A 72,089-nucleotide genomic window follows, 5' to 3' on the forward strand; every position below is an offset into this window, starting at 1 on the left:
AAATATCAAAGGAATCAAGAGCTCTTTTAACGCTTTCAGAGTTACAAATCTTTGACAAATGTTCAAAGGGACGAGTCGGCTTTAGGTTAGCCTCCTTTCTAAGGTTTTTTGGTAAAAAATGTCATTTTTTAAATATCGCAACATGCTTTGGCACTTTAATTGGGTGCGGACAAAATGACGCAACTAGCATGATCAATTACTAGACCTTTTATCTCAGTCCTCTGAAATATTTCATTTGTTCAAGCTTTGTAGGCTCTTCCAACAAAGGCAGTGCAAAAAATATCGGTCTAAAAATGAAATTCTTGAGTGCTTGTGTGTAGTCAACTATAACAAGTGTTCCTTAACTCCCTTAGTCCAACATTACCGAAAATTTCTTTTTTAGATAAATTTCATTTACTTTGCCATTGTCTGGCTAGCAAAATCCATAAAGCCGGGGCGTTCAACCAATTGCTTTAGAGGGACAGCTTAGTATTATAATCACTTTTATCAGGTTTAACTGAAGGGTTCATCTCATCACAAAGTCTTCAGCCTGACAAAAGCAGTGGAGCAAACACCGAATTGCCAAGTTTTCGAGCAATGTCATGGTTTGAACGTAATCTACTCATAAGGCCAGGGCTTTCAAGTTTCCTCTATAACCAATTGCCTTAGCGGAATAGCTCAGTTTTTACGGATTTAATTTCTTAAGATTGTCAAGAAGAACCTGTTATAGCCTAGGTATTTGTTGAAAGTCAAAAATTTTATCTTTAGAGTTCAATTTTCAAGCAACTGACCTAAACTGGATTCACCTACTCGACATTTTCATTTGTAAAGATCATCATAGTCATTGAAAGTCTTAAATAAAAAACATAGTAATTGTCATATGCAAATGATGCCCCGTGTTGTCCGCATCTTATGAAAGGAAAAGGGTATATTGGTTAATTCCAAGAGCGGGGTATGGTGTTTGAGGGTATATTCTGGATAAGGTCAAAGTCCTTGTTTTTAAATCATGTTACTTCGTCAAAGATTCATAACTTTGAATCGTTTACAGAGTTTCTTAATTCAAATGATATGCAAAGAATTAAAAATTTGCAAATATGATCCATTGCTTAACATCTTTTAAAGTAACATAAATTTGATTAAAATGTTCTTACAAAAACTTGAAAAAAATGGAAGAAAAACAAAGTCAAACAGAATGCCTCAAATGATGAAATGATATTCCTCACTTGGATGCCCCCAAGTTGTTGAAGTCGATCCAGTTCTGGTTACGCATCTTTTGTACGACCCTCTTAAATGCGTAACAGTTCTCAATTGTGTGCCCTGGGACTTCGCCGTGATATTCACAATACGCATTCTCGTCATACCACTTGGGGTATGGGGGCTTCATGGGTTCTACTGGATATGGTGACACCACATGGGTGTCAAGAAGTTGCTGGTAAAGCTCTTTGTAGGTCATGGGAATAGGGTCGAAATGTTCCCTTTCCCTCCTGGAATCTTGTTTAGAAGTACCTAACGGTACAGCCGCAGTTGATTTTGGGATGGAGATTGTAACACCTTTGCTGGAGTGTTTGATGTTGTTAACCTCTCCATCCCTCTCCCTCATATGAGGCTTCTTACTGGCTTCCCCATCCTTAATCTTGCCTTGCTTTATGGCCGACTCAATCATTTCTCCGGCCATAACCAAGTCTGAAAAGCTTCCTGATGTGATCGCCACCAGATGCCCGAAGTATGGAGCCTTCAGAGTCTGTACGAAAAGTTTCCGGGTTTCCTTTTCATCTAACGGTGGATGAACTTGCACATCCAAGTCCCTCCATTTTTGTGCGTACTGCCTGAAACTCTCGTTATGCTTCTTTTCCATGTTTTGTAGCATAACTCGATCTGGCCTTATGTCATTGTTATGCTTGTATTGTTCCATAAATGACTTGGCCAGGTCCTTCCAGGTCTTGATATTTGATCGGCTTAGCTGGTTGTACCACCGAATGGCTGAGCCCGACAGACTATCCTGAAAGCAGTGGATCAGGAGTTGGTCGTTTCCTCCATATCCTGTCATCTTTCGGCAGAACATGGTGATGTGAGCGGGTGGGCAACTATTCCCGTCAAACTTCTCGAACTCTGGGGACTTAAATTTCGGGGGAAGAACCAAGTCCGGGACTAGACTAAGTTCCGTTGCATCGATTTCATGGTAGTCACGGTCTCCTTTGACTATATTCATTTGGTCCTCCAATTGTTTGATTTTTTCCTCCATCTTCCTCGCTTTTTCCTCTTCGTCCAAATCCGGTACATGGTAATAACCCGGATTGTTCCTAGGGTTAAATACAGAGGACAAGGGCTTTGATTTTGCAGCAGATGAGTCCCCTCGAAGTTCTGGTAGGATTTCAGGTGAGATAACCACTTGCGGGGTAGGTTGTATAGTTACCCCTTCCGGTGAACCTGCCCCGGGCGCACTGGTCTGTTGTAGGCCAACTAACTTGGCAACGATCTGATCAACCAAGGACTCTTGGTTCTTTGTGATTGTTTACAGAGTATTTCGACTGTTCTGGTTTATTTTGTCTTCTAGTTCTTTCTGTAGTTTTAACATATTCTCCTCGATTTGTGTAATTCTGGCTTCCATCATCTTCTTCTTCAAACGAGTGTTATGTGGATGGGGTGTGTCCAATGCTTGAGGCGGTGTATCCAGTATTTGTTCCCCTTGATGAGACATGTATATGTTAGTTAATGTGAATGCAAAGAAAATAACAAAATGCAAAGAAAATAACAAAATGCAAAATGTCTAAATGCATGATGCATGAAATGATCGAGGCATTAATCCAAAAAATGTATTTGTTATTAAAAATAATCCTTATTGGGGACAAAAGTGTTTTATCTTTTAAGAGACAAGAATATTCTGACAACTTCTGACATGTTGACTAGTCTTCTGCCTTTGTCTGTCACCGGTTGGATAACCTGTTGAACCGCTCTGTCTTATGCAGATGATGAGTTGTTTGCCCCCAAAAAGAGTCTCGAAGGACTGCACCTCTGGCTTCCACTCTCTGTCGAGTTTGTTCCCTAACAACAACACCATTGGAGCCCTCTATCGAAATTTTCTTCTTGAATTCGTCAGCAATGACATTCAGCTCAGCTAGGGTTTCGCCGTCTTGTTCTCGTAGTTTTTGAAAGGAGCATCCAGGTCTGTAACCTTTTCCTCGTTTTGCTCTGCAACCTTTGGCAGTCAATTCTTCAAAGATGGACTTTCATTACTTGGTGCATACCCGGTTCATCCTGAGTCTTTTATAATGCACCAGAGTGATATACTCTTCAATTGTGGGGACCACATAGTCGTCCTGTAGACTGTCCTCTGCATTTTCATCTCTTGTATTACAACCCTTTTGTCCATTAATGCTGATTATTCATGTTTAACAAACATATTTTTGGTGGATTAACACCTCGTTTTAAATGATGCGAATGATGAAAACAAAATAAAAGAAAATAAAAAATAAAAAGAGTTAGTGAGGTAAATCAAAACAATAATAAAAATGAAAAAATCCTACCCCACATAATATCTACCCCACATGCTTTAATACCTACCCGGACATGATCTCTATCCCGCATGCTAATTTCAAACAAATCCTAACCGCATATTTGTCTAGTTCGCATGCTTTTGAGCCGAAAATAAAGTAGGAAATAAAACAGCCTAGGGTTTGGAATGAGATTTTGGGGTGGGCTCTAATTCCCTGTACTCTCCCGGTTTAGGTTCTAAAAAACGGTACTCGAGTTCTCCTTGCCGGTGCCCCCTTGGGCTTACCAGACCCTTAGTCCTAAACCCATCACAGGCTTGTGTGGACTAAGTTAAACTCGAGGGGACACATTCCCTTATGCCCGCACGGTGAATAAATTCACACGAAGACATAAGGTATATGAATCCCGAAGGCTACTTGCTAGGCATATGCGGTGAATAAATTCACACGAATGCGTCGCTTTCACCCCCACTTAAAATGGGTTCGGAGCTCGGGTTTAGAGCTTAGAGACGACAATTTTGAAAAAATCTGAAATCATTAAAAAACGTCAGTACAACTATTTATTTGAAAAATAATCAAAGATAAATAATTAGAATCGAAAAAATAAATTAAAATTTAAATTTATAACTTTCGCTAAAAAAAAAAGACAACCGAAAATTAATTTTGGCCTGACTCACTTACCGGTCCCCAGCAGAGTCGCCAAGCTGTCGGAACCGTCTTTCGGGTTGGGCCCCGGAATTGGGCTTCGACTTAGATTAATTGGGTTAGGAGTTGCCACCGACCACTTTAAAACAAATTTAGGTGGGTCGGACACCATCTTACCTGATCTGCGTTGTACCAGAAACGTGTCGGGTTCGGGAGTCGGTTACGGTCAAGGAAGGATTAGCACCCTTGAACCGCCCTTTCGGTACCAATTAATTTGTCGGTTGTCTTAGTTGCGAAAATTAAGAAATTAAATTAAAATTTAAAAATTCGACTCAAACTACTTACCTTTGATTAGTTTGAAATTGACCCTTAAAAAGATAGAACTGTTAGACTTGTCGTGAAATGCAAGATCGAATTAAAATGGAAAATGCATGAAGATAATAAAAAACAAAAGTGAAAATAAATAAATAAATATAATATATATATAAAAAATAATAATATGAAGGGAAAAATATTAAAGGAAAAGAAAAAAAAATATTAATGTAACAATAATAATATAGAATAAACAAGTAAAGGTTAGTGAAAAAAAATAATAAAAATAAAAATAATAAAATAATGAAATTAGAAAAGGAAAAAAATATATGCTAATGACTAAAATGTAGGCATAATGAAATTAGAACTCCAAATCGAAAGTACCAAAATTTTATCCCAGTGATCAAACCGTAAAGTTTACAAATCACAAGCACCAGTGGAATAGTTTAACCGGCTGAGAAAATACGCAGGAGACCCTCGGTAAAACGACGCCGTTTTGATATCAGTATTTAAGCCCAAAACAGGGCTTAATCCCTCACGTCCCCCCTCATTTTCTCTTCTTGCATTCTCTCTCTGGAAATGAGAGAACCAACTCTCTCGCCTCTCTCTACCAGGCGATTTCCGACTGCCACCTCCGCTGCGCCGGCCACCGCTAGCTGGCCAAAATAAATCCGAGCCTACCAAAATGATCCCCTCTACGCCGCGAACACTAACCCGAAGCCTATACCCCCAATAACTTCACCGATCGGAGTAGATCTAAAAAAAAACCCCTCGAGTTTTACCTTCTTTCCGACGAGGCTTTGCGATTTTCGGCGACCTTTGGGTGCCCCACGACCGTGCTTCCTTCCGAATAGTCCCAAAACCGAATTTTTTGGGTTTTGTTCCTTGCTGTTTGGAATGTTCTTGCTTTGGTCTTTCTGTTGCTTCGAATCTCTTTTTGTTGATGTTTGATGTAGTTGCGGGTTCTATGTTTCTGTTTTGTTACTCTGTTGGTACTGTGGTATTTTTGTGGCTCTCGATATTTGTTGTTGGCTGTCTGTTTGGTATCACCGTTGATGGTTGTCTCTATGATGGTTTGTGTGATATACCGTTCCTGTGTGGTTTCCTGTTCTAGTCGTTGGTACTGTGGTGTTGGTGATTTATGTGTTCACCGTGGGTACTGTTATCTTGCTTTGATGGACTGGTTTGATGGTTTGTGTTTGGCTTGTTCGTAGTTGGCCTCCCCTGTTCATGTCTCACCGGGGGCTTTTATAGCCCCGGTGGGGTGGTTGTTGGCCCCGAAATGAGGGGGTCGTTCCGGTTTCCCCGTGCATGTCGTTTGTGATACCGGCTATCCCGGGATGGGTCAGTCCCGGGATTTCCGCCGGCCGTTTTGCACCAGACCCTTTGATTCCCTCTTTGCGGCGCTGACTGTGTGGTTCCCTTAAGCAGGAAACCCTAATCTGTTTGGGCTGGTTCAGGCCCGTTATCTGGACTATTGGACTGGACCTGGGACAAAATGAGAAAATAAAAAAAATAAAAATAAGTAATAAATAAAATAAAATAAATAATAATAAATAATAATAATAATTAATATAATAAAAAAAAATTTTTTTAAAATTATATAATATATATGTTAAAAAATAATTTTCAAAATTATATAATATATATTTTCAAAAATTGTTTTAAAAACTTATATATTATATATATTTTTCAAAAACTATATAATATATACATGTTTTCGAAAATGTTTTAAAAACTATATATCATATATATTTTCAAAATATTTTATAAAAACCATATATTATATAATTTTCAAAATGATTTCAAACTATATAATATATATATTTTAAAAACTAATTTTCAAAACTATATAACATATATTTTAAAAAAATAATTTTCAAAACTAATTTTCAAAACTATATAATATATATATATTAAAAACTAATTTTCAAAACTATATAATATATATTTAGAAACTAATTTTCAAAATTATATAATATATATGTTTTTCAAAAATGTTTTTAAAAGCTATATATTATATATTTTCAAAATATTTTATAAAAACCATATATTATATAATTTTCAAAATGATTTCAAACTATATAATATATATATATATAAAATGGACGAAAATTGGTGTCTACACCACTCATCATCCACTTGCATCCCAGAGGTTAATAACCTATCTTTAGTAGGGAGTCTATTTGAAATGGTCATCCAAACAATCACTAAATGTCTAACAATGTGAAAAGCATGCCAAACTAATCTTTCTTATTGTACATTTTCCCTTTTCGACCTAATAGCTTCCCCAACTTTCCTCGAAGTTACACTTAGATCCATGATCAAAAGCAGCAGAAGTAATAGATCTCAATTTGAGCAACCTCATTCGTCAACGAATGTGGTGTGTGACACATCACAAGTCCCTAAAATCTGGGAGGCCTACACTTTGAAAAAAATATCACGATTTTGCTTTTAGGAGTGTTCGGAGGATGACACTTTTTAAATAAAAGTTCATGATTATAGAGTTATTTTGTGAACACTGTCTTAGTTTCATATGTTTGAAATTCTTTTTATTGGGTAATAAACAATCTTAATATAATAAATTTTGATATCTTGCTATTTCATTTTAATATAAAATAATTTAGCAGCCTCATTCTAACATCTTTTAAGACGAGCCTGATTTGATATCAACTTGAACTCGGTTTTATTTACAACAAGAACAGAGCAGCTGGCCTTCTTCAAACATTAGCGGCTTAAACTGTGTTGAAGTATCATGAATTTTATTTTAGTGCTTTAAAAGACAAACAGAACAAAGGACCTTTGTGAATGATTAAGCTTCGATTAAGGGGGAGAAGAAATCAATGCTACGTAAACAACGTGTAAGATAAATTTTAAGCTTTAAAATATTAAAAAATTCCATGAATTATAATTTTGTAAAAAAGATTAAATTTGTATTTTCGCCTTGAGCACGCGGTTTATTTATAAGTGACTATATCTATATGTATTTAATTTTAATTATTTATACATCTTAAAAGCAACCAACACTTGTCTTGATATTGTGTCCTACACAGTCAATCCTTCAACTGAATCATGGATCAAAGGTTATTGATGTATGGTTTTCCGCTAATTTCAGATATAAATCTGTCAATGTTCTTGGAGGTGAAGGTGGAGATATTAGAGTCCAGCATGCGCTCACGTGCAACATCGTTGGTGGCAAGGGTGACATGAACCCCCTTTGATACAAGCACTTTGGCCAGCTTCAACATAGGGTTCATGTGACCTTGCAGGGCTAGGCTCACCATTATCACTTGAACTTCTTCAGAACTCACCATTGCTTTTCAAGGATAAGACCTACACTATTTGATTAAGGGGTGTGTGATTAAAATTTTTAGTGCCCCCTGATTGATTTATATGCCATGTATTTTTAGGAAATATTTATTTTATTGAAGTATCTCTCCTTCTATGGCAGGGTATTTTTGATTAATGGTATTCCCACTCATAAAATTTAAGTAGAGATTTTGTTTTGTTTTCTTTTTTTAAGAATTAGGTACACTTACAGATTTTCACGTATATGTTTTATTGTAGGTTCATGCCCCCTAAGTTTTTTGTTTAATTAAATTTCAGGTTCCTACAAGTTTTTATATATATATATACTAGTCAAACCAACTCCTTAGCCCTACGCCTGTAAACAAACCAAACATTCAGTGAACCGTTTGAGGGGAAGTTCGTTTATTTATTAAAAGAATGAACGTGAACAAGATTTTATGTTCGTTTAATTAAATGAAAGAACACGGACAAAAGGTTTGTTCGTTCATTTACGTTCGTGAACGTTCGATAATCCGTTACTTCATGTTCGTTAATTTATATTCATTTATGTTTGCTCATTTATGTTCGCTCGTTTATGTTCGTTCATGTTTTCCAGACCCATTTGAAATATAAATACTTAATAAATTTTAACCATAAACTCATTAATATTTTTAAACTCAATTAATTTTAAAACCAAATAAAAGTACTCAAATCAATTAAAGAAAATATAAATCCTAAAATTATTTGAAAAAAAAAACTCTTCTCAAATATAAACCCAATTAATTTTATGTTCGTTCATTTATGTTCGTTTATCATTTAAACTAATGAACAAAAACGAATACGGACAAGCTAAATTTCTTATTGAACAAACACAAACAAGAAATTTAGTTCGTTTAGTTGTTCGTATTTGTTCGTTTATTTAGTTAAAGTTAAACGAATGAACATAAATATACCTCTATTTGTGTTCGTTCAGTTCGTTTACAAGCTTACTTACCCCTCACTTGTTTAATTAGTTTAAATACATGCATCCACTCTAGTGCTAATTACTAGTGATTGGACTTTCAAGAGAAATTTTGAAACGGATAAAAACGTTAAATACATTTCTATTAGAGAAATTTTTAGCTAGGGATTTTGTTGAATCAATTTAGTGTTTTTTTTTAATTAAAGAGTGTTGTTCTCTTTATAAATTTTATGTTTGAATAACTATATTTGTAAATATTATCTTTTGATCATCCCATACTATTGAAAAAATTAAAAATTTTATTAGATTAAGTTCATATTTTGGAATATATTACACATACATGCTATTAATAGTCAAACCCTAATCTAATTCGGTTTTTAAAATTCTAAATTTCAAAAATAATAAAATTTTAATTATCTCAAAAAATTATAAATTTACAAGCTAATATAAAAGTACAATATAATCATTCAATATTTATGTTTAAAGCTGTCATCTCAAATTTACCGGTGTATTTCCTATCCATTTTTCAGATGTCTTAAGCTGTGACGCAAAAGCTGAATAGCATCACATCGAAGTTCCCATGGGGTTCTAGCAGTAATAATCCCATACTCTGGGTGAGGTGGGAAGGACTATGCAAGCCGAGAGTGCAAGGAGATCTGGGGTTAATCGACTCTCGGTTAAGAAATCGGTCATTGCTAAATAAATGGTTGCGGAGGTTTGGTGCAGAAATTAACAGCCTGTGGAGAAGAATCGTTGAAGCGAAATGAAACTGATTCACTTCTCCCTTCCCCGATTCTACCAAATAAGTTGTCTTGGGTTTGGAGGAGTATAGTGCAGCCCCTCAATAAAACTGACGATTTATTTACCAAGAACCTGAAACTGGCAATAGAGGATGGGTTTAGCATTGATTTCTGGAATGACCATTGGACTAGAGTGCCGTCGTTGGAGGAAGCGTTTCCAAGTGTTTCAGGTCTAACCATCAAAAAGGAAGGAAAAGTGGTAGAGTTCGGAAATAAAATAAACGGGAGCTGGGAGTGGAACATCGAAATAAGAAGAATCTTATTTTCTTGGGAATTAAGCTTGTGGGACGATTTCATTCGAACGCTAAACGAAGCTGTCCAGGATACCACAGGGAAGGATAAAGTGAGATGATTAGGATCCTCTACCGCAGAGTATAGCCCCAAGCGTTTCTGGTCGATCGTAGTCCAGAATGAGGAGGAGCGTGACAACTGCTGGAAGATGGTATGGGCTAATTTAGCGATCCCCCCCCCCCCGGCCAAAGTGGAGACTCTTGTGTGGAGAGCAGTTCTACAAAGATTGCCGGGACTTGAGGAGTTAAGTAAACGAGGAATCGTTAGGTCGGACAAATATCTATGTGTGTTGTGTAAAAAGGATAAGGAATCTGTAAACCATATGTTCTGTCGGTGCGAGGTTGCTTGGAGAGTTTGGATGAGGTGGGTCGCAATGTGGAATGTACACGTAATAGTTCCCGGGAATGTCATAGTCTTCTTGTATTCATGGGAGGAAGTGCCGAATGCCGATCAGCAATCCATGCAAATCAGTATGGAAATTAGCTTTCTTTGGTCTGTTCTGGTTGATTTGGTTAAGCAGAAATGAATCATTATTCAATAAGAGTATATTTAATGAAGACAAATTGCTCGAAGCGGACATTGCTAGAATTGGATTCTGGTGCAGCTGGAAGTGGCCTGAAAGATGTCATTCTTCAGGCGAGAGCAGGAGAGTTACCAAGGAGTTCATCTCGGTCAGACGTGAATAGGAGAGGATCGTTGGAAAATGATGAAGGGTAAGTAACAAGAAACTTCAAGTAGTGAATTGTACAAGGGTTAGGCCAAACAGATTGTGATTTGCCATACAGGAATTGGATTTGCAGACAAATTGAGGAAAGCTTGTTTAAATTGCCACTAAGGACGTGAAGAGACAGTGTGTAGGGTTCAAGCCGACTGACGTGGTCGAGCAGCTTGATATGGTGTAGGATATAGCATATGTAAGATTGCAGCAGAAAAACCATGAGAAGGAAGGCGACAATACCATTGTTTCTGGCCTGGAATCTGCTCTGTTGGGTCGGTTTCTTCTGTTAATTAGTGAGAGGAGTAGAATGAGTTGTGGTTGATCCGATCGTATAGGAGTTGTTTAATGGAAGGTCCGCGCATTAGTAGAGAGTAAGGTATGGTGGGGTGATATCAATATCGAGAGGGATGCGCTCAGGTGCCGAAAAAGGTACTGCATACGGCCCTGCAAAAATGTAGAGATACAAGAGTGTGTTAGACTAAGAAATGACCACTAGCCTTGGGGGAAGAGTGGTGAAGAGTGCTTAGATCTCTGGTTTGGCACCGGAAGGCAATGCACAAGTCCTCTCCCTTGGGAGTTATTAACGCAGTAAGAGAAGTGGGGTCGTGGGAAGACGTTTATGCTATTGTGACTGGTTGTGGTTGAATATGGGGTAAACTCGATCAAAGAAAGGGTGGTCGTGGTGAGCGTCAGCTGGAAAACCTGTTTTCAGTCGTGATAGGAACCTGCTATAGAAGTGGATTATTAGAACTAAGCAGTTGAAGTCAGCTGTTAGAGCTGTTAGCAATCTGTTAGAGTAGTTACAAAGCAGTTACAAAGTTTTTAGAACTACTGTTAAGCTGATATAAAGCTGTGTACTCACTTACTGCATGCATATGAGAAATATATTCAATGTTCTTTGATTCTAAGTTTAGCTCAGTCTGCTAATATGGTATCATTCGCCAATTTTCCTGGGAAAATAACCTTGTTTCTTGCTGCGTAGGAACTCTCCTTCGTTGCAAATTGATTCTTGATGCCATGCTTAACAGTGATGAGTCGTCGATCATGGAGTTCTCCACAAGGATTGCTAAGGCGTTCTCCAACAAGAAGGTCAACGTGGTCCTGGATGAAACGAACTTCCTCCTCTAGAAGCAACAAGTCCTGTTAACGGTGCGTAGCCATCGCCTTGAGCGGTTCTTGATGGGAACAGTGAGGTCTATGCCTGAAACCGTGGTTAGCGATGGTGGTAAGGTGGTGCCGAATGAATTGTACGAGGAGTTTGTGGCACAAGACAGTGCACTCGCATCGTGGTTACTCTCCATGATTAGTCCTCAGTTTCTTCCACAATTCGTGGGTGCAGAAACGGCTTCAATGGTTTGGAACATAGTTCTTCAGTTCTTTGGAAATAGGTCCACAACAGCTGTGATCAGTTTACACTATAAACTGCAATCTCTCAAGAAAGGGGATGATTCCATGAGAGTGTATATCACACGTGTAAAAGAAGTATGTGATGCCTTACAGTCGTGTGGCAGTGTTGTTTCTCAAGGTGAACAGGTTGCTAGCATATTAAAGGGCCTCCCTCGTGAGTATCAACCCTTTGTGGCCGTTATAACCACCACGCGAGAATCTTTATCCATTGATGTTGTGTACACGATGCTCTTGGATGCAGAAACCCAACTAGCTGGGTTTGGTGATCAAACTGAGACATTCCCAATGAGTGCGAATCTCGTTCAAGGGACAAGCTCGAACAAATCTTCTAATTCTGGCCATTACTATGATCAGAAATCATCCCGACAGTCAGTAAGTTCTGGTGGACAGACTGGCAGAAGAGGCAAAGGCCGTGGTCGACACATGCAGTGTCAACTTTGCGGGAAAAATGGTCATCTTGTAGACAGTTGTTGGCACCGGTTTGACCAAGATTTCCCTGGGGTCACAGCTGGCAGTAAGGGTTACTCCAAGGAACAAACTGGAAGTGCCTATTATTTCATGTGCGAAACAAAGTCCACTGAGTGCGAGTGTTATCACACTCGAAACCATGAACCACATGCTGATTCACGCCCCCAAGCCCTTATCTCAACAGCAGCCCATGAGCGATGGGTGATAGACTCGGGTGCCACTCACCATGTCACACATGATGGAGCAGTTCTTAGTCATAAGGATGACTATAGCAGCCCAGGTAAGTTGATAGTCGGTGATGGAGTATCATTGGATGTTGAGGCAGTTGGTAGCTCTACTCTTTGTTCATCTTCTCGTGCCTTATTACTAAATGATCTGCTTCATGTGCCCAAGATAACAAAAAATCTCTTGTCTGTTTCAAAGCTTGCTAGGGATAATAATGCATTCTTTGAGTTTCATGCACGAGAGTGTTGTGTTCGTGATGAAGAATACGATGTTGTTCTACTTCGTGGGAAATAAGATGGCATGTATTCATTTGTAGTTGATCCTTAAGTAACAGCCCTTGTTGCTGTTGAATCAAGTGACACGGTTGCATCCCATAATTCCTATGAGCTTTGGCACAGGCGATTGGGATACCCCTCACATGATAGTCTAGTTAAGATTTGTAAAGACTTGAATGTAAACATTTCAAATGGAATGAATAAAGTGTGTGTTTCTTGCCACATGGGAAAGAGTCATAAGCAGCCTTTTCATGATTCAAAAACAGTGTACGATACACCCTTTCAACTTGTATTCACAGACCTGTGGGGACCAACACCTGTTACTTCGAATGGCTTTAAATATTATGTTAACTTTGTTGATGCCTATACTAGGCACTCTTGGTTGTATTTGTTAAAGGACAAGACACAAGCCATCACTGTTTTTGGACTGTTCCAGCAACTAGTCAAGAATCAATTTGGCTTACCTATCAAGGCGGTTCAAAGCGACTGGGGAGGAGAATACAGACGCCTGTCGAACTGCTTGCTCAAAGAAGGCATCGTGCATAGAGTAACATGCCCACACACGTCAGAACAAAATGGTGTGGTCGAACGCAAGCATCGACATATTATTGAGCTTGCACTTGTGCTTCTTGCTCAAGCGTCCATGCCAATACGATTCTGGTCCTATGCAGTCACTACGGTAGTACATTTGATTAACATGTTGCTTACAAAAGTGTTGCAATGGGTGTCACCTTTTGAAAAGATGTTTGGCAAGAAATCAGATTATGGGGCATTGAAGGTATTTGGCTGCCAGTGTTTTCCCCATTTACGACCATTTCTTAAACACAAGCTCGAGTTTCGCTCCCAGCCGTGTGTTTTTCTTGGTTATAGCCCCAACCATAAAGGATTTCAATGTCTCGCACACGATGGTCGGATATATGTATCACGTCATGTGGTATTTGATGAATTAAATTTTCATTTTGCAGATACCATGTGTTCTAGGTCCTCGGTATGCAATAATGGTCAGCAACCTCGGTCTCTTGAAGTGGTAACTGATGTAGGAAAATTCAGTGGTCAACGGTTCAATAGTGACAGACAGTCCTCAGTTGAAGCTGACTCAGCAGCTGTGCATGAGGAAGTGTCAGGGACAGCAAGGTCTAGCTCGGGTGACAACAGTATTGACTTCAACTGCTTAGCTATAATATTCCCTCTAGAGTATGGACTCACGTTTATGGCTAGTGAAGCTGGGCAGAAGGTCATTGCATTCACAGATGCTGATTGGGGTAGCGATGTGACAACTGTCGTTTCAAATGTCAAAATAATTCCTTAATCTCAATCAATAAATTAAGGAAGTGTGTAGCAAAGAGAAGTAAGGGCCGATTCCACATGAACTTAGAAAATTATAAATTTATGTCTGAATTATTTATACCAGGCGTGAAACAGTAAAAATGGGAGGATTTTAGTAAAAATATAATAAAAGTGATTAAATAAAAGTAATTAAAGTAAAAATAAGAAAATGAAGATTGTGAATAAATACGGTAAAAGTAGCCTCAAGTTTCGCTTTTATTCAATTTCCTTTAGATCATCGAATAATATTTTCTCTTCGGGATTCACGTCGGTTACTTTGTCTACAAGGGCTAACCTTGTGACTCTATCTTGTATACCGAATACCCAAGGAAATATTTGATTCCGGCTTCGGTAGTTGATTCTAACAACATATATTGTCATAGATCAAATACCGTTTAAGTTCGTGGCGACCGACTCGGATTGTTGTTTCTATAACCGTCAATTTCGATCTCAATTCCCTCTTGGCGAAGCTATCTCGCCAAGTGTGTTCCTAGGAAGTCGAATTGCTTTCTATAAGCCGAATCTTCCTCCCACACGTTTAATCGCAACAACCTCTTGACCAAAGTCAATCTTTGATTTTGAAAACTGTTTTGATTTTGAAAAATAAGCGCAGAGATTGAGAGAGATATTCCGAAGATATTAATGGACCGTTTCAATTCTCCCGTTGGAATTGAATCATCGCGACAACTCTCGGCTTATGAAAAGTTTAGCTAAGCATGATAAAAGTCATACTTAGCATAAAAATAAAACTTGAAAATAAAGAAAAATAAGAAGAACTTGAAAAGGAAAAGAGAAAACTTTTATAAAAACTAGAGAGAAAAGAAGAATGTATTCCGAATGATGAGTTTAGGCTTACCCCAAGTGGGTATTTATAGCCTCTCAATGACTAAAGGATAAACAAAGAAAATAATAAAATAATACAAAAGATAATAATTTTTAAATTTAAATTCAAACTTAAACTAGTCTCCTAATGCAACTCTGCTCGTCAATCTTCCAGAAGGCGTGCGGACGAAGTCTTCTAGAAACCGCCGCTGACTGGACCTTCTAGAAACTGCCACGTCAGATCGCGTCGTGCCCAGAGTCATGCCCATGTCTCCAGTCGTGACCAAATAATAAAAAAAATGCAGAATTCGCCCGTTTTGTCACAAATTCTGGAAAGCAAGGACCTGTACAAAAACAAGTATAACACGACCAATTCAACAGCAATAATTCGACAAAATCGAAGAAATAACGAGCAAAGATTAGCGATTTTAAACACTCATCAAATTCCCCCTCACTTATCTCATGTTTGTCCTCAAGTATGATTAACCAAATCAGTCAAAAACTTCATTAAACGTTCTTTCTCAAGTTTCACATTTAGGGAAGCAAGGTAGAGACCACAATAACTATTCAAGTCAATAAATCAATTAATTGAACATCACCAATTGGAACAAGTCAAGTGCAATTGTAATATACATTCATTCATTAATTTCAATGCTCATAACTCAATACCTTACCGGGATTCACTCAAATCACTCAATATGTTTGGGGTAAAGAAACGCTCAATGTCAGAATTGACACGGTATTACCATAAGCCTGTAAGTAAATCAAATCTCCACTACTAATAAGAACAAGATGCATAAATCAAAGGGTATTTTATTGGTTGTAACAGGACTTAGGTAAAGGTGGAGAAAAGGCTAAACATAAGGCTAAATATTCAAGGCAAGGAACTATGATAATCTTAACTCCATCAAAATATTAAGCACAACAAGATAAAAAAATGACATATCAAACAACGAATTTCTTTTCTAAATGCATTTTTTTCTTTTTCACACTTTTGTTGTTTTGTTTTCCATTTTTTCTTGCGTTTTTTCTTTTTCTTTTTCGAACAGCTTCTTCTTTTTTTTTTTTTGAACTGTTGTTTTTTTAACATTTTTTTCGATAGAGAATACAATGGTAAATTTATTCACTTGCCCTGAAAATGGTAGAAAAGAGGGATAAAAAAAGTTCGGGTTTATGAATATGGTGAAAACAAAGAAACGGAAATAGGCTCAAAAGTGGTTAACTAAGGGGAAAATGCATGGGTAGGCTATTTAGTAGGGAAACGGAATGGTTAATCCTAAGATGCCCAAATCATCTTAAAGTATCATGTTCATGTGTAATCTCGATAGTATTTAACATGCATGTTCTAGAATACCAATGCCAAATTCGAAACACTCAATCAAACAAAATGAGAGCGAAAATGATATGCTCGTAAAGGCTCAAATCTCACCAAATTGTTTCATGCATTGAGATAATCACATTTCAACTAAAAAAGTCATGGAATATCACAGAAAATACCAACTTATGATAATTCATGCTATTCGCTATCAAGAATATCTTAACATAAACAATCATGTGTTCCCAAACAAGCATAACATTTCAAAAATTTTCAACAAGACAAAGACAATCAATGAAATTTCTGACCAAATCAACCAACACATACTAGATTCAAAGCATAAAGATAAGCAAAGGGAAATTCAATCGACGCTCTACTCCCCCTCACTTAAAGCGTTTTACCTCAAAATGAAAAATTAAAGTGCAAGAGAAGGAATAGAGTACTCCCCGGATTTAATGTCGACCTCGGCCACGTCCTCGGCCGCGATGAGAGGCGCTAGGACGTAGGTAGGAGAGGATCTCTGTAATGTTCGTCTCAATAGAGTAGAGGCGGTCGTGGACTTCATCCATTTGGGATTGCATATCCGGGCGTGGGGTTGCAGGAGGCGGCGCTAGTGTGTTTCAGCGTGTGAAGACTCGCTCGTTGCGAGGAGTGAGGACACCCGGTGGAACGAAGTAAGGTGCGCTCGGGGTTCCTAAAAGTAGGCCCATGGAGTCCAAGCATCGCTAATCTAAAGCATCTGCAGAAAAAGCATAAGTAAATCGTGTTACATCAAATTGAGCGATGCGAGAAGCTAAATGTGTAATGTAAGATCCAAGGATAAGTGGGCGATTGGATCGAATAACGATCTCAAACGCCCGAGCAAACCAAAATCCTAGGTTTACACGCTCGCCGACGGACATGCACCATAAAAAGAATAACTCGACTCGGCTTAAGGAGGAGGATGAGTCGTTCCGGCCGGAGTAGTTGTAGGCGAGGAAGCGATGGATATAGCGCAAGGCCGGGTCATGGATAAGATGGGCTCGCGTCGAGCGGGCGTTGAATGTGTGTCCGACTAAACTCGTAAGGGCCTCATAAACCACGTCGGCATCAAAACTCTATGGAATCTCAAGCAAAGCGATTAAATACGGAGGACTCATGACATCCGTCACGAATCCCATAGCAAGATTAGATTCCGATATAGACATTGAGAAGTAAATTCCATATAGTCGGAATGAGATAACATCAGGTGAGCTAACATTAAGCAGGCGTTGGGGCGAAAAATTAAAAGTGGTATAAAATTCAAACACAAGTTCATAAAACGTTCCACAGTTAATCATCAGATGAAGTTCCCAACCAATGGCAGCAAAGTATGCGTGAACAGACTCACGTAAATGCAATATTTCTAGAGTGCGAGTCGGAATATATTTAGCTACACAGAAAGGGTGGTGTCTTACCGACTCGAAACGTACCAGTTCATCATTGGAGAATTGCAAATACTCGTGCATCATTTCTTCGGGAGGGACTGCGTATGATCGACCCCGACGGTTGCGCTCTGGGTTTTCGTGGGCTGGCGGCGGGCTGTCAGGTGCATCCTCCGGGCGAGGTGGACGGGTCGGCGAAGCATCACGTTCGTGGTACTGCCGTGAGCTCGATGTTTCAGGCGATGGGTCCGGTGGTGGAAAACCAGCAGTAAAATCCTCTGTAAAACCGTAAATAGGATGGTATATTAGTAACGGTTGTACTGAAACAGGACTAGAATTTACCTCGGGAGCATTATCCGACGCCGTCGAGTGCATCGAGTATGACGAGAATGCCGTCCGTCGTGAGCGTGACGGTGTTGCTTCGGTCGGAAGTGAATGAAACGATGGAGATAGAGATCGTAGAGGGGACGGACGGCGAGACGTGCTTGGCTCGGGACGGAAGGAGGCGGTTGGCGTAAAAGACGAGTGATACAGTGATATCGGTACTGGGCCACGACCTTGCGTCGGTTGAATCAGAGGACGCGGAGGTATGGAGTCGGAGTCGCTCGGCAACTCGATGAACGCCGATACGTTTGAACGACGTCGTCCTCCTAGGAAGGTGGGCGACGGTGGGCGACGGAGCGTTGGCGTTCTCGGGTCGGTTTCGTGTGCGCACCATAGCGGATTAGGGAGGAGTGGGTGTCGTGAAAGCGTTGAAGCATGTTGACTTGTTGGTTGGTGCCACCGGTTGTGAGCAGAAGGGGGAGGAACGACGGAGTGGTGTGCGATGGGGGGTATTGATTTGAAGAAAGTGAAGGGGGTGGGTTTAAAATTGGCTTATGATTTTAGAGTTGGAAGCAAATGAGGACTTTGAGCTGGATTAGAAAAAGATAAATTTTAAAATTTGAAAAAGTGATTGAAAAGGATAAGGTGGGGTTCGTGGTTAAAATAAAAAAATGCAGAGAATGGATAGGGGGTTAGGCGGCAAAAAGATATCATAAGGGGGAAAAGGGAAAAATTGGGGTTGGCTAACGTGCGCCGACCTCCTCCATGGGTTCTGCTATCGTGTGCCATTTAGTGAAACGGGGCTCACGGCTAGGGTATTTTTTTTTGCTTTGTGCGATTTTTAACTGCTCTGTAGGTTCCGAAAGTTGCACTCTTCGAATGGAATTTCCGCAATTTTAAGTTTGAATAAAAATATTCGGTTCCTGCAAAATAAAAATAAAAATTAAATTAAACATGCTTGAATGAATAAAAATAAAATAAAATGAAACAAAAAGTAAAGATAAAAATAAAGAAAAAATATAATGGAATTGAAAACAATGGGTTGCCTCCCATGAAGCGCTTTTGTTTAACGTCGTTAGCTCGACGACCTGATTCAGACTACCGGTTCTTCCAAGTTGAGATCTTCAAGTAGGCAAACTTCGTTATTCACATAATATGGTTTAATCTTGTGTCCATTTACTTTAAACCAAGTGCCCGAATTGTCTTCAATTTCGACAACGCCATGAGGAAATATTCCAGTTACTGTATAAGGTCCATTTCATTTTGATCGAAGTTTACCTGCAAAAAGTTTTAATTTTGAGTTAAAAAGAAGAACTTTTTTTCCGATAGAAAAAGATTTAGAAACAATTTTTCGATCATGGAATTCTTTTGTTTTGTCCTTATATATTTTGGCGTTGTCGTAAGCATCTCTCCGGATTTCCTCAAGCTCTTGTATATGTAACTTTCGTGTTTCGCCAATCGCTTCTAGCTCCATATTGTACTGTTTTACGGCCCAATATGCCTTGTGTTCTAGCTCGACAGGTAAATGGCACGGCTTACCGAACACAAGGCGGTATGGTGACATGCCAATAGGTCCTTTGTATGCAGTCCGATAAGCTCACAGAGCGTCAATTAATTTCAAGCTCCAATCCTTGCGATTTGGCTTAACTATTTTCTCAAGAATCATCTTTATTTCTCGGTTTGAAATTTCTGCTTGTCCGTTTGTTTGTGGATGATAAGTTAAAATTGGGGTTGGCTAACGTGCGCTGACCTCCTCCATGGGTCCTGCTATCGTGTGCCATTTAGTGAAACGGTGCGCACGGCTAGGGTATTTTTTTTTGCTTTGTGCGATTTTTAACTGCTATGTAGGTTCCGAAAGTTGTACTCTTTGAATGAAATTTCTGCAATTTTAAGTTTGAATAAAAATATTCGGTTCCTGCAAAATAAAAAAAAATTAAATTAAACATGCTTGAATGAATAAAAATAAAATAAAATGAAACAAAAAGTAAAGATAAAAATAAAGAAAAAATATAATGGAATTGAAAACAATGGGTTGCCTCCCATGAAGCGCTTTTGTTTAACGTCGTTAGCTCGACGACCTGATTCAGACTACCGGTTCTTCCAAGTTGAGATCTTCAAGTAGACAAACTTCGCTATTCGCATAATATGGTTTAATCCTGTGTCCATTTACTTTAAACCGAGTGCCCAAATTGTCTTCAATTTCGACTGCGCCATGAGGAAATATTCCAGTTACTGTATAAGGTCCATTACATTTTGATCGAAGTTTACCTGCTAAAAGTTTTAATTTTGAGTTAAAAAAAAGAACTTTTTGTCCAATAGAAAAAGATTTAGAAACAATTTTTCGATCATGGAATTCTTTTGTTTTGTCCTTATATATTTTGGCGTTGTCGTAAGCATCTCTCCGGATTTCCTCAAGCTCTTGTATATGTAACTTTCGTGTTTCGCCAATCGCTTCTAGCTCCATATTGCATTGTTTTACGGCCCAATATGCCTTGTGTTCTAGCTCGACAGGTAAATGGCACGGCTTACCGAACACAAGGCGGTATGGTGACATGCCAATAGGTCCTTTGTATGCAGTCTGATAAGCCCACAAAGCGTCAATTAATTTCAAGCTCCAATCCTTGCGATTTGGCTTAACTATTTTCTCAAGAATCATCTTTATTTCTCGGTTTGAAATTTCTTCTTGTCTGTTTGTTTGTGGATGATAAGTTATGGCAATTCTATGATTCACTCCATGTTTTTCATGAGAACATCAATTACTCGATTTATGAAGTGTGTGTCGCGGTCGCTTATTATCGCTCTCAGTGTTCCAAACCTGGAAAAAATACAATTCTTTAGAAATTGAACAGTAGGTTTAGCATCGTTGTTTCGAGTGGCTTTAGCCTCTACCTACTTTGATACATAATCAACCACTATAATTATATAACAATTACCAAAAGAAGAAACAAATGGCCCCATATAGTTAAGTCCCCAAACATCAAATATTTCATATATATATATAGGATTAAGGGGCATTTTGTTTCTCCGACTTAAATTACCTGCACGTTGACAATTATCACACGACTTGCAAAACAAGTAAGCATCACGGAAAATATGAGCCCAGAAAAATCCGCATTCCAAAATTTTATGGGCAGTTCGCTTCGGTCCGAAGTGTCCGCCACACAAATATGAATGACAAAAATTTAAAATTGAGCTTACCTCACTTTCAGGAACACACCATCGAATTATCTGGTCTGAACAATGTTTCCAGAGATATGGATCATCCAAAATGAAGAAACGAGATTCTCTCTTAATGCGATTTACTTCGGCTCTCGTTAAATCAGATGGCAACTTACCTGTAGCTAAGTAATTAACTATATCCGCAAACCAAGGTATTAACTTCTGCGTCATCATCAAGTTTTCCTCCGGGAATTCTTCACGAACGGGAGGATCACATGTAGTCATTGGAAGTCGGCTTAAGTGATCGACCACTAAGTTCTCACATCATTTCTTGTCCTTGATTTCCAAATCAAATTCTTGGAGGAGTAAGATCCAACGGATTAGTCGTGGTTTCGCTTCTTTTTTTGCTGAGCAAGTACTTCAAGGCTGCATGATAAGAGAAAACAACAATTTTAGTGCCAAGAATATATGATCTAAATTTATCTAATGCAAAAATAATAGCGAATAATTATTTTTCGGTCGTTGAATAATTCCATTGTGTGGAATCTAAGGTACGGGACGCATAAGCGATAACGTGAGGCTCTTTCCCGATCTTTTGTCCGAGCACAGCTCCAACACTTCCATTTGAAGCATCACACATAACTTCAAAGGGAAAGTCCCAATTTGGCGGTTGGACTATGGGTGCCGAAACCAACTTCTCCTTTAATATGTCGAATGATTCTTGGCATTGTTGGTCGAAATTGAAGATTTTATCCTTCTGTAAGAGCTCGCATAATGTTTACGCCACTTTAGAGAAGTCTTTGATGAATCTATGGTAGAAACATGCGTGGCCAAGGAAAGAGCAAATTTCCCTTACCGTAGTGGGATAAGGAAGTGAACGTATTATATCGGTTTTCACCTTATCTACCGTAATTCCTTTAGATGAAACAATATGTCCTAGAATCAAACCTTTATCAACCATAAAGTGACACTTTTCATAATTCAAAACAAGATTAAATTCTAGACACCGACGCAACACATTTTTCAAGTTTAATAAGCATTCCTTGAATGAATTGTCGTAAACAGTGAAGTCGTCCATGAAGACTTCAATACCTTTCTCAATAAAATCAGAAAAAATACTAATCATACACTTTTGGAATGTGGCAGGTGCATTACAAAGTCCGAAAGGCATACGTCGGTAAGCGAATGTACCGAAGGGGCATGTGAATGTCATCTTTTCTTGATCTTCAGGTGCTACTGGAATCTAGAAGAAACTTGAAAATCCATCAAGACAACAATAATGAGATTTACCGGCTAATCCTTCTATCATTTGATCTATAAATGGAAGAGGAAAATGGTCTTTCCGAGTCAAAGAATTCAACTTCCTGTAATCGATGCAGACTCTCCATCCATTCTGAACTCGTGTTGGTACAAGTTCTCCTTCAGAATTTTTAACCACAGTAACTCCTGTTTTTTTAGGAACTACATGTACCGGACTTACCCATTTGCTATCCGAAATTGGGTATATAATATTTGCATCTAGGAGTTTTTGTATCTCCTTTTCTACCACTTCCATCATTGGTGGATTCAGCCGGCGTTGACCCTCACGTGTTGGTTTTACGCCTTCTTCGGTTTTAATCTTATACATACAAGTAGATGGACTCAAACCTTTTATGTCAGCGATGGTCTATCCTATAGCCCCCTTGTATTGGCGCAAAACCGTGATCAAGTCTTTTTCCTCCTCCTCGGATACCCCTTTTGATATGATTACTGGCATAGTGTTGTTTGGTCCGAGGAAGGCGTATTTCAAGTGATCAGACAACTGTTTAAGTTCAACTTCGGGTGCCTGCAGAACAGAAGGTAAGACTTTAGGCTTAGAAGAAATCAAATTCAATTCTGTATGATCATAATTCATGTTTTCATTATGACCCTCTAGCTCCCTGCATATATCAAAGGAAAAATTAGTCTTTAAAAATTCATTAGTCAAAGGATCAATTAAATCGACAGAATTTAAACTTTCTACTTTATCAGGATATCTCATTGCCTTATATACGTCAAATTTAACGATCTCACCGTCAAATTCCATAGTCAAAATTATGCTTCTCACGTCAATTTTTGTGTGTGCAGTGCTCAGGAAATGGCGCCCCAAAAGAATATCAGACGATGTGCTCGTGCGATCATTCTCCATGTCGATTATATAAAAATCGACAGGAAATATCAAGTCGTTTACCTCCACCAATACATTCTCTAAGAGTCATTCAGAATAGATTACCGACCTGTCGATAAGCTGTATCGAAATCTTTGTATCCTTCAAAGGATCGTTAGTGACCATTTTATAGACAGATAGAGGCATTACATTAATTGATGCACCAAGATCACACATAGCTCGTTTAATCTCAACCTTACCAATTTTACAAGGGATTGCGAATATACCTTGGTCCTTCAGTTTAGGTGGTAACTTTCATTGGAAAACGGCTGAGACGTTCTCTCCTAGGCTTACTTTGTCGACTCCGGTAAGATTTCTTTTTGTCGTACAGAGATCCTTTAAAAACCGGGCATACCTTGGAACCTTCCGGATAACCTCGAGGAGAGGTATGTTAACTTCTACCTTCTGAAGTATGTCTAATATTTCCTTTTCCTCAGGTTTTTTATCATTTTTAACTAACCTTGTTGGAAAAGGCGGTGGCACGTCGTAGGGAGATGGCTTCGGATCGTCCATTTGTTCTTCATCGTTCTCTTTCCGGGATCCTGCATCATTGATCTTCTTTTCTTTTTGGATTACCTGGTCTGATGGGATAGGTTGTGCTACTACTGTACCACTCCGAAGAGTGATGGCGCTGATGTTTTCCCTCGGGTTTACTTCAGTTTGAGACGGAAGCTTACCTTGTGATTCCAAGCGGCCCAAGGTTTGCGCTAGTTGGGTTATCTGTTTGTCCATCTCTTAGAAGTGAGCTTCAGTTCGAGACTGGAATTTCTCCTGGGATAGTGCTAACCTCTCGACAATCGATTCTAATGATGACTTTTGCGGTTGTTGCGGTGGTGGAGGTCTCGCTTGATAGCCTTGATTTGGTCTCGGGTTCTGCGCATAACTGAAGTTCGGATGATCCCTCCATCCTGGGTTGTATGTATTACCATAAGGATTATAAGCTCTTTGGGGAGGTCCCGGAAAGTTTCCGACTGCGTTGACTGGAGCTGTTGTGTCGTCTTGAATCAGTGGACAACCGTCTGTTGGATGATCAGGTAATGCACATATTCCACATAATCGGTTTTTTCCTATCTTTCCTGCAACAAGAGAGTTTACGACTTCAGTTAACTTATCTATTTTATTTTCCAAGGAAGATGAACTTATCTCATGAACCCTTCGAGAAGGTTCATTATTTGCGTGGAACTGTTGGGAATTTGCAGCCATCGTCGATATTAAGTCTCTTGCCTCAGTAGGAGTCATATTCACCAAGGCTCCATCGCTGGCTGCATCGATCATCTTCATTTCCAGGGGAGATAATCCTTCATAAAAGTATTGAAGGAGTGTTTGTTCGGTTAACCCATGTTGTGGGCAACTAGAACATAACTTCTTAAAACGCTCCCAGTAGTCGTAAAGTAACTCTCCATCAAGCTGCTTGATTCCAAGTATTCTCCTTCGTAGTTCACTTACTTTTGCCGCAGGAAAAAACCTGTCAAGAAAACAACGAGTCATTTGAGCCCATGTAGTTACAGAATTAGGGGGAAGATAAAATAACCACTCTTTAGCCGAATCGACTAAAGAAAAAGGAAAAGCTCTAAGTTTGATTTGGTCCTCGATTACTCCTTGTGGTGTCATGCTAGAGCAGACCATGTGAAATTCCTTGAGATGTTGGTGTGGATTCTCGTTTGGCAATCCACAGAATGTAGGGAGGAGATGAATAAGGTCGGTCTTCAACTGGTACGGAGTTTCGCCTTGGGGAAAATCAATGCACATAGGTCCTTGTTCAGTGGGTGTCGTGGCCAACTCCCGAATAGTAGGTTCGGCCATCAGAATTGTATTAGCGAATTCACCTGAGTTTGGTTCTTCTTCTGGATTTGTTTGTTGTCTCATTCTTTCCCGAAGTGTCTATGCGTGGAGTCTCCTAGCTTCAGCTTCAATCTCTGGGTTGTACTCCACTAATGTGCTCGGATTAGTCCTGGTCATAAATCAAAAACAAACAAAAAATTAGTAACTTTGGCGAAGTCCCCGACAACGGCACCAATTTGACAACTGTCGTTTCGAATGTCAAAATAATTCCTTACTCTCAATCAATAAATTAAGGAAGTGCGTAGCAAAGAGAAATAAGGGTCGATTCCACAGGGACTTAGAAAATTATAAATTTCTGTCTGAATTATTTATGTCAGGCGTGAAACAGTAAAAATGGGGGGATTTTAGTAAAAAGATAATAAAAGTGATTAAATAAAAGTAATTAAAGTAAAAATAAGAAGATGAAGATTGTGAATAAATACGGTAAAAGTAACCTCAAGCTTCGCTTTGATTCAATTTCCTTTAGATCATCGAATAAGATTTTCTCTTCGGGATTCACATCGGTTACTTTGTCTACAAGGGTTATCCTTGTGACTCTATCTTGTATACCGAATACCCAAAGCAATCTTTGATTCCGGCTTCGATAGTTGATTTTAATAACATCTATTGTCGTAGATCAAATACCGTTTAAGTTCATGGCGACCGACTCGGATTGTTGTTTCTATAATCGTCAATTCCGATCTCAATTCCCTCTTGGCGAAGCTATCTCGCCAAGTGTGTTCCCAGGAAGTCGAATTGCTTTCTATAAGCTGAATCTTCCTCCCACACGTTTAATCGCAACAACCTCTTGACCAAAGTCAATATTTGATTTTGAAAACTGTTTTGATTTTGAAAAATAAGCGCAGAGATTGAGAGAGATATTTCGAAGATATTAAGGGACCGTTTCAATTCTCCCGTTGGAATTGAATCATCGCGACAGCTCTCGGCTTATGAAAAGTTTAGCTAAGCATGACAAAAGTCATACTTAGCATAAAAATAAAACTTGAAAATAAAGAAAAATAAGAAGAACTTGAAAAGGAAAAGAGAAAACTTTTATAAAAACTAGAGAGAAAAGAAGAATGTATTCCGAATGATGAGTTTAGGCTTACCCCAAGTGGGTATTTATAGCCTCTCAATGACTAAAGGATAAACAAAGAAAATAATAAAATAATACAAAAGATAATAGTTTTTAAATTTAAATTTAAACTTAAACTAGTCTCCTAATGCAACTCTGCTCGTCAATCTTCCAGAAGGCGTGCAGACGAAGCCTTCTAGAAACCGCCGCTGACTGGATCTTCTAGAAACTGCCATGTCAGACCGCGTCGTGCCCATGTCTCTAGCTGTGACCAAATAATAAAAAAAATACAGAATTCACCCGTTTTTTCACAAATTCTGGAAATCAAGGACCTGTACAAAAACAAGTATAACACGACCAATTCAACATCAATAATTCGACAAAATCGAAGAAATAACGAGCAAAGATTAACGATTTTAAACACTCATCACGATGCAAATGATCGAAAGTCAATTTCGGGTCATGCTATGTTTCTTGGAAAGTGTTATATGGTGTGGAGTTTGAAGAAACAAAAGACGGTTTCGAGGTCGACCATGGAAGCAGAATACCGTAGCGTAGCTGATACAGCTGCAGAAGTGACCTGGGTCAGTGCGTTGCTAGACAACCTAGGTGTGAAGCAGCATGAAGAACCAGTGATCTGGCGCGACAATACGAGTGCCATTGTAATGAGCACAAACCCGGTTTATCATGCTCAGTCCAAACACGTAGACATGGATGTCCACTTCATTAAAGAGAATGTGGCAGCCAAAGCATTGCGTGTTAGTTATGTTCCAGCAAACTTTCAGGTGGCAGACGGTCTCACCAAACCCTTAACCAAAGCTGCATTTGAAATATTTAGGGCCAAGATGTGTGTGTTGCCATGCTGAAGAAAGAGGAGAAAGTAGAGGGAATATTAGAACTAAGCAGTTGAAGTCAGCTGTTAGAGCTGTTAGCAATCTGTTAGAGTGGTTACAAAGCAGTTACAAAGTTTCTAGAACTACTGTTAAGCTGATATAAAGTTGTGTACTCACTTACTGCATACATATGAAAAATATATTCAATGTTCTTTGATTATAAGTTTAGCTCAGTCTGCTAATATGGATGTTGTCTAAGTTGGTCTTTCTTGGTCTCTGCCCAATGGGTAGTGAGGTGACAATAAGGGCTGCTAAGTTGGTGTGGATAATAGTTGTGTTGTACAATCTCGTATGGAATGTTTTGAGGAGAATCTCCTAATATAGACTTATGCTCTTTTTTTCCTCCATTTAAGTGTAGAAAAGGTTTTTCAAGGAGGCTTTAATCTATTTTCGTTTTATAATTGTATAAGCTTGAATACAATTTAAAACTCCTCTTTCAAAAACTAAATAAATTAAACCTTTTATCATTACATATTAAATAATATTTTATATAAACTTATATTATTTCACCCACATTATAAATTTAACAAGTATAAATAAATAAATGTTTACTTAATATATATATATATATATAGAAAAATTTATTTTACACTATATATTTATTTTAATCTAAAATCTAAAATCTAAAATCTCTAATTTTAAAATTAAGTTTTTGAAACTAAACTCTAGATCTTAAATTCTAAACAAAACAACATATAATATTAAAATAGAGAAATCTATATGAACTAAAGACTTAATTAAAAAATAAGTATTTAAACTATTAATTTTTTTCATTTTAGGTAATAAATGTTTTCAACGTCATTATTTTAAGTTTTTGATTCATCATGTCATTAAAAAATCATCAAGTACTGAAAAAATGACACATGACGAGTTTATAGATTAAAAAAATATTTAAAAATACTTAAATATTATTATTTTAGAAAATTTAAATTTTCTAAAATCTAAAAAAAATCAAACCACTAAAATCTCTAATTTCAAATCCTCTATTATCGCTATCAGTCATCTCCAACCATCATCGTCGTCATGGAACGATCACTCAATTATCATCGTTCATCAACTGTAGATATCATCTTTATCTTTACTTCAAATATCTAAATTCTTAAATTCATAATATTCCAAATCCTAATCAATAATCATTACTATATAATCTTTTAGAATAATAAATTCAACGCCCTAAAGGAACTATCATGAGTATCAATTTGACCTACTTGATTTCAAATGACTAAATGTATAATTTTACATATAAAGAAATCAAATTCATAAGGAAAGAGATGAGCGGAGGAGGGAATTTCCAAAACCGTGGAGTGGAGCCAGCACGTCACTATCACTTTCGAAACGAAGCGTATCATATCAAGAGGGTAATGTATTTCATGTGGTGAAGATGTGATGATAGTTTTCTTTGCTTTGCTTTTAGTTCTCTTGGAGTATTAATCAAACCCCCACTGCCACACGCAAATCTGATGGCCTGAATTTGCAAATGGATACTCACTCCATTTCACTAACCCATTTCTCACCTCTGAGTCGCCCTTTACGACCTCGGAAACTCGGACGCCTCAACTCTTTCGAGTTTAAACCTTTGTTTTTCTCCCCCCTCTCAACCCGCTACAAATCCCTCTTCCTTCCTCTCCCTTCCTACAATCTCCGAATCCGCTGCGTCGCTAATCACGACGACCACCACCACCACCACCACCACGATGACGGCCATGACCATCACCACCACCCCCATCATCATCGTCATGGTTCTGGTAAGTTTAATGGTCCCCAGAGAGCTGTGATCGGGTTCGCTAAAGCCATTCGATGGATGGACTTGGCCAATTACTTGAGGGAGCACCTTCATCTCTGCTGCTGCGCCACTGCACTTTTTATTGCTGCCGCTGCTTGCCCTTATTTGGTCCCCAAACCAATTACCAAGCCTCTCCAAAATTCCTTCCTTTTCCTTGCTTTCCCTCTCGTCGGGGTAAAACTCCATTCCTCTTTTATGTTCCCTTTGGCAGTTAATTCTTGCATCAAAAGCAGTGTTTTCAGATTATTTAAAATTTTCAATTTTTAAATAACTGGTAATTTTGTTTGAATCATTTACTGTACTTTAAATCACCTCTAAGTGTATTGTGTTTTTTTTCTGTATGGGTCAGGTTTCATCGGCACTTGATGCCATCACTGATATTGCTGGTGGAAAAGTGAACATTCATGTACTTATGGCACTTGCTGGCTTTTCTTCTGTTTTTATGGGGAATGCCTTGGAAGGAGGTTTGCTTCTTGCAATGTTCAATTTGGCTCATATCGGTGAGTGTTTCATGCTTTGGTGAACTTTTTTTAGAGGCATTCTATGTTTATTTGTTGTGATCTTGAAAATTGGTTACTTGCAGCCGAAGAGTTTTTTACTAGTCGTTCAATGATAGATGTGAAGGAGTTAAAGGAAAATTATCCGGATTCGGCATTAGTACTAAATTTGGATGATGATAATTTGCCAAATGTTTCCGACTTGTCATATCGAAGCATTCCCGTGCATGATGTGGAGGTTGGCTCCTACATTCTGGTCACCTCTGGTGAGGTCTGTGATAATAAGAATATGAGTTTTATACTGGGTTAATATTTTAATGAATTTTTTTTAGTTTTACTATAGAAGATGATTTTAGATGGTACTTTTCTAGGCTGTTCCTGTAGATTGTGTAGTGTTCCAAGGTAGTGCAACGATTACTGTTGAGCATTTGACTGGTGAAATCAAACCACTGGAGGCAAAAGCTGGAGATAGGATTCCAGGGGGGGCAAGAAATTTGGATGGTAGAATGATTGTTAAGGTGTGTTTATGAGTTTTCAGAACAGTAAATGTAAAAAAGTTCGACTTAAGTCTTTTATCTTCTGAAATTGTTTATTTGAAAAGTAGTAAATTGTTTTCTTGCAGGGAACTATTTCTTGTGTCATTTCTAGTTCACATCCTTCACTTATGTTTTGGGTTTTTCCGTTGATAATTTCATATTAGGTACTAAAGACGTGGAAAGAATCAACTCTTAGCAGGATTGTGCAGTTAACTGAAGAAGCACAGTTGAATAAGCCTAAGCTTCAAAGGTGGTTGGATGAATTTGGTGAGCGTTACAGCAAGGTGGTGGTAGTTTTGTCAGTTTCCATTGCAGTTCTTGGGCCTTTTCTTTTTAAGTGGCCATTCATTAGCACTGCAGGTAAATCTTAGTTTAAGCTGCTTTGCAGTTTATTTAGGTGTTTCTTTATATTGCCTTGCCAGTAATGTTGTTACTTGTTAACCATGTATGCACCACTTTTATCTTCTAAGGAAGACCTCTTCTGCTAACATTTTTAAGTTTTTTTTTTTAATTCCTAAATCGTCCCCCTCCTCCAAAAGAGAAAGAGGGGGAAAAACTAATTATACCCCCCTGATGACATTACATGCGTAAGTCCACTTGAACCCAGAACATTGAGGAGTCTGAAACAGCATCGGTGCCAACTACTTTGCAACATGTCTTAGTTTTAGTAATCATAATTTCTGATAACTCCACTTGGCATCAGTGTCACTGAATATATAATATTTTTAGTTTGAAGCTTTATTTGTCTTGCTCTTGCTATTGATAATTCACTGATAGTATCATTTTGTCGATTTCTGTTTTGTCTCTTCACCTGTCTGATGCTTGGTGTTGGCTATGCAGTTTGCAGAGGATCAATTTACAGAGCATTGGGCCTTATGGTGGCAGCATCCCCATGTGCCTTGGCTGTAGCTCCGCTGGCTTATGCTACTGCAGTTAGTTCCTGTGCAAGAAAGGTATTGAACACGTTCACATGTAATCACATAGTTTTCACACACACTTTCTATCATTGTGTCAGGATGGTGTTTCTCAAGTGTATACATGCCTTTTTCATAAATGTATTTATTTTCATTTGTTAAGATAATGATTGAAGCTCACCGCCTTGCAATGCAATATATTACTATGATTTTTCTGATTCCTTAGACTCAGTCTGACAATTGTTATTTTTCTGTACTTTGGTTGAGTCAGCTAATATTAGTCTTTTGTTCTGAACGCCTTTTTGATTATCTTTCTAGTAACTTTATAAATTGTGTATTCTTGTGTATATGTATTTTGGTTATCTTTGCCGCACAAGTTTGTGTTAGAGCTGATAGGTTGTTTTCTTTTCCTTGGACTGTGGAAAGAGATCATTGAAACGAGCCTGTTTACTTGATGCTAGTAGAAGGCTAGATTTATCTGATTGGTTAACTATTAAAGCACACTTTTTGTTTTATATATGAATCATGATGCACCTGACCTTCTGCAGTCTCACTGCTATTCTAACTCTCTGTAGGGGATATTGCTCAAAGGTGGGCAAGTGCTCGATGCTCTAGCTTCCTGTCACACTGTTGCCTTCGATAAAACTGGGACATTGACAACTGGAGGGCTTATGTTTAAAGCAATTGAGCCAATTTATGGACATCTAACTGGAAACAAGAAGACAACTTTTGCTTCTTGTTGCATTCCCAGCTGTGAAGTAGAAGCACTTGCTGTAGCAGCTGCAATGGAGAAGGGTACTACTCATCCTATTGGAAGGTATTGCATAAAATGAAATTGTTTGTCCGTGTATGTTGAATCTGTGTTCTGTTTAACTCATTCTGTGATCATGGCCCTTTAATAATTTACAATGGGTGATGACCAATTTCTACTCAACTTGCCATTGTGAATAGTAGTGGTCATATTTCTACTATGAATTAATATCCTAATCTTTCCTGTTACCTTCCTTGTTGAGTCATTTATCATTTCTTTTATTTCAGGGCGGTTGTAGACCATAGCATAGGGAAAGATCTTCCTTCTGTTTCTGTTGAAAGTTTTGAGTATTTTCCTGGAAAAGGTCTAATTGCTACTCTCAACAGTGCTGAGGTATTGTGTTGATCACCCATATATATCATTTGTCTCAGTGATATTAAAATTCAATATTAATGAGGAAATGAGTTATCTTCAAGTTTGTTGGCATCACTAATTTTCATTTCCGAGCCATTTGAATTATCCATTTTGCTACTATACTTTGTTTGTGTGCTTTATCTTTAAATTTGTAACTTAACGACAAGTAACATTCTGTCATTGGGGGTTCCTTCTAGTAGAGGATTCAGTGTTAGCCTTTTGTTGAAAAGTGACTAAAAGAGTGAAAACAATACTCGTTGTCATCTTTTCATTTAAAATGTCTTTCATTGATATTATTTTCATTTAATGGAGATGGTAAAAAAAATTAAAAAGGAAAACCAAAGTCTTTGAGGTTCTTTCCCTTGATAATTTCATGTCAAGTAACATTCAAAATGAAGGACGATAGAATAATTTTCCTCAACCTGAATTATATTTATATCTTAATATGATACTGTTTTCCCGAATTCAGATAGGATTTATTCACAGCTAAGACTTGCTTGCTTCCCTTATGTTACAGTAAAACCATCCTACTTGTAACCATTTATGCTTTGTTATAGTCAGGAACTAGAGGAGGTAAATTGTTGAAAGCATCACTTGGTTCTATAGAATTCATCACTTCACTTTGTAAATCTGAAGATGAATCAAGGAAGATTAGGGCAGCTGTTAATGCTTCTTCTTATGGAACTGAATTTGTTCATGCCGCTCTTTCTGTTGATGAAAAGGTGTGATTTCCACCCATTATGTTAGTTTTTTTTTTCTTTTTTCATGTCTAGACAGACTTGCATTTGAAACACCGAGATCCAAGTATAATATATTCTGTTTATATTTCATAGAAACATATATATTTACCAAATATGTGTGGATTCTATGTGTTTCTTTTAAAAGCAGATGCATGTGCATTGAGTGTTAAATGATCAGGAAGATGTGTGTGGAAAGACACTTTATATTCCCAAAACATTTCTAATTCAGAAACATCTGCCTGTGATGTTAACTGCATGCTTTGTGTATGTTTAATACCTTTGCAAATTTTGATGCTTTGACGAGCCTAGCTATTTCTTACTGACATTTCCATTTTGTTTAAGAAGTCAATATTTAAACCGAATTTATAATATATGCCAGACTGCATGTTGGATTTGTGGTATTTGCAGCATAAAGTTTTCTTTTAATCACTTTCGTTGTAAATAATAAATTGAGTTCTGTAATGAATCTGGGCAGGTGACTTTGATTCACCTTGAGGATAGGCCTAGACCAGGGGTTTTAGATGTTATTTCTGAATTGAAAGATCAAGCAAAAGTCCGAGTAATGATGTTAACTGGTGACCACAAGTCAAGTGCATTGAGAGTAGCTAATGCTGTGGGCATAAACGAAGTCTACTCCAGCCTAAAGCCAGAGGATAAACTCAAGCATGTGAAGAAGATTTCAGGAGATATGGGTGAGCCCCGGATTCTTATCAAGTTCAATGTCTTGATATTGACTAGATACTTATGGAAAATTCCTACTTCATATCTTAATGGAGTATCAAATTATCATGTGAAGTTTTAATTGATTAAGATCATATAAAAGTGATCAGCCAAAACAGCTTAGTTATGGTTCGTCAACCTTCATCATGGCAGGGGGAGGTTTGATCATGGTAGGTGAAGGCATCAATGATGCACCAGCTCTTGCTGCTGCAACTGTTGGAATTGTATTAGCTCATCGTGCAAGCGCAACTGCCACAGCAGTTGCAGATGTCCTATTGCTGCAGGACAATATTTCGGGTGTTCCATTCAGTATAGCTAAAGCTCGCCAAACAACTTCACTGGTACTCAGTTAATCCCTTCCTTATAACCTGCTGTACTCCAATCGTGCAGACAATTATTTATGCAATTCTACATGCAGGTCAAGCAAAACGTGGCCCTTGCCTTGACTTGTATAATCTTGGCCTCTCTTCCATCAGTCTTGGGGTTTCTTCCGCTTTGGTTAACGGTATGATCGATTTGATGATTAACCTCTTTTTGCAAGACTTACCGACCCTGCTTAATTTTTGGAATGAAAACATGGTCATCAGTTTCTGTCCGTATGCAATCTTACAGCTGTTGAAGTTGTATGCAATCAATCTGATGATTTGAATTGAACCCCTTTTGTGTGTTGGGGGGTAAATTACAGGTTCTCCTGCACGAAGGTGGTACGCTTGTTGTTTGCCTCAACTCAATCCGGGCTCTAAATGACCCCTCATGGTCCTGGGGGCAGGATCTATGGAATTTGATGTGTAAACTCAAATCAAAAGGTACATTATCCAGACATAACACCCATCCACGCTGCTCCTTTGTAAACTAATGAATGCTTAGCTTAGGCTTTCCAAGGAAATTTTCCTACTTGAGAGATTGCTCATTCTGATATTATAATTTATAAACAAACTGTAAAAAGTTGATACATCAATCAATCAAATAAACAAGTTTTAGGTTGTGTAGCGCATTTAATAATTCAAATTTAATTGATAGATTTGATTTTTTTATCAATAATATATATGATATGAAAATGCTTAGAAAATACCGATAATGTCATAAATAAAATAAGAACACCTTTGGAGCAAATTGCAAGTTTAAACTCATTTCGGTATATTGGGTCGTTCTGCGGTGCGGCGCCTAAAAAACGGCTAATATACGGCGTGACCGGTTAAACAAGTGACCGGTTAAAATTTAGACCGGTTATGTTATATTATTTAACCGGAAATATTATAAAGTACAATAACATACTAGGTAGCGCTTATATAATGTAATAGGTAGCGCTTATATTTACCTATTTTATAAGTAAACCGGTATATTTATACCGATAGCATTGCAAATTTACCTATTACATTATATTATATTGAAAGTGTCCATACTTTTTATAAAAAGGATCGATACTTTAACAGTGTTTCATGTTTTCCACCTACAATATTGATTTAATAATTTCATTTGCACAAAAAATTATTTGATTGTTTTGATATTTTATAAAATATTATTTAGAATTTTTAATTTAATAATAATATATACCGTAACGTAAAAAATAAATCATTAGACGCCTATAATTACTAAATTAATATCTTAAAACTCACTCAAAAGATAACCTTAAATTAATGTTTTCCACAGTGAAAAAAGTATGGACACTTTTATAAAAAGGATAGACACTTTACAATATAACTACTACCTATTGCTTGGCATCATATGAGATTTGGATTTTGATTTCCTTTTGCTTGGCACCATATGAGCTTTGGATTTTGATGAGCATCGGAAGTATTTCAGACTTATGATTTGGGTGGTACTCAACTTATGATTTTAGTTGCTATTTTGTTACATTTCTTGTATACCACCCAGATCATACGCCCGAAACGTTTCTGACGCTTTAAAGTTGACCAAAAAATAAAATGGTCGGGATTTCCCTCGCGTTTATACGTTGGAAAAAAACAATGGAAATTAGGAATAATCAATGATAACATGCATATTGGCTTGGGCTAATATTTATAGTGGAGCCGAAATATATTTGAAATTCAAACTCAAATTGAAATTTAAATTCAAACTCCAATTACATATGAAATGAATTTGAAATGCAGTGTTAAATTGAACATGAAAATTGCATAATTGATTCATACTGTTCAAGTAACATGCTTTATGAACCATCAAGCTAAAAGACAATATTGATTGAGTTCAAAGCTGAGTTGTGAGTTGATGGAGTTGTCACACTTGTCACATGGTTGGAATAAAGTACTCACATGCGAGATAGATACCTATTACATTATATAAACGATACCTATTACATTATATAAGGGCTACCTATTACATCATATGTTTACCTATTATATTGAAAGTGTCCATACTTTTTATAAAAAGGATCGATACTTTTTTTAAAACTTATGTAATTTATGTTTCAATTTTTTTAACAGTGTACTGCGAATTTAAAATGATAATATACTTGTAGTTATTGTACATACCTAAATATGTACTGCGAATTTAATGTTGTACCCACCCTTTAACTACAGAAACATGTTCAAAATGAACCTTCGTTTACATATCCATCAACTCCTGGAGCACTGAACTTGCACAACAAAATTTTTGCCATGGATAATACTGATGTAGACAATGTTAAGCCAACCGAGGAATGCCATGAAGTACATAATGTTGATGAATCTGACAGATTGGTTGGTCAGCTCTTCTGTTCACGTGATCAAGCTTGGCACTTTTACAAGGGATTCGCACGGGAACATGGGTTTAGTGCACGTAAGGGAACAACACGGCTTGACGTGGAAGGGAATGTGAAGACACAAGAATTTTGTTGTTCTAAAGAAGGGTTTCGAGTATCAAAAGTCAATACTGTTGATCGTCAACGTGCTCATACGCCAGTCACAAGAACAGGATGTAAGGCTAGAGTCGTAGTTACAGCAACAAATACAAACGATCAGTGGGTTATAAGTAAGTCTGATCAGAAACATAATCATGCATTGTGCACATCTGCTATGACACCATTTATGCGTTCTAATCGAGCTGTAAGTAAGGCTGATATCGATGAGGCAACAACATTGAAAGAGGTCGGTGTTGGCACGTCACAAGTAATGAACTATTTAACGCAGCAGGCAGGGGGCTATCATAATGTTGGATTTACACATAAAGACCTCTACAATGCACTTCAAAGAGGTAAAGCAAAGGAAATCGTCGATGGGGATGTGAATGCGCTTATTGCCTACTTTGATTATAAGAAACATGATGTTCCCGGGTTTTTTATGACATACTCGGTAGACGAATCGGGGGCATTGTATAATCTTATTTGGTCGGATTCTACATCGAGATCGGATTACACATGCTTCGGTGATGTAATTGCGTTCGACACAACGTACAAAGATAATTTGTATGGTCGACCAATTATGCCTATTGTTGGTGTCAATCATCACCATAACACAATTGTGTTTGCCACTGCCATAATCGCTGACGAAACGTCTCAATCTTTCGAGTGGGTGCTACAGAATTTTTTAGAAGCCATGATGAATAAATCACCTATTTCTGTTGTAACCGATGGGGATAGGGCAATGCAGAGGGCTATCAAATCTTATTTGGCATCTTTCTCGCAATGCACAAGCTAACATTGGTGACCCAAAGTTTACAGCAGCATTCTCAAAATGCATGGCTTCCTGGTGGACAACCAAGGAATTTGATATTCAATGGCGTTCGATTGTTTCAGAATTCAACGTCCAAAAGCATCCATGGGTGATTGAGAAGGGAAATACACGACACTTATGGGCACAAGCATATCTAACCGGTCATTTCTTTGCCAATATTCGCTCAACACAAAGGTGCGAGTCTATGAATGCTTCACTAGCTATTGCACTGAAACACAAGAAGACATATTTAGATGTTGTTCGTGCAATTGAAGATGGAATTAGTAGAATGCGTATGAACGAGTTGAAAGCGGATTACTTAAGTTCCCATACGAAGCCCTTCCAGATCACAAAACTGGTCGACCTTGAAAGCCATGCCGCTGCGATTTTTACCCGCGAATCTTTTCGTGTGTTCCAAGATGAACTTACACGGGAGACATTGTACCGGATTGAGGCAGAGATTAAGTCCTTATCAGATGAATGTCAACATTATATTTTGTCAAAGTACGCAGAAAAAAATAGGAAATTTGAAATTAGTTTTGATTCTCGTACGAAAACTCTAATTTGCTCCTGCAAAAAATTCGAGACCGTTGGACTTCCGTGTCGCCATCAACTTCACATTTTGAAGCAATTGGACTACACATATTTGCCCGGGACTTTGATTCAAAGTAGGTGGACTAATGATGCGAAGGCTTCTGCACCCAGCTATGTTGATTTGAATGTGTCTCCAGAAGTGATGCAAATGGCAAGGTTCGCTGCTCTACGTTCAACGTCAAGTAGGTTATGCTACATTGCATCAAAGACAGACGAGTCTTTCAAAACCGCAAGAGATGAGATGAAAAAACTAATAGAAGAATTAGAAAACTCGTTTGGTTTGAATCATTCAGTCAACCAGAGCATTGTAGTAAACAATGTTCGTGACCCTCAACGAAAACAACGCAAGCGAAAAGAAGTGCCGAAGAACAAGGTCGAGAAGCAAATTAGGCGATGTGGGTACTGCAACGGTGAGGGGCATAACAAACTAACATGTCCTCAAGTCAAGCTTAGTTTGAGTACAAGCACACAGCCTACATCAACTGATTTTTTCGAAGACGGAATGGAATGACAACGATCTCCATATAATATATCGTAAGTATCAACATCACTCCTATTGTATGTACATGTAAATATTTTGAATGAAGGAAGAAAAACCGCGTTACTTCAAATTACCGACACTTTTTTAAATGGTATGGACATAAAGTACCGACACAATATTATAAAGTGTCGATATAGGTTGTAGACCTATTCGCTCATAAAACCGGTATATTTATACCGGTTATATTACAAAATTATCTATTACATTATAATTATGGGTTCCGATGTGTAAAATGTCGACACTTTTTTAAATCGTATCGACACATTTTTCTTCCAATATGGACATAAAGTACCGACACAATATTAAAAAGTGTCGATATAGGTTGTAGACCTATTCGCGCATAAGATCGGTATATTTATACCGGTTATATTACAAAATTATCTATTACATTATAATTATGGGTTCCGATGTGTAAAATGTCGACACTTTTTTAAATCGTATCGACACATTTTTCTTCCAATATGGACATAAAGTACCGACACAATATTAAAAAGTGTCGATATAGGTTGTAGACCTATTCGCGCATAAGACCGGTATATTTATACCGGTTATATTACAAAATTATCTATTACATTATAATTATGGGTTCCGATGTGTAAAATGTCGACACTTTTTTAAATTGTATCGACACATTTTTCTTCCAATATGGACATAAAGTACCGACACAATATTAAAAAGTGTCGATATAGGTTGTAGACCTATTGGCTCATAAAACCGGTATATTTATACCGGTTATATTACAAAATTATCTATTACATTATAATTATGGGTTCCGATGTGTAAAATGTCGACACTTTTTTAAATCGTATCGACACATTTTTCTTCCAATATGGACATAAAGTACCGACACAATATTAAAAAGTGTCGATATAGGTTGTAGACCTATTCGCGCATAAGACCGGTATATTTATACCGGTTATATTACAAAATTATCTATTACATTATAATTATGGGTTCCGATGTGTAAAATGTCGACACTTTTTTAAATTGTATCGACACATTTTTCTTCTAATATGGACATAAAGTACCGACACAATATTAAAAAGTGTCGATATAGGTTGTAGACCTATTGGCTCATAAAACCGGTATATTTATACCGGTTATATTACAAAATTATCTATTACATTATAATTATGGGTTCCGATGTGTAAAATGTCGACACTTTTTTAAATCGTATCGACACATTTTTCTTCCAATATGGACATAAAGTACCGACACAATATTAAAAAGTGTCGATATAGGTTGTAGACCTATTCGCGCATAAGACCGGTATATTTATACCGGTTATATTACAAAATTATCTATTTTATTATAATATGTTGAAAGTGTCCATACTTTTTATAAAAAGGATCGATACTTTTTTTAAAGATATGTAATTTATGTTTCAATATTTTTTAAGTATGTTTCATGTTTTCCACCTACAATATTAATTTAATAATTTCATTTGCACAAAAAATTAGTTGATTGTGTTGATATTTTATAAAATAATATTAAGAATTTTTAATTTAACAATAATATATACCGTAACGTAAAAAATTAATCATTAGACGCCTATAATTACTAAATTAATATCTTAAAACTCACTCAAAAGATAACCTTAAATTAATGTTTTCCACAGTGAAAAAAGTATAGACACTTTTATAAAAAGGATAGATACTTTACAATATATTAAAAAAGTATAGACACTCAAATGTATATGTACACATAGAAGCAAATATGGAATAATTAATGAAAATATACATACAATATAATCACACCAAAATTTAAATACACAAGAATGTTCAAATAATGTACCGACAAACAAAATTAATCCGATGAAAAAGGGTTGTTTCTAACGAAGTCCGGAACATTAGAGGCCTTCAACAAATTTTCCAAATACTCTCGTATGTTTCCGCCTTTTTCTGAGGACATACATAAATAATTTCAATTATCAAACTAATGAGGTGCAATTTTACTAACAATAAATTAAATTCGCATAAGCATGAATAAATTTGTGTCATACCTAGAGCTTTGTCGTTCGAATGGGAAGCAGCGTCAAAGGTATGTGGACATATGTAATTGTATTTCTATATAAACACATAAGTTGTTAAAATAATCAATGTCTGAACATCTGTTCAACTGATCAGAAACATATTGCATAAATGCAACCTACCGGATTATAAATCATTTTTTCCGCTGAATCATCGACCAAAAGTGTATTTAGCTCGTTAAAATCTGGACACGCGTTCCAAACATCATTGAGATCTTTACAGTAGGTAACAGAATCGTATGTTTTGCATTTTTTTTGATCCTGTTCACAAACAGTCGAACATAAATATGTAGGAATCATAGACAAGGAAAAGTCAGCAAACTGTAATGACATTCATCTTACCCACACGAATAGAAAATGCTCGGAAAATACAGGTAGTTTCTCAAGTACACGGTCGACGTTATGCCTGAGATTGTAATCAAGTTTGAATGTTAACATTCAAATGTATATTAACGATTTTGACTACAGTAATTCAATTGCCTCAAACATGTTCTAACCTCATCTTTGAAGACCAAAGGGCAACAACAAAATTGTCGACACAAAATTGCATAAATTCAAATAATCCTCTTCTGAGGACAACATCTACAACATGAAGAAAATGAGATTAAAGTTCTACGCTTATATGTTAAAATAATGGATACAAAAGAATAGAATTAAAACCTGCCGGCAGTCTTGGGATGTAGGCAAGGACACCATTGAGATCAAAAATTAAAAGTTTTCTTGAAGGCGGCGTTGCAGACACGATATACTTGTTTGGATCATCATCTTCATCATCATCATCATCATCGTCAGCATCTTCATCGCCAGCTTCATCGTCATCATCATCATCATCATCATCGTCATCTTCATCGTCAGCTTCATCTTCTGCGACCGATTGGTTGTCCACATCTGTTAAAAGAAAATAAAATAAAGTTCAGAACGTGTAAATGTTAAGAAACATAGATAATGAATTACCTAACTCGTTTGATGTCGTTGACGTAATTCGTTACGCAACATGGAGACTTCACGTTGCAATGATGAAATATCGGATCGCATTCCACTCACAAGGGAATCAATATGCTCCCGAAAATTGACCATGTATTCCATCACGGTCTTAATTGTGACATCCTCTGCAACTGTTGCTTCTTCCATCATTGCGTCTCCACTTGGTTGCTCTTCTTCATGGCCAACGGGGTCCATTTCCTCCCTCTCTTGATCTAATCCGACCTCCTTGACACGCTTCCAACCGAGTTTTTCAACAAAATCATATCCCGTTTTTTTAATAAATACCATGTCAATCTTGCGGGTTAATCGAACAGGGGCGTCATGCGAAAAATCAACTTCCTTCTTCTTCAACAGATGGGTGATGACACATCCATATGGTAGTGTAGTTGAAATTGTTGCTCCCTTTGTGACCATATATACAATTGTATTAAATATGAGTTTTGCAATGTTTGGAGCCGTTTTGGATTTATACTTTGCTATCCACCAATAATCGCTGTCTCGAAGCGTTGAATGTTTTCCCCCACTAGGCCGGATATACCATGTGAGCATTTTGTGAAACACTCTCGACTCTACATCGAGGTGAATTGGGCTATTTCTAGTAACCCGTTTAATTGTAGACCAATCTACACCATTTTCATCTGAATCCCCTGTATTCGCTACACCTAAACCCTCCGCAATAGTTTCTGGAGATATATATATATCCTTCCCCATGACATGTGTATTAATTCCTATTATATTAGTCTTATTAGGCTCGTGCTGTAAGGAAGCATTGTTGTAGAAGACTCTAACTAGGTTGGGATAATATCTTGGTTCTACACCAAGGAATTCAAGCCAACCCCAAGATGTAAATGTGGATTTAAAACTAAATGCATATTTATCATCAAACAAGAAACCCAGGTCAATGACACGTTCGGGACGAATCTTCCTTACTTTAAAACTCGTCAGCCATCTTTGTTTCTCCATGTCGGATCTAAAGTTCAGAGTTTCGAAGGACCTGATTTCCTCAGAAGAATCGTTTGTTACAGAAGGAGGTGGTTGAGAAGAACTGGGTTGAGAAGAGCTTTGAGAAAGACCTCGCTTCTGACGCTGACGTTTTGGAGCCATTTTGGTTGGATGCTACCCCTATTACAATGGAACACAAACACATTCAGGATAAAACTCCAATATAGAAATCAATCAAACCCATAAAATATCGATAAATTTACCTGAATATCTGATCGTCACTTATGATAACGGTAGAAGGAAGAAAGAGGAGGAAGATCTGCCTGCTTGCATTTATGTTTAGGGTTTCTCGATTAAGAGTACTATATAAACGGTGGAAAACACTTGATATTTAAATTAGTATCGACACAAAATATATTAGTGTCGACACATTATTTAGACATATTCTCTCATAAAACCGGTATAATTGTACCGGTTAGATTGAAAAATTACATATTACATTATACTTTTGGGTTCGATGATTTTGGGATCGACACTTTTTATATATGGATCGACACTTTATGGGTGCACCTTGTTTTTAATTCATTCTGGGAAAAAAATATCGACACAAACTATATTAGTGTCGACACATTATTTAGACATATTCTCTCATAAAACCGGTATAATTGTACCGGTTAGATTGAAAAATTACATATTACATTATACTTTTGGGTTCGATGATTTTGGGATCGACACTTTTTATATATGGATCGACACTTTATGGGTGCACCTTGTTTTTAATTCATTCTGGGAAAAAAATATCGACACAAACTATATTAGTGTCGACACATTATTTAGACTTATTCTCTCATAAAACCGGTATAATTGTACCGGTTAGATTAAAAAATTACATATTACATTATACTTTTGGGTTCGATGATTTTGGGATCGACACTTTTTTATATATGGATCGACACTTTATGGGTGCGTGCACCTTGTTTTTAATTCATTCTGGAAAAAAAATTTCGACACAAACTATATTAGTATCGACATGACCCTTAATGTGTATAAGAAACATGTACAACAACATACTGCTAACTTTTCTCATCTCATTCATAATTATATTCACATAAAAAAATATAAATCGTATACAAAATTATAAATCTTATACAAAATTAACTCGACATTTACATCATTGCATCCTTTTGTTATTCCTATGTAATATTGCAGCTTTTGTTATCTCCTGTCTTCATTCATTTTGATTGTGGCTTACGAGATCGTTTAATACTCGCGATCGATCCCAGTCTCCAACAACCTATATTCAAATTGTCAGAACGTTAAGTATTGTCAACTACAGCATTCAATCTACGACTTTTAACAATTTTACCACAAACAATTTTTTCTATCCACTTACAAAATCACCAGTTGCCCCTGTAGAACCGATCGATTCCATCCACATCATCACATACATGCCGCAATCATATCTGTTACAAAATTTGAAAACCACACATGTCAATATGATGAATACTGCATAAATTAAGCTTTCTATTTGGGATAACATCTCATACCCATTCAATTGCTTATTCTTCTTATGCTCCACAAATTTGAAATTTTTCAAGGGATACTTTCCTAGAGATCCACATGACTCAACCCAAATGCGTTTCTTATTATAAGAATCTAATATTTTAATCTGCATTAAAATAGAAGAAGTTATGCACCAAAAAATTATGCATTATAATTTACATAATGTCCTTTCATACATACATACATACCAATCTCTTAGCATCCTTCACTCTCTGTTTAGCTGCTTCAGTTGTAAACATACTATCATATATTGTTACAACATGATCTACCATATCCAACACCAACAGATACCAATGTGAATTATGGTAGTTTATTGTGATCATTATCTGCAACAAATTTCACACCCAATTTGACAAAATTCAACATTCTATATCCGAAAACATCATTTGCAATTGGTATGGTGTCTTACCTTCTCACAGTCGGTCAATTTCACATAGTTATCCAATATGACACCCCAGAAGGTAGAAATACCCTCAACACTTTCTTTGTTGTTGCCTTCCAACGCCTGTTGCTGTAATTACGCAACAAACATTATTAATTTACCGTCTATAACACTACTTTTCAATATTTATTAATTTAACTCACCACTAAGAGGTATGGAAGGTAGCCAATCCTCCGGTGTGACTTTTGAGAATCGTAGCATATGGTCCAGGCGAGCAAATCGATAACCTAACAAAATTAATTACACAATCAGAACATATTCAATAAGTTTTATTTATTTTCTACTTTCTACTTACCACACCGCCAACCCATTCCGTAGGCTTCAACGTTGCAACGTCGTATACAGTAGCGAATTGATTTCCCATTGATATTACAGAATATCTGTATGAATCATTAGGATTAATATCTTGTCATGAAATATTTAAATATCACTCACAAAACAATATATTTCACTTACCCCGATTCTAACTCGCTATTCCATAAATAATCACAAATTGCAGCTTCGATGTCATCAATTCCGGTTGGAATGTCCGCTTTTTCAACCTACAATTTTGCATACAAATTTTTGTCACAACAACATAATAAAAATCAAATTAAGTATTCTTTTATTAAACTTACCTTCTGCTTCTTCTTCTGGGGTGCAGGACATTCCGAATCCAAAACTGCTGCTATAACACTCTCCGGTGTATAAATGACATCGACTTCCTTCCTCCTCGTTTCTTCCATCTCTTCTTCTTCCTCCTCCCTCTTTTCTTCTTCATATTTTTTCAGTTCATCGTACTTTTTTTCTACATAGCTCTTCATATCTTTTATTTCACCCTTCAATTGAGCTCCTTCATCCGAGTATTTATCAACCACCCCCTTCACCCCCGTAAGTTCACTCCTCAAATCAACAACCTCCTTCACCACTCCCTCAAATTTTTCTCCCGTCACCATCTTAATATCACCCCTTAACACCGAAACTTCTTTCACCACTTCACCCCTCAACACCTCTACTTCTTTCACCACTCCATCTATTTTTCCTTCCACTACCCCCTTATGCCTCTCGAGTTTCTCTACGACTTGATCAAGTTTCTCTTCGACTCTTGATTGTCTTTGCATGATTTCAAATTGGATTTTTTTGATATCAGCCAATTCAGACATCAAAATGTCGAAGTTACTCTGTTTTGCTTCACCGTCGTCCCACTCACCTTCATCCCCCAATACTTCTTCCCTCAATACAACCATCCCTCCTTTCTTCTCCTCTGCCTCCACTGCCTCCTCTACATCCTTGCCAATAACCTTCAAAAAATTAAATTACAATATTAAGACATTGATTATATTCTTAATATTATTTAATTACATTTATTACCATTTCTTGCTTCTTCCCTCTATCCAACTTCAACTTCACCATCACTCTAACCACCTCTTCCTTCCCCCATGCACGGATGCGTGCCACTCCGGTTCTTTCATAAGCCGGCACTGCCTCACAGCCCGACCAAAAATCGAACAGTGCAACCTGCATTTATAATAAAATTAGAATTTTATATAAAACACAAAAAAGTGATTCAACTCATTTACCTCTAAGATTGCTATGCACCCTTTGAGGTATCTCTGGCTGCCCTTTTTAAAGGTGATAATTGATTCAATCAATCTCGAATGGATATATTCAGCCCAATTGAATTCACCCTTCAAGCCTTCATCGCAAATGAGCTTCATATATTCCTTGTTCGTTGACGTATCACCCGTTGGACAAAGAAATATACCGACAAGGTACAATAGAACTCGGGCCTTCAGCTCATCCCCCAAGTAAGATCCACTTTTGATATCCTCTTCAACTTCAGTATATGTCACCTTATGATTCAAACCATATTTGGAGGCAAGTGCTTTCCAGTTCTTACTCCTACAGACTTCTATAACACTTTTGCCTTTGTTTTGTACCCCCAATACGGCTGCAGCAGTAGATACCCCCAGAGGGAATGAATAATCACCATACTTAGCCATACATTGACTGACGTCAAATTGTGCCATCAAGGATCGACACAATTCCCTCCGAATAGGTCGATCCCTTACTCCGATCAACGATCCAAAACCTATTTCTCCCAGCACATTCAACTGACCCTTCTCCTTAAGGTGTTTAATTAATAAATTCACCCTTTTAATGCTGCATCTTGTCGACACTTCCTACATTTTTTAACAATATATAATGTTATAGTTCTTATATATTTTGTATCAACGTATTTACAAGTTTAATGAATACCTTATTTTCATGTGCTTTCCTCCGTTCTTTGTATTCTTTACTATCATTCCTTGACTGTGTGATGTAAGGTTCCTTTTCAGCATCACTCATTGAATTCCATTTGGACCTCACATCTTTTTTCACCTAATATTAAACATAAACGTTTCTTAATCAATACATTAACACTAAATACTAATACTACTCAATGTCAATTTCATTTTACATACCGAACCGCTCTGTGTGCCATCTCCCTTCATCCTTTTGCATTCGGCCATACTGTTAACATTTAAAATTTGTAATCAATTTAAAGTTTATCGATACTTTAATCCAATTACCATTTCAACAATAATAACAAAAAGACATTGATACTTACTAGAAGTACATATATCCACCCTTTGGTTGCTTTCGAGTCTCGGCCTCAATTTCAAAGTCATCTGCTCCACCAACAATTTTCCAACCCATTGACTCCATTTTTCCTTCATATATCAGTTTACGCAAATCAAATTATTTTGTTACATACACTTTTCAATATACAAATATAGATAACTACTCTTGTGGTAAAACGGTTTTCTTCAAAAGAATTTGAATGGCCACACCAAAATGTGTCGGCACATTTATACAACCTATAATATCATTTTCTACCTATAATATTTAATAAAAGTATCGACATTTATATTTTTCCTTGAATATCTATTTCTACCTGCAATCGGTCCCAAATGCTTCCTTACTCCAAAACCCCAAACAACACATAAAAAACCCTATCGCGATTACTGTAATAATAAAAAATTAGGGTTTCGACAACATACTTTTCGATTCGACTGCAGCAACAAACAAACAAACTTCGCTTTAGAAACGCCTTCTGAAATGCAGCAACAATTACTCTTCGATTTCAAAAACTCGTCCGTTCTATCTATTTTCAGAGGATATTTAGCTTATATTTTCATCGGATATGTTATTTATATTTAATCGATACAAATACAAAAGTGTCGATACTTTTATGTCAGGTGTCGATACTTTCGAAAGGATAATTACCTATTTCTTTGAAAGTGTCGATAATTTATTACACGTACTTAAGAAAGTATCGACACTTTCAATATATCCGGTATCATTTTACCGTTTTTATCATTTTGATACCGGTTTTATCATATTTTTACCTGTTATATCGTTGTGGATCGATATTTTTTTTAAAGTATCGACACATTATAGGCGCTATAATTGCTTCTCTTTTAAATTCACAAAGTGTCGATCCTTATATAACGTATCGACACTTTTAAATTTGCCGGTTTTATCATTTTGTTACCGGTTTTATCATATTTTTACCTGGTATATCGTTTTGGATCGATATATTTTTTAAAAGTATCGACACTTTTTAGGATTTAAAACTGCTTTTAAAGTTATGTAATTTATGTTTCAATTTATTTAATAGTGTTTCATGTTTTCCACCTACAATATTAATTTAATAATTTAATTTACACAAAATTTTATTTGATTGTTTTGATATTTTATAAAATATTATTTAGCATTTAAATTTAACAATATTAACCAAATATAATAATAAATATGTTTTCAACAGTGAAATAAGTATGGACACTTTTATAAAAATGATATATACTTTTTTGAAAGTTATGTAATTTATGTTTCAAATTTTTTAATAGTGTTTCATGTTTTCCACCTACAATATTAATTTAATAATTTCATTTACACAAAAAATTATTTGATTGTTTTGATATTTTATAAAATATTATTTAGATTTTAAATTTAACAATATTAACTAAAGATAATAATAAATATATTTTCACAGTGAAATAAGTATGGACACTTTTATAAAAAGGATAGATAATTTACAATATAACAAGTAAAAATATGACAAAACCAGATTCATTATGACAAAACCGGTAAAATTTACTTGATATGTTAAACGTATGGACACTTTTATAAAAAGGATAGATACTTATCGATAACCAAAGTTTACCGGTTACCAAATTTTTTAATAGTTTTTCATTTTTTCTACCTAAAACATTATTAGTTGTCAACATAATAGGTACCGCTAAACCGAATTTATTAAATACATTTTAATGTATCCGGTAATGCTGTATATTAGCCGTATATTAACCCGCCTTTCCTGAGACATTCCCCGGTATATTCAAAAAGAAAACTCGTTGAATTTACTTTCAGTACTATTCTGGTTAATGGGATTCTAACATCCTTTTAGCCGTACGATTCACAACCTCTCTCAGGCGCCCCTTGTTTTTATCATTTACTTTTCCCAACTTGCCCACCATTCACGTCTCTACAAAAGCTCGGGATTGTCTCAGGAAAAGCGGGTTAATATACGGTTAATATACGGCATTACCAGATACATTGAAATGTATTTAATAAATTCGGTTTAGCGGTACCTATTATGTTGACAACTAATAATGTTTTAGGTAGAAAATATGAAAAACTATTAAAAAATTTGGTAACCGGTAAACTTTGGTTATCGGTAAGTATCTATCCTTTTTATAAAAGTGTCCATACTTTTAACATATCAAGTAAATTTTACCGGTTTTGTCATAATGAATCTGGTTTTGTCATATTTTTACCTGTTATATTAATTTTTTGTGTAAATGAAATTATTAAATTAATATTGTAGATGGAAAACATGAAACACTATTAAAAAAAATTGAAACATAAATTACATAACTTTAAAAAAAGTATATATCATTTTTATAAAAGTGTCCATACTTATAAAAGTAGGTCTAAGTCATGAAGAAATATTAAAAAATTGTGCTACCGGTTCGTGTCGATCCAAATTAAAAATGTGTCGATCTAAAACGATATAACAGGTAAAACTATGACAAAACCGGTATAGAAATGATAAAACCGGTAAAGCGCTACCGGATACATTTAAAGTGTCGGTACTTTAATATAAGGATCGACACTTCGTGAATTTAAAAGAGAAGCAGTTTTAAATCCTATAAAGTGTAGATACTTTTAAAAAATGTATCGATCCAAAACGATATACCAGGTAAAAATATGATAAAACCGGTAACAAAATGATAAAACCGGTAAAACGTTACCGGATATATTGAAAGTGTCGATACTTTATATAAGGATCGACACTTTGTGAATTTAAAAGAGAAGCAGTTTTAGCGCCTATAATGTGTCGATACTTTAAAAAAATATATCGATCCAAAACGATATAACAGGTAAAAATATGATAAAACCGGTATCAAATGATAAAACCGGTAAAATGATACCAGATATATTGAAAGTGTCGATACTTTTGTAGTACTTGTAATAAATTATCGACACTTTCAAAGAAATAGGTAATTATCCTTTCGAAAGTATCGACACCTGACATAAAAGTATCGACACTTTTGTATTTGTATCGATTAAATATAAATAACATATCCGATGAAAATATAAGCTAAATATCCTCTGAAAATAGATAGAACGGACGAGTTTTTGAAATCGAAGCGTAATTGTTGCTGCATTTCAGAAGGCGTTTCTAAAGCGGAGTTTTTTTGTTTGTTGCTGCAGTCGAATCGAAAAGTATGTTGTCGAAACCCTAATTTTTTATTATTACAGTAATCGCGATAGGGTTTTTATGTGTTGTTTGGGGTTTCGGAGTAAAGAAGCATTTGGGACCGATTGCAGGTAGAAAGTGATATTCAAGGAAAAATATAAATGTCGATACTTTTATTAAATATTATAGGTAGAAAATGATATTATAGGTTGTATAAATGTGCCGACACATTTTGGTGTGGCCATTCAAATTCTTTTGAAGAAAACCGTTTTACCACAAGAGTAGTTATCTATATTTGTATATTGAATAAAATGTATGTAACAAAATAATTTGATTTGCGTAAACTGATATATGAAGGAAAAATGGAGTCAATGGGTTGGAAAATTGTTGGTGGAGCAGATGACTTTGAAATTGAGGCCGAGACTCGAAAGCAACCAAAGGGTGGATATATGTACTTCTAGTAAGTATCAATGTCTTTTTGTTATTATTGTTGAAATGGTAATTGGATTAAAGTATCGATAAACTTTAAATTAATTACAAATTTTAAATGTTGATAGTATGGCCGAATGCAAAAGGATGAAGGAAGATGGCACACAGAGCGGTTCGGTATGTAAAATGAAATTGACATTGAGTAGTATTTAGTGTTAATGTATTGATTAAGAAACGTTTATGTTTTATATTAGGTGACAAAAGATGTGAGGTCCAAATGGAATTCAATGAGTGATGCTGAAAAGGAACCTTACATCACACAGTCAATGAATGATAGTAAAGAATACAAAGAACGGAGGAAAGCACATGAAAATAAGGTATTTATTAAACTTGTAAATACGTTGATACAAAATATATAAGAACTATAACATTATATATTGTTAAAAAATGTAGGAAGTGTCGACAAGATGCAGCATTAAAAGGGTGAATTTATTAATTAAACACCTTAAGGAGAAGGGTCAGTTGAATGTGCTGGGAGAAATAGGTTTTGGATCGTTGGTAGGAGTAAGGGATCGACCTATTCGGAGGGAATTGTGTCGATCCTTGATGGCGCAATTTGATGTCAGTCAATGTATTGCTAAATATGGTGATTTTTCATTTCCTCTCGGGATCCCATGTGATGCATCCGTATTGGGGGTAGAAAATGAAGGCAAAAGTGTTGTAGAAGTCTGTAAGAGTAAGGACTGGAAAGCACTTGCCTCCAAATATGGTTTGAAGCATAAGGTGACATATGCTGAAATTGAAGAGGAAATAAAAAGTGGATCTTACATTGGGGATGAGCTGAAGGCCAGAGTTCTATTATACCTTGTCGGTATCTTTCTTTGTTCAACGGGTAATACGTCAACGAACAAAGAACATATGAAGCTCATTTGTGATGAAGGCTTGAAGGGTGAATTCAATTGGGCTGAATATATCCATTCGAGATTGATTGAATCAATAATCACCTTTAAAAAGGGCAGCCAGAGATACCTCAAAGGGTGCATAGCAATCTTAGAGGTAAATGAGTTGAATAACTTTTTTGTGTTTTTATATAAAAATATAAATTTTATTATAAATACAGGTTGCACTGTTCGATTTTTGGTCGGGCTGTGAGGCAGTGCCGGCTTATGAAAGAACCGAAGTGGCACGCATCCGTGCATGGGGGAAGGAAGAGGTGGTTAGAGTGATGGTGAAGTTGAAGTTGGATAGAGCGAAGAAGCAAGAAAGGGTAATAAATGTAATTAAATAATATTAAGAATATAATCAATGTCTTAATATTGTAATTTAATTTTGAAGGTTATTGGCAAGGATGTAGAGGAGGCAGTGGAGGCAGAGGAGAAGAAAGGAGGGATGGTTGTATTGGGGGATGACGGTGAGTGGGACGACGGTGAGGGAAAACATAGTAACTTCGACATTTTGATGTCTGAATTGGCTGATATCAAAAAAATCCAATTTGAAATCATGCAAAGACAATCAAGAGTCGAAGAGAAACTTGATAGAGTCGAAGAGAAACTTGAGAGAGTCGAAGATACACTTGAGAGGCATAAGGGGGTAGTGGAAGGAAAAATAGATGGAGTGGTGAAAGAAGTAGAGGTGTTGAGGGGTGAAGTGGTGAAAGAAGTTGGGGTGTTAAGGGGTGATATTAAGATGGTGACGGGTGAAAATTTTGAGGGAGTGGTGAAGGAGGTTGTGGAATTGAGGAGTGAACTTACGGGGGTGAAGGGGGTGGTTGATAAATACTTGGATGAAGGAGATCAATTGAAGGGTGAAATAAAAGAGATGAAGAGCTATGTAGAAAAAAAATACAATGAACTGAAAAAATATGAAGAAGAAAAGAGGGAGGAGGAAGAAGAAGAGATGGAAGAAATGGGGAGGAAGGAAGTCGATGTCATTTATACACCGGAGAGTGTTATAGCAGCAGATTTGGATTCGGAATGTCCTGCACCCCAGAAGAAGAAGCAAAAGGTAAGTTGAATAAAAGAAAACTTAATTTGATTTTTATTATGTTGTTGTGACAAAAATTTGTATGCAAAATTGTAGGTTGAAAAAGCGGATATTCCAAGCGGAATTGATGACATCGAAGCTGTAATTTGTGATTATTTATGGAATAGCGAGTTAGAATCGGAGTAAGTGAAATATATTGCTTTGTGAGTTATATTTAAATATTTCATGACAACATATTAATCATAATGATTCATACAGGTATTCTGTAATATCAATGGGAAATCAATTCGCTAGTGTATACGACGTTGCAACGTTGAAGCCTACGGAATGGGTTGGCGGTGTGGTAAGTAGAAAGTAGAAAATGTTAAAACTTATTTAATATGTTCTGATTGTGTAATTAATTTTGTTAGGTTATTGATTTGCTCGCCTGGACAGTATGCTACGATTCTCAGAAGTCACTACGGAGGATTGGCTACCTTCCATACCACTTAGCGGTGAGTTAAATTAATAAATGGAGATAAGTAGTGTTATAGACGGTAAATTAATAATGTTTGTTGCGTAATTGCAGCAGCAGGCGTTGGATGCTAACAGAAAAGAAAGTGTTGAGGATATTGCTAGCTTCTGGGGTCCCATACTGAATAACTATGTGAAATTCACCGACTGTGAGAAGGTAAGACACCATACCAATTGCAAATGATGTTTTCGGATATAGAATGTTGAATTTTGTCAAATTGGGTGTGAAATTTGTTGCAGATCATGATCACAATAAACTACCATAATTCACATTGGTATCTGTTGGTGTTGGATATGGTAGATCGTGTTGCAACAATATATGATAGTATGTTTACAAATGAAGCAGCTAAACAGAGAGTGAAGGATGCTAAGAGATTGGTATGTATGTATGTATGAAAGGACAGTATGTAAATTATAATGCATAATTTTTTTGGATCATAACTTCTTCTATTTTAATGTAGATTAAAATATTAGATTCTTATAATAAGAAACGCATTTGGGTTGAATCCTGTGGATCTCTAGGAAAGTATCCCTTGAAAAATTTCAAATTTGTGGAGCATAAGAAGAATAAGCAATTGAATGGGTATGAGATGTTATCACAAATAGAAAGCTTAATTTATGCAGTATTCATCATAATTGACATGTGTGGTTTTCAAATTTTGTAACAGACATGATTGCGGCATGTATGTGATGATGTGGATGGAATCGATCGGTTCTACAGGGGCAACTGGTGATTTTGTAAGTGGATAGAAAAATTTGTTTGTGGTAACATTGTTAAAAGTCGTAGATTGAATGCTGTAGTTGACAATACTTAACGTTCTGACAATTTGAATATAGGTTGTTGGAGACTGGGATCGATCGCGAATATTAAACGATCTCGTAAGCCACAATCAAAATGAACGAAGACAGGAGATAACAAAAGCTGCCATATTACATAAGAATAACAAAAGGATGCAATGATGTAAATGTAGGGTTAATTTTGTATAAGATTTATAATTTTGTATACGATTTATATTTTTGTATGTGAATATAATTATGAATGATATGAGAAAAGTTAGCAGTATGTTGTTGTACTTTCTTATACACATTAAGGGTCATGTTGATACTTTTAAGTAAAAGGCAAATTTACAATATGGCCAACAGGGTGCAACCATAAAATGTCGATCCATATATATAAAGTGTCGAAACCCAAAAGTATAATGTAATATGTAATTTTTCAATCTAACCGGTACAAGTATACCGGTTTTATAAGAGAATATGTCTAAATAATGTGTCGACACTTTTTTAGTTTGTGTCGATAGTTTTTGTCCAGAATGAATGGCCAACAGGGTGCAACCATAAAGTGTCGATCCATATATATAAAGTGTCGATCCCAAAAACATCAAAACCCAAAAGTATAATGTAATATGTAATTTTTCAATCTAACCGGTACAAGTATACCGATTTTATGAGAGAATATATCTAAATAATGTGTCGACACTTTTTTAGTTTGTGTCGATAGTTTTTGTCCAGAATGAATGGCCAACAGGGTGCAACAATAAAGTGTCGATCCATATATATAAAGTGTCGATCCCAAAAACATCGAAACCCAAAAGTATAATGTAATATGTAATTTTTTAATCTAACCGGTACAAGTATACCGGTTTTATGAGAGAATATGTCTAAATAATGTGTCGACACTTTTTTAGTTTGTGTCGATAGTTTTTGTCCAGAATGAATGGCCAACAGGGTGCAACCATAAAGTGTCGATCCATATATATAAAGTGTCGATCCCAAAAACATCGAAACCCAAAAGTATAATGTAATATGTAATTTTTCAATCTAACCGGTACAAGTATACCGGTTTTATGAGAGAATATGTCTAAATAATGTGTCGACACTTTTTTAGTTTGTGTCGATATTAATTTAAATATCAAGTGTTTTTCCACCGTTTACTATATATAGTACTCTTAATCGAGAAACCCTAAACATAAAGGCAAGCAGGCAGAAGATAACTCTTCCTCTTTCTTCTAGCGTTATCATAAGTGATGATCAGATATTCAGGTAAATTTATCGATATTTTATGGGTTTGATTGATTACTATATTGGATTTTTTTTCCTGAATGTGTTTGTGTTCCATTGTAATAGCATCCAACCAAAATGGCTCCAAAACGTCAGCGTCAGAAGCGCGGTCTTTCTCAAAGCTCTTCTCAACCCAGTTCTTCTCAACCACAACCTCCTTCTGTAACAAACGATTCTTCTGAGGAAATCAGGTCCTTCGAAACTCTGAACTTTAGATCCGATATGGAGAAACAAAGATGGCAGACGAGTTTTAAAGTAAGGAAGATTCGTCCCGAACGTGTCATTGACCTGGGTTTCTTGTTTGATGATAAATATGCATTTAGTTTTAAATCCACATTTACATCTTGGGGTTGGCTTGAATTCCTTGGTGTAGAACCAAGATATTATCCCAACCTAGTTAGAGTCTTCTACAACAATGCTTCCTTACAGCACGAGCCTAATAAGACTAATATAATAGGAATTAATACACATGTCATGGGGAAGGATATATATATCTCCAGAAACTATTGCGGAGGGTTTAGGTGTAGCGAATACAGGGGATTCAGATGAAAATGGTGTAGATTGGTCTACAATTAAACGGGTTGCTAGAAATAGCCCAATTCACCTCGATGTAGAGTCGAGAGTGTTTCACAAAATGCTCACATGGAATATCCGGCCTAGTGGGGGAAAACATTCAACGCTTCGAGACAGCGATTATTGGTGGATAGCAAAGTATAAATCCAAAACGGCTCCAAACATTGCAAAACTCATATTTAATACAATTGTATATATGGTTACAAAGGGAGCAACAATTTCAACTACACTACCATATGGATGTGTCATCACCAATCTGTTGAAGAAGAAGGAAGTTGATTTTTCGCATGACGCCCCTGTTCGATTAACCCGCAAGATTGACATGGTATTTATTAAAAAGCGGGATATGATTTTGTTGAAAACTCGGTTGGAAGCGTGTCAAGGAGGTCGGATTAGATCAAGAGAGGGAGGAAATGGACCCCGTTGGCCATGAAGAAGAGCAACCAAGTGGAGACGCAATGATGGAAGAAGCTCCAGTTGCAGAGGATGTCACAATTAAGACCGTGATGGAATACATGGTCAATTTTCGGGAGCATATTGATTCCCTTGTGAGTGGAATGCGATCCGATATTTCATCATTGCAACATGAAGTCTCCATGTTGCGTAACGAATTACGTCAACGACATCAAACGAGTTAGGTAATTCATTATCTATGTTTCTTAACATTTACACGTTCTGAACTGTATTTTATTTTCTTTTAACAGATGTGGACAACTAAGCGGTCAATGAAGATGAAGCTGACGATGAAGATGACGATGATGATGACGATGAAGCTGACGATGAAGATGATGACGATGATAATGATGATGATGATGATGATGATCCAAACAAGTATATAGTGTCTGCAACGCCGCCTTCAAGAAAACTTTTAATTTTTGATCTCAATGGTGTCCTTGCCTACATCCCGAGACTGCCTGCAGGTTTTAATTCTATTCTTTGGTATCATTATTTTAACATATAAGCGTAGAACTTTAATCTCATTTTCTTCATGTTGTAGATGTTGTCCTCAGAAGAGGATTATTTGAATTTATGCAATTTTGTGTCGACAATTTTGTTGTTGCCCTTTGGTCTTCAAAGATGAGTTTAGAACATGTTTGAAGCAATTTAATTACTGTAGTCAAAATCGTTAATATACATTTGAATGTTAACATTCAAACTTGATTACAATCTCAGGCATAACGTCGACCGTGTACTTGAGAAACTACCTGTATTTTCCGAGCATTTTCTATTTGTGTGGGTAAGATGAATGTCATTACAGTTTGCTGACTTTTCGTTGTCTATGATTTCTACATATTTATGTTCGACTGTTTCTGAACAGGATCAAAAAAAATGCAAAACATACGATTCTGTTACCTACTGTAAAGATCTCAATGATGTTTGGAACGCGTGTCCAGATTTTAACGAGCTAAATACACTTTTGGTCGATGATTCAGCGGAAAAAATGATTTATAATTCGGTAAGTTGCATTTATGCAATATGTTTTTCCAGTTGAACAGGTGTTCAGACATTGATTATTTTAACAACTTATGTGTTTATATAGAAATACAATTACATATGTCCACATACCTTTGACGCTGCTTCCCATTCGAACGACAATGCTCTAGGTATGACACAAATTTATTCATGCTTATGCGAATTTAGTTTATTGTTAGTAAAATTGCACATCATTAGTTTGATAATTGACATTATTTATGTATGTCCTCAGAAAAAGGCGGAAACATACGAGAGTATTTGGAAAATTTGTTGAAGGCCTCTAATGTTCCGGACTTCGTTAGAAATAACCCTTTTTCATCGGATTAATTTTGTTTGTCGGTACATTATTTGAACATTCTTGTGTATTTATATTTTGGTGTGATTATATTGTGTGTATATTTTCATTAATTATTCCATATTTGCTTCTATGTGTACATATACATTTGAGGATTGTTGAAATATCAATACTAATGTATTTTAAATCTGCTTGCAAATGTATTGAAACACATGACTATAGCATTGTTTTCGATGATATCCACAACAAAGTTTTCACAATTTTTAATATTGAGTCTGTACTTGATGTCCAGAATGGAAGAAAAATGTGTCGACACCATTTAAAAAAGTGTCGATTGAAAAAACATCGGAACCCAGAATTATAATGTAATAGATAATTTTGTAATATAATCGGTATAAATATACCTGTTTACTTATAAAATAGGTAAATATAAGCGCTACATATTACATAACTTACATATTATTAAATTAAAAACAATAAACATATATATTACATATTTATTATTATCTTTGGTTAATATTGTTAAATTTAAATTCTAAATATTATTTTATAAAATATCAAAACAATCAAATAATTTTTTGTGTAAATGAAATTATTAAATTAATATTGTAGGTGGAAAACATGAAACACTATTAAAAAAATTGAAACATAAATTACATAACTTTAAAAGAAGTATCGATCCTTTTTATAAAAAGTATGGACACTTTCAATATAATAGGTAAAAATATGATGTAATAGGTAGCGCTTATATAATGTAATAGGTTATCTTTTGAGTGAGTTTTAAGATATTAATTTAATAATTTCATTTGCACAAAAAATTATTTGATTGTTTTGATATTTTATAAAATAATATTTAGAATTTAAATTTAACAATATTAACCAAAGATAATAATAAATATGTAATATATATGTTAAAAAATTGAAACATAAATTACATAACTTTAAAAAAAGTATCGATCCTTTTTATAAAAAGTATGGACACTTTCAACGTATTATAATAAAATAGGTAAATTTGCAATGCTATCGGTATAAATATACCGGTTTTATGAGCGAATAGGTCTACAACCTATATCGACACTTTTTAATATTGTGTCGGTACTTTATGTCCAGATTGGAAGAAAAATGTGTCGATACATTGTCAAAACGTGTCGACAGTTACACATCGGAACCCAGAATTATAATGTAATAGATAATTTTGTAATATAACCGGTATAAATATACCGGTTTTATGAGCGAATAGGTCTACAACCTATATCGACACTTTCTAATATTGTGTCGGTACTTTATGTCCAGATTGGAAGAAAAATGTGTCGATACCATTTAAAAAAGTGTCGACATTTACACATCGAAACCCAGATTTATAATGTAATAGATAATTTTGTAATATAACCGGTATAAATATACCGATTTTATGAGCGAATAGGTCTACAACCTATATCGACACTTTCTAATATTGTGTCGGTACTTTATGTCCAGTTTGGAAGAAAAATGTGTCGATACCATTTAAAAAAGTGTCGGTAATTTTAAGTAACGCGGTTTTTCTTCCTTCATTCAAAATATTTATATGTACATACAATAGGAGTCATGTTGATACTTACGATATATGGAGATCGTTGTCATTCTATTCCGTCTTCGAAAAAATCAGATGATGTAGGTTGTGTGCTTGTACTCAAACTGAGCTTGACTTGAGGACATGTTAGTTTGTTATGTCCCTCACCGTTGCAGTACCCACATCGCCTAATTTTCTTCTCGACCTTGTTCTTCGACACTTCTTTTCGCTTGCATTGTTTTCGTTGAGGGTCACGAACATTGTTTACTACAATGCTCTGGTCGACTGAATGATTCAAACCAAACGAGTTTTTTAATTCTTCTATTAGTTTTTTCATCTCATCTCTTGCGGTTTTGAAAGACTCGTCTGTCTTTGATGCAATGTAGCATAACCTACTTGACGTTGAACGTAGAGCAGCGAACCTTGCCATTTGCATCACTTCTGGAGACACATTCAAATCAACATAGCTGGGTGCAGAAGCCTTCACATCATTAGTCCACCTACTTTGAATCAAAGTCCCGGGCAAATATGTGTAGTCCAATTGCTTCAAAATGTGAAGTTGATGGCGACACGGAAGTCCAACGGTCTTGAATTTTTTGCAGGAGCAAATTAGAGTTTTCGTACGAGAATCAAAACTAATTTCAAATTTCCTATTTTTTTCTACGTACTTTGACAAAATATAATGTTGACATTCATCTGATAAGGACTTAATCTCTTCCTCAATCCGGTACAATATCTCCTGTATAAGTTCATCTTGGAACACACGAAAAGATTCGCGGGTAAAAATCGCAGCGGCATGGCTTTCAAGGTCGACCAGTTTTGTGATCTGGAAGGGCTTCGTATGGGAACTTAAGTAATCCGCTTTCAACTCGTTCATACGCATTCTACTAATTCCATCTTCAATTGCATGAACAACATCTAAATATGTCTTCTTGTGTTTCAGTGCAATAGCTAGTGAAGCATTCATAGACTCGCACCTTTGTGTTGAGCGAATATTGGCAAAGAAATGACCGGTTAGATATGCTTGTGCCCATAAGTGTCGTGTATTTCCCTTCTCAATCACCCATGGATGCTTTTGGACGTTGAATTCTGAAACAACCGAACACCATTGAATATCAAATTCCTTGGTTGTCCACCAGGAAGCCATGCATTTTGAGAATGCTGCTGTAAACTTTGGGTCACCAATGTTAGCTTGTGCATTGCGAGAAAGATGCCAAGAACATAATTTGTGCTTAGCATAAGGGATAACAGATTTGATAGCCCTCTGCATTGCCCTATCCCCATTGGTTACAACGGAAATAGGTGATTTATTCATCATGGCTTCTAAAAAATTCTGTAGCACCCACTCGAAAGATTGAGACGTCTCGTCAGCGATTATGGCAGTGGCAAACACAATTGTGTTATGGTGATGATTGACACCAACAATAGGCATAATTGGTCGACCATACAAATTATCTTTATACGTTGTGTCGAACGCAATTACATCACCGAAGCATGTGTAATCCGATCTCGATGTAGAATCCAACCAAATAAGATTATACAATGCCCCCGATTCGTCTACCGAGTATGTCATAAAAAACCCGGGATCATCATGTTTCTTATAATCAAAGTAGGCAATAAGCGCATTCACATCCCCATCGACGATTTCCTTTGCTTTACTCTTTGAAGTGCATTGTAGAGGTCTTTATGTGTAAATCCAACATTATGATAGCCCCTGCCTGCTGCGTTAAATAGTTCATTACTTGTGACGTGCCAACACCGACCTCTTTCAATGTTGTTGCCTCATCGATATCAGCCTTACTTACAGCTCTATTAGAACGCATAAATGGTGTCATAGCAGGTGTGCACAATGCATGATTATGTTTCTGATCAGACTTACTTATAACCCACTGATCGTTTGTATTTGTTGTTGTAACTACGACTCTAGCCTTACATCCTGTTCTTGTGAATGGCGTATGAGCACGTTGACGATCAACAGTATTGACTTTTGATACTCGAAACCCTTCTTTGGAACAACAAAATTCTTGTGTCTTCACATTCCCTTCCACGTCAAGCCGTGTTGTTCCCTTACGTGCACTAAACCCATGTTCCAGTGCGAATCCCTTGTAAAAGTACCAAGCTTGATCACGTGAACAGAAGAGCTGACCAACCAATCTGTCAGATTCATCAACATTATGTACTTCATGGCATTCCTCGGTTGGCTTAACATTGTCTACATCAATATTATCCATGGCAAAAATTTTGTTGTGCAAGTTCAGTGCTCCAGGAGTTGATGGAGATGTAAGCAAAGGTTCAAAAACATGTTTCAGTCGTGCTGCTTTCAATTGGATGTGGCATTGGTAGTGGTAGTTAAAGGGTGGGTACAACATTAAATTCGCAGTACATATTTAGGTATGTACAATAACTAACAAGTATATATTATCATTAAATTTAGGTATGTACAATAACTACATATTTAGGTATATACATCTTTTGAGTGAGTTTTAAGATATTAATTTAGTAATTATAGGTGTCTAATGATTTATTTTTTACGTTACGGTATATATTATTATTAAATTAAAAACAATACACATATATATTACATATTTATTATTATCTTTGGTTAATGTTTTTAAATTTAAATTCTAAATATTATTTTATAAAATATCAAAACAATCAAATAATTTTTTGTGTAAATGAAATTATTAAATTAATATTGTAGGTGGAAAACATGAAACACTATTAAAAAAAATTGAAACATCAATTACATAACTTTAAACAAAGTATCGATCCTTTTTATAAAAAAGTATAGACACTTTCAATATAATAGGTAAAAATATGATGTAATAGGTAGCGCTTATATAATGTAATAGGTATTGTTTATATAATGTAATAGGTAGTGGTTATATTGTAAAGTATCTATCCTTTTTATAAAAGTGTCTATACTTTTTTCACTGTGGAAAACATTAATTTAAGGTTATCTTTTGAGTGAGTTTTAAGATATTAATTTAATAATTATAGGCGTCTAATGATTTATTTTTTACGTTAAAATATATATTATTGTTAAATTTAAATTCTAAATATTATTTTATAAAATATCAAAACAATCAAATAATTTTTTGTGTAAATGAAATTATTAAATTAATATTGTAGGTGGAAAACATGAAACACTATTAAAAAAATTGAAACATCAATTACATAACTTTAAACAAAGTATCGATCCTTTTTATAAAAAAGTATAGACACTTTCAATATAATAGGTAAAAATATGATGTAATAGGTAGCGCTTATATAATGTAATAGGTATCGTTTATATAATGAAATAGGTAGTGGTTATATTGTAAAGTATCTATCCTTTTTATAAAAGTGTCTATACTTTTTTCACTGTGGAAAACATTAATTTAAGGTTATCTTTTGAGTGAGTTTTAAGATATTAATTTAGTAATTATAGGCGTCTAATGATTTATTTTTTACGTTACGATATATATTATTGTTAAATTTAAATTCTAAATATTATTTTATAAAATATCAAAACAATCAAATAATTTTTTGTGTAAATGAAATTATTAAATTCATATTGTAGGTGGAAAACATGAAACACTATTAAAAAAAATTGAAACATAAATTACATAACTTTAAACAAAGTATCGATCCTTTTTATAAAAAGTATGGACACTTTCAACATATTATAATGTAATAGGTAAATTTGCAATGCTATCGGTATAAATATACCGGTTTACTTATAAAATAGGTAAATATAAGCGCTACCTATTACATTATATAAGCGCTACCTAGTATGTTATTGTACTTTATAATATTTCCGGTTAAATAATATAACATAACCGGTCTAAATTTTAACCGGTCACGCCATATATTAGCCGTTTTTTAGACGCCGCACCGCAGAACTACCCCAAAAGCTCGTATTTTCATAATTTAAACTCTTAACTTTGCATTTTTTATTTCCTTAATTGTTTTCTTTTTATTATTTCTTCTCTCTTTTATACTTTCATTGATTATTTTCTTAAAATATACTTTAAAAAATAAAATTATATTATAAATATATTTTATTTCCTTTATTTTACAACCAAAAAATTTAAACATAATTTTTTAAATTAAAATAATATAATTATAAAATAGTATAGGTTCTATTTCAACTTAATCCGAGACTAACCCCTAAGTGAAATACGTTAGGATTGTTAATTACAAATTCCAGTGTAGCTTGAGATAATATTGGTTGAGCTTGATCGTCAACAATTTAATTTTAAGAAAGAACAAAAATCTTGTCATGTTGGCAAATTCCGCAATTGTTAATATGTCCTGCTAAAAAAACAATGATGTCAGATACTTTTAAATTTAGATAGGAATCAATTGGAAATCTGTTCCAGTAAAACCATTAACGAGGGTACCCTACTTTTCAACCAAAAATTATTCACCATTACCAGAAAATACACAACCCCCGGTTTTTTCACTCCATCTTACCCACCCCAACCCGGTTCATAGCCACAAGATTCCTAAACCCCCGATCCAAACACATCCCCATTCCCGCTCCCCCCGAAACTGCGCCGTTTTGCTCCACCATGTAATTCCTCACCTCTGCCCTTATCATCTCTTGCACCACCGCCATAAACTCCGCACTGAACCTCACCACCCCGCCTCCCCTTCCCTCCCGAGTCGACTCGGCAATCGGCTGATTTGACACCTCGCTCGGCTCTGCACCCGGCAAAGACAGACTCAGTGAAGTCGGTGGGTCGTCGTCTGAAGACGCCGCCGCCTCCGTTCCGGCAGGCGTAACATTGACATCAACATTGACTCCACCTGTCCTTGGGATGGGCTTGTACACGTGCGAGGATGATGAAACGGGAACACTAGAATCGCTCACATCGGATCCCGATGGGCTCCCGGGGCTCATGAAAAGCCCCGCACTCGCCGATCTTTTCAAGGGTTGTACATCTTCCCCTCCCAGATTACCATCATACCCTCCAGTCCCGACGAAATTACATTCTTCCCCAAACGACGACAGGCACTTGCGTTTTAGCGTGGAGTTCCAGTGGTTTTTAATGGAGTTGTCCGTACGGCCGTTCAGGAGTCGGGCTATGGTGGCCCACTTGTTACCTAACCTGGCATGAGCTCGGATGATAGTCTCGTCTTCTTCCGGGCTGAAGGCACGGTGCTCAACCTGGGGTGACAGTTGGTTGCACCACCGGAGCCGACAGGATTTGCCGGAACGACCAGGGATCGATGAGCTGATCAAAGACCAGTTTCTGGGGCCATGTTTCTGTACCAGCTTCTCGAGCAAGTCATCTTCTTCGGGGCTCCATGGACCTTTGATCCGATCCATTTCTTTTCTGTTTGATGTGTTTGTTACATCCATGAAATCAAATTCAAAGGCATGCAAAAGGGAAGGAAAATCTGGTGCTTTGAATGTGCAATTTTTTCTCTTCTGGATTGGGGGATTTTTGCCTTGCACATTAAAACTGGAGACGAAGACAACGGAGGAGGAGAATATATAAGAGAGGAGAGGGAAGTAACCGGTTGAAACGGTGAAGAGGGAAGGGAGGAGAAGCGTTATGGGTACCGATTGTTCCAGTTAAACGGTTGGGGGAAAAGGGAATACAGCTGGCAACGGACACGCGTCACATCTGAAGTGCACTGATTTACATAAGTCACACTCTTAATATCTTGCTCTCCTTTTTCAGCATTTTGCGGACTCTGTAACCTGGGAGCGTCTGTCCCACTGTCGTTGTGCTGCGTTTCATAAAGTGTGAAATTTTGGAGCTAATCTCATCATTTCAATTTTGCAGCCTCCTTATTTGCATATAAAAAAAATTGGAGCCTCCTTTTAATTTTTTTATTTTTGAATTATTGATTATATTATATATTTTTTGTAAAGACGGGCATTTCTAAATAAATTTTTGGGTGAATTTATTAAGTAATTTTAATGAGTAAAGTGAATATTATTCTCTTTAAAAAAACTTAAGAGTAAATATATATATATATTATCAATAATTAAAAAATTTAAATATATATTATTTTATAATAATCTATACGTTTTAAAAGAATGTCTTGGGTTGTTTAGAGCGTGAGATGTACGCTCTAAAGAAGAAGCGTAGCGTAGGGTTGCTTCTCGTTCACTGTCTGGAAGTTATAGAGACAAAACCGAACTCTGCTAACCATAATTGATCACGGAAGAATTTTTTTATTTTAATATAAAATCACAAAAGAGATAAAGATGATAACGGTTGGGGGAAGGTTGCGTTTGAGTGGGGAAGCCAGCCTATATAGGCATTTCCGTCCAATATTTTTTACTGCTATTTTAAAAAATAAATAAAGAAGGGCCGAAGTCAGAAGAGAAGCTAAACGATAAGATTGGTTGCCGAATGAATCATTACTGCTTTTTCTACCAATTCCAGGTTCACTTATTTAACCGCCGCCCATCTCCCCACCACCCTATTTCCCCTGCCTTCACCTGTACGGAACCGGAAAACCATAGCCGTTGATATCATAAAAATTGCACACGCTCCAACGTCCCACCCACCCGAAGGGCAGCTTCGTTGGACCTTCCTCTGTTCTATAATTAAGGTGGGGGTGGGTGGGGGGTTAATTAATTAGGAGCATGTGATGCGATTAAAGGAGGCATTTGAATTGAACGAAGAAGATATGATGCATAGATCCGTATCCATTTCGGTTACTCGTACATCGTACCTACCACCAATTGCTTGTGAATGATTTTCTTTTTCTTTTATAAACTATTTTCATATCAGACTTCAGAGTCGGTGGTACAGAACATTGTTGTTTATTTTTCATTAATTTTGATGCCAAACTGTTTTATTAAATTTCCAACCATCAATAGGAAAAAAGTCATTTCGGTGTTTCTAACAAACATAGTATGTCAGTCTAATATACGGTTAAGTAAATATGTTACTGGTTTTGTTATTACTTTTTAATAAAATCGGTAAAAATTATCAAAAATATTATTATTTTTACCGGTTTTGTTATTATTGGGCATTTTACCAGGTTTGATAATATATCTTGTAGAAAAAAAATAATGTTTTAGGTAGAGCTTTACCGGATATATTATCAAGCTCGGTAAAGCGCCCAATAATAAAATCGGTAGAAATAATAATATTTTAGGTAATATTTTACTGATTTTGTTAAAAAATAATAACAAAACCGATAACGTCTTTCTTTAATCGTATATTAAAACTGTCATACAGTATAACTTCCCAACAAACATAATTCACTCTATGACCAAATATACTATTTACTCCATCCATCTTAAAACTTTGAACCTTCCATTATTGCTTATTTTAATATTACTATTAATTCAAAAACAATTTTTTAATAGAATAATTTTTAAATATATAATTAAAATATTTAAAATAATTATCTAAACAAATCTATCCTTTTTTTGGAACATAGAGATAGGCAAAATAAGTACGATAATGTTGAAATCAAAAATAATTTGAAATATACAGTTAGTGAAAAATTATTTAAGGATTTGTTACATTTGTTATAGTGATTTGACACATGATTAGTTTTAATACAATATATAATTTTATTCGAATTTATCACAAGAATATGATAAGTTCTAATAAAAAAATATATTTTATTAGAATTCATCGCTATCACATGACAAATTTCAATAAAAATATATTTTATAGATCTTGTTACATTTCAATTCATTATAACAAATATCATAGATGCCTAAATAATTTTTCAATCGTCACAATTTTTAATTTTTCCCATAGGGAGCATTAGTTTTCTCGCATGTTGGTTGCTTTTAATATTTTTGTTTATATTTTGAAAAACAATACAAAATATAAAAATATTATTAAACAAAGAAAATATAGTAAAAAAAAGAAATTGAAATATGATACTAGGAGAGAAATTAAAATTACTTACTCAATAATAAAATATTTATAATGTTTTTTCAAACTCTATGTTTACAGAAGTAAAAATTAAATATCATATAGAACTCCAATTTTAAAAAACATCAAACTTTTTATAATAAAGTAAATCAAAATGTCTAATTATAATGAAAATTCACATATAATCAATAATTACAATACTCTCCATTAGATATCTTTCAAAGATAATGTATCTCGTTAAAATATTATTAAGATAAAAAAAAGACGTACGAACCAAACGATTTCAGTGATAAAGTAATTGTTGTTATTCTTTGAGATCTCTAGTCCGAGCATCATAAATGCTAGGGGTGTGAGCATTATGTCAAATTGCTGAAAATTATATTTGAACAGATATTATCTTGTATTTACCTCATATTAATAAAAATAAATAAAATCATGTAAAAAATTTATTAAAAAGTAATACGCATATCTTTAATATAATAACATATTTTCTTATTAAAACTTTAAACATGAATATCGGTAAGAGAAAACCTTAGTTAAAAAACTGTGTAACGCGTATTTATTCTTCTTCATCTCAATATCGTATATGACATGGGAATCTTCATAATTAAATATTTGAATATTGAAGTAGTTAATACACGAATGAATGTATCTTTCAGTTTATATCTTAAAAGAATTTATATTATCATTCTTCTATAAATCATGCATGACGAAAAACATTAGAAAAGATTATAGTAATACCTTGAAAACCCGGATTAGTAGTTTGGGTCAACCTGAGACATTTAAGTCAAGACAATTAGACCTCCTAAGATAGTTGGATCAAGTTATATAGGTGTTGGGCCTAAGGTGGACCCAAGAGTTAAAACTAAGAGATAGTTTTAAAGTGAGCTAATAGGTGAAGGACCTAAAATGTAGTTTACCCATTTTGTTGAAGCTGAAAACTTCCCCCTCCTTTTATATCATTTCACGTAACTAAACTCCACATAATATATCACCCACTCTTCTTCTTCTTCCTCCCATTAGTTTCAATTTCTTCTTCTTTTCAAGAGCCAAGTTTCAAGCATTCCAATCTTAGATTTGTTTAGCCAAGGTAAGAATATTTCTCTCCATCCTTCAAGCTTCATTTTGTGAGTTTTAGAATTTGTTTTCAAAATGGGTTTTTGGAAGTTTGAAAGGAACTTAGAGATTTAAGCTAGTTTTGAGTAATATTAAGTAGTATAAAATGGTTTAACTTAGTTTCCAAATCAAAGACAAGTTAGTAACCCCTAGTTTTGTTTTGATTATCCAATGAGGTGGGTGAAGTTCTAAATCAAAGGATAAAGGTAAGGTGGCTTCTAGTTGAGTTGAGGGAGATTTTAGCAACCAAGGAGGCTAAGTAACATACTCACAACTCTTTCATACTCCTAGTGATCATTAGAAATGAGTTCTAGCTTGAGAGTAAGTTATGAAGCTTAGTGTTATATGTTAATGATAAATTACATGATTTATGTTATAAGCATGATATAAAGCCTTATTTATGCTCCTTGTAATCACATGAGACTTTAAAGAATGTTTTGGGACCTTACTAGGGTATTTGGGATTGAAATATAGCATTTTCGTATGTATTTTATGACTTATGCAGGTAGAGTATTGATACTATAGGGATATTATCAATACTTGTTCTTCGTTTTGGGAAAATTCGTGAATTTCTAGACAAGAGTATCGATAGTCTTTCAAGAGTATCGAAACTTTGGGTCATAGTTTCGAAACTCCCAGAAAGTTTTGAAGTTGGGCATAACAAAATGTTTAAAAGTATCAATACTTATATAAAGTATCGAAACTTTTGCATGAGTATTGATACTCTTGGGCTAGTACCAATACTTTCAATCTGTTTTGGCCAAAACGTTGCCCAAGAGACCCTAGACCCATAGTATGACTATAAATGAGATCGAATAGGAGTAAAACGCTAGAATAAGTGCTATAAAAGGTGTTTAAAGTTGGGTTAAAATGGATGAAATAATTGTAGGGGTATTGATACCTTAGTTAGGGTGTCGATACTACAGAGAGGGTATTGATATTATAAGGCCAATATCGATACCAAGGGTATGGGTTGAGCTTTAAAGCACGAGTAAGTGTAGAGGCAAGCGAGGACATCAATATTGTAAGGTCAGTATTGATACCAAGGTTGAGAAGTGGGCTTTAAGTCAGGAGAAAGTATAGAGGTAAGTGAGGTTTCCCTAAAGCTTATAATTTCTCTCAAATAAGACTACAAGTGAGAACATTTATTAATGTTTAATTCAAATGTAGAAACGAGAATAAAGTAGGGTAAAATAAGACTAGCCTTGTTTGAATGCTCGGAAAAACGACCAAGCACCCAAGTTCCTTTAGAAAAGATAGCAAATTCGAAAGTATAGATTCAGTCCGGATATCCTTAGGGAGTGCATTAGGCACTTAAGTTGACTAGTTTGGGCGCAAGGTCTGACACTCAAGGAGTGGGCTAGTCGAGAGTGTGGTGTCCAATGCAGAGATTCCGGGGGCCATATTCTCAGTATACTAGAGGGGTGTGTGGGCTTCAAGATGCAGAACCCTCAGCCGCACCATGATGTCTACCATAGAATAGAGAGTGAGTATACGAGTACACTCACTAAAGCATAACATAACAAACTAGTAGACCAGATAACAGTAGACCATATAGCAATAGACTTGATAGCTTGAGCATTTCAGTGACAACTTTTAGTATGTTTTAGTTGTTAGTGTGGCTTTAAGCTAGTTAGCTCAGCCTTCGGATGTTTCCGTGAACAAGTTAGTAGATCCAACAGTTGAGAAGCTTTAGAGAGACCGAGGTCTATAACCAGTGCAGAGAAAAGTACGTCACAAGTTTCTTAAATGGCATGTATATTTATGAATTCAATTGTATTGAGTTGTAAAGTCAGTTAAGAGCCAGTATGTAGATATCTATATATTTTGAGGGCTCTCAGATGTACAGAGTCGTTTTAAAGTACAATAAAGTAAGAATAAGTTGGTTAGCCACTTCGGTAGTTTCGTGTAGCACCTTAAATCGGTCGACTGTGTGTCGTACTGGTCTAGAGTGTTACAATGATTCATTAGATTTCCTTTAATATATCATTATTTCAATTAAGTTGTATATATAAGATCATCTTTATACATATTTGTTAATAAATATTTAATAATAATAATCTTGTGATATTGAAATATGATAACTCTAGATAAATTAAGAAAGATACACTCAAATACACTGATTCAAGCTTATAATTCATTTATGTACACAAGAAAAATAAAGGCAATCAACGGGTTAAAACTTGAGATAATTATATTTTAGTCACCTAATTATTTTTTTATTTCAAAATCATATCTAACATTTAGTTTTAGTTTTAGTCATTTATTATTAAAAAATTAACAGAACTGCTGACGTGACATTTTACCTTTTCAATGATAATATGATATTATTTTATAGTGACACATTAGCATCATCGTTAATTTTTTAACTGTGGATGACCAAAATGAAACCAAAACTAAATGTTAGTACGATTTTGAAACAAAAAGAAGCAGGTGACCATAATAGAATAAAAGTGATAGTTGAGATACTAAATTTGTAGTTTATCCTTTTTTAATACACATATGCGAAGTTAAATCAATAGTCGCAGGGGCACCCGCCCCGAGGAAACACACGTGCGATTCGCAAGGTCCAAAACATGAATATTAGAATAGGACACTACTAAAGTTACCAACTTTTACTAAACAAACCAAGTTTTTTATTTTTTTAATAAAGGTGTAGGGTGTATGGGCGACAAAGAAATAAAAATGAGCAAATGGGTTATGAGATTGACTTTTTTGCATGAAACACCATTCCAGTCATTAGAAATTACGGTTATTCGATCAAAATTCTCAAATCTACTACAAATTTGTTCGATTAAAAATATTTGTGATAACTGAAAATTCAAAGAAAAATAAAATTAATATGTAACTCAAAATTAAATTAAATTAAAATTGAAATAATTTAAACAAATCGAAAAATAAAATGGGTTGCCTAACGACGTTAAACCAAGTGTTTTATGGGTGACAACCCATTTTATTTTCCGATTTGTTTAAATATTTCAATTTTATTTTTATTTTTTGTTACATATTAATTTTATTTTTCTTTGAATTTTCAGTTATCACAAATATTTTTAATCGAACAAATTTGTAACAGATTTGAGACTTTTGATCGAATAACCATAATTTCCAACGACTGGAATGGGTGTTTCTTGCAAAAAAAATTAATCTCGTTCCAGCAGTGCGGCACACGTTAACAAAGCTCCCCCCAACCCGGCGCAAGTTAGCATAACTCATTTACCCATTTTTTATTTCTTTACCGCCCATACACCCTACACCATTATTAAAAAAACCAAAAAATTGATATGTTTAGTAAAAAGTTCGGTATATTTAGACTCACCCATTAGAATATTAGCATATTCCTCAAAAGAAAAGCGCAATAGCATAGGGCAATATTGTAATTATGAGAAAGGTACGTTACGTATGGACCGTATCCGGGTACAAAGATATTGTGTACGGTCGGTGGATACATAATGTGTGCATATTCATTGAATGTGAATATTTCTATACTTTTAACTTTGGGTACAAAATCTTTGGTCGTGAAAAATATTGTTACGGTCGGTCCATTATTTTGGAATAAAGATGAAATTTTACCTAAAAAAAGGAAAATGCAATTAACCAGGACCACCTTGACCAACCACATTTTTGTAGCTTCTTATCCCATCCAATTTTCGATTGTCGCATTCAATATTTCTATAAAGAAACATGTCCCAATCATAAAAGGCTTTAAATTTTCATTTACAGTTTATTAAATTTCAGCTTTTTATTATAAAAATATTTTATTTTGTGTATTATACTTAAAAGTTTGTTTTAATAGTTCTATAATGAAAAAATGTTTTAATATTTTGGTTTAAAAGGTAAAAATTTGTTAGCTTAAATATTTCAGTTTAACCGCTCTTTAATTTTTTCTCAATTTGTGAATTCGACTATCATTTCAAACTGAGTTTGTGGAAAGTGTAATTGAGATGTCACAACAACGAGAATGTTCCCGAAAAATAGTTGGGAGAGCCATGGTGATGATGGTGGGGTCGTGCTAGAAAACAAAGTGTGAGAGAAATAATAGGATCGTTGAAGATGAGGATCGTGAGCCTTGAAAGCTTCACATAAAAAGCCAAGGAGATCCAAACAATTGTGGAATCATGTCTTGAACAACTAGAGGCCATTAGGGACGGGTTCAACGTCGTGACACAATAGAATCTCAATGATTGAACATTGATCAAGATGAATAATGCACTCAAGGTCATGGTAGTGACTTTAAGGAATGAGATG

General features: G+C 35.7%; 2 protein-coding genes across 2 annotated transcripts; one reads left to right on the plus strand and one right to left on the minus strand.

The window, feature by feature from the left end:
* The first annotated feature begins 28,605 nt into the window (after positions 1 to 28,605).
* LOC120173861 (probable cadmium/zinc-transporting ATPase HMA1, chloroplastic) lies at positions 28,606 to 34,527 on the plus strand. The gene is made up of 13 exons (XM_039180935.1): positions 28,606 to 29,140; positions 29,316 to 29,466; positions 29,550 to 29,734; positions 29,835 to 29,981; positions 30,164 to 30,359; positions 30,840 to 30,952; positions 31,489 to 31,730; positions 31,952 to 32,057; positions 32,636 to 32,800; positions 33,294 to 33,510; positions 33,692 to 33,879; positions 33,957 to 34,043; positions 34,224 to 34,527. The coding sequence occupies exons 1-13, from the start codon at positions 28,661 to 28,663 to the stop codon at positions 34,392 to 34,394; spliced, it is 2,448 nt and encodes an 815-aa protein (XP_039036866.1). The 5' UTR covers positions 28,606 to 28,660; the 3' UTR covers positions 34,395 to 34,527.
* A 28,644-nt stretch (positions 34,528 to 63,171) lies between these two features.
* Positions 63,172 to 64,320, minus strand: LOC120167047 (transcription factor MYB73-like). Its single transcript, XM_039176205.1, has one exon. It carries the CDS (start codon positions 64,229 to 64,231, stop codon positions 63,326 to 63,328), a length of 906 nt encoding a protein of 301 aa, XP_039032136.1. The 5' UTR covers positions 64,232 to 64,320; the 3' UTR covers positions 63,172 to 63,325.
* Between the last annotated feature and the right edge of the window lie 7,769 nt (positions 64,321 to 72,089).

This window comes from Hibiscus syriacus, unplaced genomic scaffold, assembly GCF_006381635.1.
Source record: "Hibiscus syriacus cultivar Baekdansim isolate YM2019G1 unplaced genomic scaffold, ASM638163v2 tig00000329_pilon, whole genome shotgun sequence".
Classification (NCBI taxonomy): domain Eukaryota; kingdom Viridiplantae; phylum Streptophyta; class Magnoliopsida; order Malvales; family Malvaceae; genus Hibiscus; species Hibiscus syriacus.

Coding starts and splice junctions, on each gene's coding strand:
- LOC120167047 (XM_039176205.1), bottom strand. CDS start 64,231: ATGGATGTAACAAACACATCAAACAGAAAAGAAATGGATCGGATCAAA.
- LOC120173861 (XM_039180935.1), top strand. CDS start 28,661: ATGGATACTCACTCCATTTCACTAACCCATTTCTCACCTCTGAGTCGC. Junction 32,058..32,635: donor CTACTCTCAACAGTGCTGAG/GTATTGTGTTGA, acceptor GCTTTGTTATAG/TCAGGAACTAGAGGAGGTAA. Junction 34,044..34,223: donor TTCTTCCGCTTTGGTTAACG/GTATGATCGATT, acceptor GGTAAATTACAG/GTTCTCCTGCACGAAGGTGG.